Genomic DNA, 72,089 nt, shown 5'->3' with positions numbered 1-72,089 from the left:
TAGGGTTAGGGTTGGGGCTAGGGTTAAGGCTAGGGTTAGGGCTAGGGTTAGGGTTGGGGCTAGGGTTAGGGCTAGGGTTAGGGCTAGGGTTGGGGCTATGGTTAGGGCTAGGGTTAGGGTTGGGGCTAGGGTTGGAGCTAAAGTTAGGGTTAGGGTTTGGGGCTAAAGTTAGGGTTAGGGTTGGGGCTAAGGTTAGGGTTGGGGCTAAAGTTAGGGTTAGGGTTGGGGCTAAAGTTAGGGTTAGGGTTGGGGCTAAAAATAGGGTTAGGGTTTGGATTACATTTACGGTTGGGATTAGGGTTGGGATTAGAATTAGGGGTGTGTCAGGGTTAGGGGTGTGGTTAGGGTTACAGTTGGGATTAGGGTTAGGGGTGTTGTTGGATTAGGGTTTCAGGTAGAATTGGGGAGTTTCCACTGTTCAGGCACATCAGGGGTTCTCCAAACGTGACATGGCGTCCGATCTCAATTCCAGCCAATTCTGCGTTGAAAAAGTAAAACAGTGCTCCTTCCCTTCCGAGCTCTCCCGTGCGCGCAAATAGGGGTTTACCCCAACATATGGGGTATCAGCGTACTCGGGACAAATTGGACAACAACTTTTGGGGTCCAAGTTCTCTTTTTATCCTTGGGAAAATAAAAATTTGGGGGGCTAAAAATCATTTTTGTGGGAAAAGTAAGATTTTTTTTATTTTCACAGCTCTGCGTTGTAAACTGTAGTGAAATACTTGGGGGTTCAAAGTTCTCAAAACACATCTAGATAAGTTCCTTGGGAGGTCTAGTTTCCAATATGGGGTCACTTGTGGGGGTTTCTACTGTTTGGATACATCAGGGGCTCTGCAAATGCAATGTGACGCCTGCAGACCAATCCATCTAAGTCTGCTTTCCAAATGGCGCTCCTTCCCTTCCGAGCTCTGCCATGCGCCCAAACAGTGGTTCCCCCCCACATATGGGGCATCAGCGTACTCAGGACAAATTGGAAAACAACTTTTGGGGTCCAATTTATCCTGTTACCCTTGTGAAATTACAAAACTGGGGGCTAAAAAATCATTTTTGTGAAAAAAATAAAGAATTTTTATTTTCACGGTTCTGCGTTATAAACTGTAGTGAAACACTTGGGGGTTCAAAGCTCTCAAAACACATCTAGATAAGTTCCTTATGGGGTCTACTTTCCAAAATGGTGTCACTTGTGGGGGGTTTTAATGTTTAGGCACATCAGGGGCTCTCCAAACGCAACATGACGTCCCATCTTAATTCCAGTCAATTTTGCATTGAAAAGTAAAATGGCGCTCCTTTACTTCCGAGCTCTGCTATGCGCCCAAACAGTGGTTTACCCCCACATATGGGGTATCGTCGTACTCAGGACAAATTGCACAACAACTTTTGTGGTCTAATTTCTTCTCTTACCCCTGGGAAAATAAAAAATTGGGGGCGAAAAGATCATTTTTGTGAAAAAATATGATTTTTTATTTTTACGGCTCTGCATTATAAACTTCTGTGAAGCACTTGGTGGGTCAAAGTGCTCACCACACATCTAGATAAGTTCCTTAAGGGGTCTTCTTTCCAAAATGGTGTCAATTTTGGGGGGTTTCAATGTTTAGGCACATCAGGGGCTCTCCAAATGCAACATGGCGTCCCATCTTAATTCCAGCCAATTTTTCATTGAAAAGTCAAATGGCGCTCCTTTCCTTCCGAGCTCTGCCATGCGCCCAAACAGTGGTTTACCCCCACATATGGGGTATCAGCGTACTCAGGACAAATTGTGCAACAACTTTGGAGGTCCATTTTCTCCTGTTACCCTTGGTAAAATAAAACAAATTGGAGCTGAAATAAATTTTGTGTGAAAAAAAGTTAAATGTTTATTTTTATTTAAACATTCCAAAAATTCCTGTGAAAAACCTGAAGGGTTAATAAACTTCTTGAATGTGGTTTTGAGCACCTTGAGGGGTGCAGTTTTTAGAATGGTGTCACACTTGGGTATTTTCTATCATATAGACCCCTCAAAATGACTTCAAATGAGATGTGGTCCCTAAAAAAAAATGGTGTTGTAAAAATGAGAAATTTCCGGTCAACTTTTAACCCTTATAACTCCCTAACAAAAAAAAATTTTGGTTCCAAAATTGTGCTGATGTAAAGTAGACATGTGGGAAATGTTACTTAATAAGTATTTTGCGTGACATATCTCTGTGATTTAAGGGCATAAAAATTCAAAGTTGGAAAATTGCGAAATTTTCTAAATTTTCGCCAAATTTCCGTTTTTTCACAAATAAACGCAAGTTATATCGAATAAATTTTACCACTATCATGAAGTACAATATGTCACGAGAAAACAATGTCAGAATCGCCAAGATCCGTTAAAGCGTTCCAGAGTTATAACCTCATAAAGGGACAGTGGTCAGAATTGTAAAAATTGGCCCGGTCATTAACGTGCAAACAACCCTCGGGGCTTAAGGGGTTAAAGGGAACCTGTCACCTGAATTTGGCGGGACCGGTTTGGGGTCATATGGGCGGGGTTTTCGGGTGTTTGATTCACCCTTTCCTTACCCCCTGGCTGCATGCTGGCCGCAATATTGGATTGAAGTTCATTCTCTGTCCTCTGGAATACCCAAAACCGGTCCCGCCAAATTCAGGTGACAGGTTCCCTTTAAGGTGAATCTGTCAGCAAATGATGGTGTGGTTCATAACTTTGCATAAAAGCTACAATATTTATTTTTTATTTTTGTCCTTAAGCTTTATTCACTGTATATTATCAGAGTAAAATGTTGGCAAATTTGCTAAATGTGACAAAATTTGCACAAAAATTTCAGGCGTAAAAAAAAAAATCACTTAATGGGGGGATATTACAGAACATTTGAGCAAAATTTTGTGAGATTTTAAAAAGTCACAATGAATGAATCAGCCACAAAGAAGAATTTGGCGCAAATTATAAACAGGCTTTCAAAACTAAAACTAGATCAAAACAGGCATAAAGGTAATAATAAATCCGGGATAAAGTGTTCAATGTTTGTTTCTACTCTATAAACTTCTCCCTATTGAAAGGAAGGAGCCAGAGTGAATTATTTATGCAGAGTGCAACTTTTAGGAATAAAAAATAGGTGGAAATGATGTATAAAATCCCTGTGTAGGAATTAGCAGGGTTGTATCTAATGCACTATTTTCAATGGTCTGCCTGTCATCACAAAGATAAAAATATAAAGGATGTGGTCTAGAATGTCAAACTCTCTGTGGTAATGCTGATGGATAATGCCTGCTACAATGCAGGATTTATTTCCCTCCCAAGGACATACAATTCCCATAGAAGCGGACTAAATTCAGATCAATGATTAACCAATACAAACAATGGAAAAATAAGTGTTCTCTCCATTTTTTATACATGAATGGCTAAACATTGACTAAGCAGATGATCTTTTTTGGATAACGTTTCCGTGAACCTGGACTGTTGTCACATTTGTGGTCATTTCATGAAGGATTATTATTCATGACCAAAAGATGTGCCCATTTGTAAAGGAATAGTGTGTGTGGCTATGCCCATGGCTGCTCAGACATGGAGATTATTTACAGTGCACAGGGCAGAATTTCAGGAGACATAAAATGGCACTGAGCTTCATTTATATCAGAAACCATAGTATTCATATAACAAATGCCAACAGCATCAAATGGGTGCTACTGACTTACAATGGGGTCCAATGGGTCCAGTTGCCCAAAACTTTAGTAATCAACGACCAACTGTCACGGGGAGACTAGGTGGGCAAGAGCTAATAACCCTGGGCCCCTGCAATTTCCCTCAGACTAGGGAAATCCTGACTGACCCTCTACCTAGAGTTTACACTGATGGTGTGCATGTCTGGGCCTCGACCCTCGCCCTGTCTCCTGTTTTAACCCTAGGCTGAAACCACCGCCCACCACCCAGTGAAAAGATCATACACCAATACCCACAGTTAGAACAGACAAGGATAACGGAAAATATACACCACGCCGCAGTCACTCAGGAATACACTATAAATGTGCAGGGCAAAATAAATTCAAATATAGGAAGGAGTAAATAAGACAAAGGGAAATACACCACCAGCAACGATACTCCAACTACTTGCTCACCACTCCAGACCGAGATAACAACGCACAAGACAGAAGCTATAATCGGTGACGCCCAATATTCAGGAGAACTATTTAAAGGCAATGGGCATGACCCAGCTTCCAATCCGAGCATCAGGTAAATTAACCCCGGACCAGCTAAAATCTAGCCGACGCCAATGAGCACATAGTGGTCAAAAGCGGAATTACCACTGTCTGTCGAACGACCTGGTCTGAACAGCGTCCGACATGACACCAACGGGAAAATCTGCAGCTATTAAAGAAGTACTCCCATCAAAGCTTTCATCCACTTGATATATTGCACTCATATTATATATCTCTGCGTACTTACAATTGCTCTTGTTCTCTTCTACCCAATTAATTCTTCTGTTTTGTATTAGGTCTATGGCATCATGTGATTAAAAACCGAGTAGCTGAACCCCAAGCTCTATGTAGAAACAGGAGGTCAATTTTCCCTGTATGACTCATGAGTCACTGCAAATGTCCTTGGCAGGAGAGGAGGGAGCAGCTGGGTCAGAAGTTGAAGAGGGGAATGATTTCTGCAGAGACAAGAGACTTCTTGTTTCTACATATAGCAGAGAAAAATTACTGGGTAGAAAGGCAAAATGAGCAATTGTAAGTGCTCAGTGCCATTTAATATGATTATTGAAATATATTAAGAAGTTAAAAACTTTGATTGGAGTGCTTCTTTAATAGAATGGCTAAACATTTTATGCATGGTCACGTCCTTTGCATCGGGAACTTTAATGTTCTAGAATTTCTCTGTGTTAATATAATTTATATACAATAATTTACGGAACATTAATTTACAGTTGCGATCAAAATGATTCAACCTCCATTGTAAATGAGATTTATTAACAAAATTTACAAACTTTTTGTTGTTTGCAATAAAGTAATCAAAGGACAATTTAAATACCTCAAGACAACGACTAACAAGTGATTCCAACAAATATCCACACTAAAAGTCACATTTACTGACTAATGCAGTCTCAGAATTATTCATGCCCTTCATGATGACTTTCTTTGGTACTTAGCCAATTCCCAACAGAAATGGGCTAAGATTCCTCAGGTACTCTGCTAGAAGCTGATGTCTTGCTGTGCATCATATTGGCAGCAGGTCAAAATATCCTATGGGTGCTCTACTAAGTACTAAAGACACTTGTCATCAGGTAAGCACTGAAGATACATGGGGCTTTTACTATAGACTCAAGTAAGGGGGCTTACGGAGTGAGGGACAGTATGGTGGGGGGGGGGGGACAGGGCTCCTTCTTCAGTACTGAATGCTTCTAAGTGACTGAGGGAGAAAATCAGTACGGGGGAATGTTACTGTATACTTATAGAGGACTTGTCACCAGGTCAAAAGTGTCCAGTTTTTGCTCTTATTTTATTCCCACAACTCTCATGAGTATTCTGTTCTTTTTTTTTATCCTCTGTACGGTTCCAGAGATATGGGCCTTTTTACTTAGTGCTAGTTTCATTTTGTTTTTGGCTCAAAGTGCAATAATGCAGAGAAGCCTAAAGATGTGCCCCCAGAGCTTCCTATGAGCCACGCAACCATGGTAAAGACCATGAAAATTAGCACTAAATTAAATCACTTGTATCTATGAAACTATATGGAGAAATAATAAAAGAAAATTATGAGGTTGATCAGCAGGAATAAACTAAGAGGAAAAACTGTCTCCTTTTGACCTGGTGTTTGCTCCTCTTTAAGACACTGTCTTAGGCCGGTTTCACACTTCAGAGGCTCCGGTACGTGTGGTGACAGTTTCCTCACGTACCCGAGACACTGACTCACGTGACCTGACTCGAGCCTGGGAAAATATTCTGAAAAGTTCCCAGGCTCGAGTTCATATAAGTTCATCCAGCAGAGGGCGCATCACCGCAACTCGAGGTAACTACAGTACATTCCCCTGCATTCCATTCATTCACAAAGTTTTACAGACAGGAGAACAGCTGCCTTAGCAGAGCTCCTGGGTGTAAAGTGATTTAATCCCTTCAGATGGATTTACAGCGTGGGACAAGACTGAACGACGGAAGGTATGGAATATTGTTGTTTGTGTTGTTTAACTTTATTTCAGGTGACAAGGGTCTTCAGGTGGATTAAGAGTATAATAAAATATTAAAATGTGTCTTTATTTCATTAAAATACTTTTTAATAATATGTGTGTGTTTTATTAACCATTTCATTCTATTGGATTAATAATGGATAGGTGTCATAATTGATGCCTCTCCATTAACCTGGCTTAATGTCACCTTACAATAGCAAGGTGACATTAACCCTTCATTACCCCATATCCCACTGCTACACAGGAGTGGGAAGAGAGAGGCTAAGTGCCAGAATAGGCGCATCTTCCAGATGTGCCTTTTCTGGGGTGGCTGGGGGCAGATGTTTTTAGCCAGGGGGGGCCAATAACCATGGACCCTCTCTAGGCTATTAATATCTGCCCTCAGTCACTGGCTTTCCCACTCTGGCGGAGAAAATTGCGCGGGAGCCCACGCCAATTTTTTCCGGGATTTAACCCTTTAATTTAATAGCTAGAGACCCCAAATTTTACACAGAGACACTTGTTACATTAGTAAAGAGGAATATGTAATTAAAGAAGGGATATGAGATGGTTTACTGTATGTAAACCATGTCTGATATCCTGTCGGGTTTGTGAGGGAGATAGCAAAAGCCGGCAATTTAGCAATGCTATTTAGCGCTATATAAAATATAAATAAATATATATATATATGTCTCACTGATATATATATATATATATATATATATATATATATATATATATATATATATATATATATACCTATTCTATGTGTACACATTTATTCTACCTATTCTATTCTATTCTGTCAGTGTGATTTTACTGTACACCGCACTGAATTGCCGGCTTTTCTAGAGAACACCGCTGCGTATTTCTCGCAAGCCACATGCATGGTCCGTGTGTAATCCATAATTTTCTCGCCCCCATAGACTTTCATTGGCGGATTTTTTGCGCAATATGCTGACAGACGCAGCATGCTGCGATTTTCTACGGCCATACAAGACCGTATAATACGGATCCGTAAAATACAGCAGACAGGAGCTGGGCCATAGAGAATTATTGTACCGTATGCAATCCGTATGTTCTGCACCTCTCTTACGTCCGTAAAACACGCCAGTGTGACGCCGGCCTAATAGTGCTGGCTGAATGCTATTAAAGAGAAACTGCCCATTGAAAAAGAGTATATGTTAATTTACAGAGCTTGCGATTCGTTACAGTTCTGGGGCATATCAGACTCGTATGTGCGCCAAATTCATTCCTAACTTTTGGAGATGAGGACAGCAAGATTCTGCTTTTCTGTAACTTATATGTGAAAAGATGGGTACACTTTAAGGAGTTTTGTGTACAGTAATTCACTTGAAAGCTATTATCGGAATGGCTCCCTTTATGAGGGTGATTTGAGGACATGTACTTGTTTCAGTCTGGAGGATCTCGGAATACAAGTCACTTTCATTGTAAGGCCACGTTCACACGTTCAGCATACCTCCCAACCGTCCCGGATCCCGCGGGACTGTCCTGATTTTGACAGCCAGCCCCGGGATCCCGGGCGGGACACTAATGTCCCGTGCCTAGGGCAGGGACAATGCAGGGGGCGGCACCTGAGTAGCTTAGGTTTGTGGCTGTTTTTTTTTTCTTATACATGCTGGGTCTCCTCCCGACCGATCCCTCCCCCGCCCCCTGTGTGTGCGGCGCTGCCACGCTGAGGCAGAGAGCCAGCAGCGATCAAGATGAGAGGTCAGCGACTCACTTCCTCCTGTGTGTGCACGGAGCTCCGGCGTCTCCTGCTCTTAGCTGCTATCCCGGCAGAGAAGGAGAGACGGGGGAGGTGCCGGGACAGTGCAGAGCTGTGAGCAGCCGGAGAAACTGAAGAGCTGCACATGGACAGATCAGCCGCCCCTGCACCACAGAGGAGATTGTGTGTGTGTGATGTGTGTGTGATGTGTGTGTGTGAGATGTGTGATGCTGCATTTGTGTGTGTGTCATGTGTGTATGAGGTATCTGGTGTGTGTGATGGCTGGGTGTGTGTGTGATGGCTGGGTGTGTGTGTGTGATGGCTGGGTGTGTGTGTGTGATGGCTGGGTGTGTGTGTGTGATGGCTGGGTGTGTGTGTGTGATGGCTGTGTGTGTGTGTGTGATGGCTGGGTGTGTGTGTGTGTGATGGCTGGGTGTGTGTGATGGCTGGGTGTGTGTGTGTGATGGCTGGGTGTGTGTGTGTGATGGCTGGGTGTGTGTGTGTGATGGCTGGGTGTGTGTGATGGCTGGGTGTGTGTGATGGCTGGGTGTGTGTGTGTGATGGCTGAGTGTGTGTGTGTGATGGCTGGGTGTGTGTGTGTGTGTGATGGCTGGGTGTGTGATGGCTGGGTGTGTGTGATGGCTGGGTGTGTGTGTGTGTGATGGCTGGGTGTGTGTGATGGCTGCGTGTGTGTGTGTGTGATGGCTGCATGTGTGTGATGGCTGCGTGTGTGTGTGTGTGTGATGGCTGCGTGTGTGTGTGTGTGATGGCTGCGTGTGTGTGTGATGGCTGCATGTGTGTGATGGCTGCGTGTGTGTGTGTGATGGCTGCGTGTGTGTGTGTGATGGCTGCGTGTGTGTGTGTGATGGCTGCATGTGTGTGTGATGGCTGCATGTGTGTGTGTGATGGCTGCGTGTGTGTGTGTGATGGCTGCGTGTGTGTGATGGCTGCGTGTGTGTGATGACTGCGTGTGTGTGTGATGACTGCGTGTGTGTGTGATGACTGCGTGTGTGTGTGATGGCTGTGTGTGTGTGTGTGATGGCTGCGTGTGTGTGTGATGACTGCGTGTGTGTGTGATGGCTGTGTGTGTGTGATGGCTGCATGTGTGATGCATTTGTGTCAAAGCTGCATGTGTTTGTGAGCTGCGTTTGTGATGCTGCGTGTGTATGTGTGATACTGTGTGTGTGATGCTGCATGTGTGTGAGCTGCGTGCCTGTATGTCATTATACAGTATGGAGAACTGTGGCCATAATACAGTATGGAGCATCATGTGGGGTCATTATACAGTATGAAGCATCATGTGCAGCCAGTATACAGTATGGAGCATCATGTGCAGCCAGTATACAGTATGGAGCATCATGTGCGGTCATTATACAATATGGAGCATCATGTGCGGTCATTATACAGTATGGAGCATCATGTGCGGTCATTATACAGTATGGAGCATCATGTGCGGCCATTATACAGTATGGAGCATCATGTGCAGTCATTATACAGTATGGAGCATCATGTGCGGTCATTATACAGTATAGAGCATCATGTGCGGCCAGTATACAGTATGGAGCATCATGTGCGGTCATTATACAGTATGGAGCATCATGTGCGGTCATTATACAATATGGAGCATTATGTGTGGCCATTATACAGTATGGAGCATCATGTGTGTTCATTATACAGTATGGAGCATCATGTGCAGCCAGTATACAGTATGGAGCATCATGTGCGGTCATTATACAATATGGAGCATCATGTGCGGTCATTATACAGTATGGAGCATCATGTGCGTTCATTATACAGTATGGAGCATCATGTGCGGCCATTATACAGTATGCATGCGGTCATTATACAGTATGGAGCATCATGTGCGGTCATTATACAGTATGGAGCATCATGTGCGGCCATTATACAGTATGGAGCATCATGTGCGGTCATTATACAGTATGGAGCATCATGTGCGGTCATTATACAGTATGGAGCATCATGTGCGGCCATTATACAGTATGCATGCGGTCATTATACAGTATGGAGCGTCATGTGTGTTCATTATACAGTATGGAGCGTCATGTGTGGCCATTATACAGTATGGGGCATCATGTGTGGTCATTATACAGTATGGAGCACTGTGTGGCCATATTTTTTTGTTTATAACTATTGTATATGAAACAGTGTGATCAGCAGTGCTAAATGGGTGTGCTTGGGACGTGGATATGGGTGTGACTAATTATGAATGGGTGTGGTCAGAGGCGTGGCCTAAAATTTGCCGCGGCGCGCTTCGCGCACCGCAAACTTTGTCCCTCTTTCCCATCTTCAAAAGTTGGGAGGTATGCGTTCAGTATTTGGTCAGTATTTTTAATCTAAAACCAGGAGTGGGTGATACAGAAGTGGTGACGTGTTTCTATTACACTGTTCCTCTCTTGGTTTTGGCTTACAAATACTGAGGTAATATACTGACCAAATACTGATAGTGTGAACGTGGCCAAAGCCTGAGATCTGACTAGGGTGTGGCTTATGCAGAGCAAAACTGTCCATGATGGTTGCCTAAAGACTACAGAAAAAACATAGCCTATTTTAAAAGGATCTGACAACTCACTCGGTTGAAAGTGGCCACGTTCTGGTCTTATTTTATTTGCGCTGTTCTCTGGATTATTATTTCTTTTTTAATCTTCTGGTTCCAGAAATATGGACTTTTTAATATAATGCACCTATTATACTAATTCTTATGGTCGTTACCAAGGGGCGCTGCTGGTAGGATAATTATGGAGAGAAGACACGCCAGAAATGTCCACTTTTGCCCTGCTGACAGTCGTTTCACTTTCCTATAGCCAGATTCCTGTACTATTGATTGTGCCCGGTCATAAGAGACGTGCTACAATTGCGATTCCTTAATAGTCAGAGATTCAAATGTTACCAGAGCTGTGGACCTTGACTGTTTTCTGTGCAGAGGACTCCACAACCCTCCTGGCCTCAGTACTGTAAGGAATCTCTGAGGGACTTGTTTATTTAAGAAGGGGGTTTCCTCCAGTCCAGAACAGCTGTAACAACTTTGGTTTTATGTGTTCCCTTCAGCACATGGGAGGATAACACATAATATGTTTGGATCCTATCTTCAAGGTGATTCCTAATTAAAGGTTGTACTTTTGCCTGACTTGTAGGATCGCTACTTCCAACAGGTGGCGCTATAGAGTTCAAGTCCTCGCACGGTGAATAAGGCTACTGTAATAATTATAGGGGATAACTCAGGAGACTCTTTGCATGTAACAAGACAACTACAGGACACAGTTTTATAAGTGGTAAAGTCTATATTATCACACGGTGATTCAATCAGGTGCAGAGAGAAACTCAAGTCCACAGAACTTGGTGTAAATATTAAACCCAGCTTAGCAGTCTATAGGAAACTTCAGAGGAAAATGCAATCACGCAGAAAGTCTATGAAGCACAATTATTCTTGAGGATACTTGACACGAATAAGTCCTTGTTTTAGTCCAGACACAGATAGATATGCTTATAAGGCAGTTCAAATAATATCTTAGCTCAACCGGGGAGGCCTGGGTAAAAGTCTCATGTTTTTGCAGAGCAGCAACAGCTTACATGTCCAGCAAATGCAGATGGAAGTAAACACGAGCAGCAGATGAAGGAGGATTACTGGAAACTGGTGTATGCAGCAGGAACTCAGAGCAGAGTAGCAGGATCACCACACAGGTTCACAGGAGCAGGTAGATAGCCAGGGAGTCACCAGAGTCAGGAGCTGGATGCAAGGCAGAATACTCTAGCACAGACTGAAGGCTGGGGTGGAGTTTTATAGCAGGAAGACACAGTGCACATGAGACCAAAGACGCCATCTTGGAAAAGGGCAGTAATGCACAAAAGATAATAAAAAATGTTCAGAGTCCTGACAGCTACTTTCACACTAGTCCGTCGGTACGGGCCGTCGCAAACTGTCAGCCCGACGGACAGTGTTAAAGTAGCACAACGGGGGCAGCAGATGCAGTTTTACAATGCATTCACTGCTCCATTGTAATGTCCGGGGAGGAGGGGGCGGAGTTTCGGCCACGCATGCGCAGTCGAAAATGGCAGACTCGACACACAAAAAACCGTTACATGTGACTTTTTTTGTGCCAATGGTCCACCAAAACACGACGCATCCGTCGAACGACGGATGCAACGTGTGGCAATCCGTCGCAATGCGTCGCTAATGTAAGTCTATGGAGAAAAAACGCATCCTGCGGGCAACTTTGCAGGATGTGTTTTTTCTACATAACGACGCATTGCGACGTCCGTCACACAACGCAAGTGTGAAAGTAGCCTAAGCCTCCTTACCTTGAGAAGCCAGAGCTGGTATGTCACTCTCCACAAGGAGAAGCCTTACCCCTTAGACCCCAGTCCAGAGGAGCCTCTCACCTAGCCTAGTCCTTTCTGATGCTTCGCACTGACGAGGGCCAACAGCTCGAAACACCGTGTCTGCGAATTGAGATACTGATTTGGCTTTTATCCTAAGTCATATTGCAAGACTCGTTAAAGGGTTGATTGCGACTTGTAGGATCGCTACTTCCAACAGGTGGCGCTATAGAGTTCAAGTCCTCTTTTTCTCTGAAGAGGCAATTTGCATATTATGCTGCCTGATACAATAAGACAAACTCTAATCATACAAAACCATAAACCAGACACTTCTGTGACAGATAGATGAGCACACAATATTTCACACATTCAGGATAGTTAAGGGATGAGCACAGAGTTTTTTTGAGACAGACAAAATTGACAACTTTTTCTAGCAGAAACCGCTTCAGAAAATGCTCCATGTTGTGTTTTTTAGGCTTTTTTTTCTATTATTATATTGTGAACATTTCCTTAAATCTTTTGTTAAAGTATAACTAAACTCTCATATTTGTAATCATTTTGTCATGTATAGACAGTTATGGAACTTTGAAAATCACTTTATTAGACTTGTGTTCATTCTTGTAAAAAAAATGCATGTAAGTGGCTTCTAAGTGTATCTGACTGCCTTCAGCTACATTGATAACAGAACTAAGGGTGCTTTCACACAGCGTTTAGACACTCGTTCGGTGGCCCTGTTGGGGCTTATGTCTGAACCCCCCACAAAACAGGATATGGACATACTGTATGTGCCGATGGGGCCATAGAATATAATGGGGCCAACAGAGTGAACATGCCCTCTGAGGTGCACTATTTTCAGACATATACGTCTACTGGAGGCGGACAGCCAGACGTAGTAGACTGTATCTGGGTGTCTGCTTCCAGTAGGTCTGAAAATGATGCATCTCCGAGCGCACGTTCGTTCTGCTATCACTATTATACATCTAAATCCCATTTTCTGGGGGGTTTGAATGCAATCCCCAACGAGACTCACAAATGTGAAGATAAGCGCAATGTGAAAGCACCCCAACTCATTTGAAGTATTGAGATTGAAATAGTCAGCTCAACATCTGAGATGTTTTGAAGAATTTCTGACGCGTTTTTGAAGGAGTATTTTCTACCTACACGGTATATTTGCAGCCATTTGATTAGATAGTGTCTAGTCTGGAGTGGTTTTTCCAAGCATTTTTTGAACAATTTTTCACAGCCCATAGTATTCCATATAGTATAATGCACCCAATAGTCCTCCATATAATGCACTCTCCATATCGTATAATGCACTACATATTAATATAATGCACAGCCCATAGCCTTCATATAACAATGCACAGCCCATAGTCATCCATGTAGTACAATGCACAGCACAGTCATCCATATAGTGTAAGGCACAACCCACATGTAGTATCATTCACAGTCCATTTTAATCTATGCAGTAGTATGGCCACTGATTTAAAAAAATAAATAGCTCCCATCCGCTTCCATGTTGCACGGCGTCTTCTTCTGAAGCCAGCAGTTGTGTGACGTAGGAGTGCAAGTGAAGGGAACGCATGAAGTCGCTGCTTTACCATGTCACTGTCACATGGACGCCGACATGAGGTGCTGGCCTCTGATTGGCCAGCAGCATGTATTGCGGTGAAAGGACCCGATGGGTCTGTGCGCTGTCATACACTTCAGCTGAATGTGTGCCCTCGGAAACAGATTATGGACGGCCTTGTAGGTCATGTTAGTAGTTTGAACTGGATTTGTTAAGGAACTGGAACCAATGAAGGGATTTGTAGAGGAAAATAGTAGCAAGGAGAGAGGTGGACTAGTCAGGTAGAAGAGTTAAGGATAGACTGGAGAGGTTGCTAGAGTGTTAACTGGGAGGCCACTGAGGATCTTGAAGTAGTCGAGGTGATGAGGGTGTGCACTAACATTTTAGTAGATTCAGATTTGAGAAAAGGACAGATTCTGGAAATATTTTTGAGTTGAAGGCGGCAGGAGGTAGCAAGAGCTTGAATGTGTGGTTTGAAGGACAGGGCAAAGATTACTCCGAGGCAGTGGACATCCAGTACAGGGGAAACGTGGTGTAATTTTTTTGTAATAGATTGGGTAGGGGAGTTTAGTGGGATAAAGGAAAGATGATGAGTTTGGTTTTGTCCACATTGAGCTTTAGAATGTGTGAGATGAAGGAAGATATGGTTAATAGACACTCTGGAATTCTGGTCAGTACAGAAGTGATATATGAGTTACCCCCGCCCCTCTCTCTGCAGTCTCCTGTCTCGGTATTTGCAGTTACCCCTGCCCCTCTCTCGGCAGTCTCCTATGTCTCGGTGGTCTGCAGTCACCCCCTCTCGGCAGTCTCTAATGTCTCGATGGTTTGCAGTCACCCCTCTCGGCAGACTCCTATGCCTCGGTAGTCTGCAGTCACTCCCTCTCTCGGCAGCTTCCAATGCCTCGGTGATCTGCAGTCACCCAGTCCCACGTCCCTCTCTCGGCAGTCTCCCATGTCTCGGTGGTCTGCAGACACCCCCTATCGGCAGTCTCCTATGTCTCAGTGGTCTGCAGTCACCCCCTCTCGGCAGTCTCCTATGTCTCGGTAGTCTGCAGTCACCCCCTCTCAGCAGTCTCCTATGCCTTGGTGGTCTGCAGTCACCCCTTCTCGGCAGTCTCCAATGTCTCAGTGGTCTGCAGACATCCCCTCTTGGCATCCTCCTATGTCTTGGTGGTCTGCAGACACCCTCTGCTCCTCTCTCGGCAGTCTCCTATGTCTCGGTGGTCTGCAGTCACCCCTTCTTGGCAGTCTCCTATGCCTTGGTGGTCTGCAGTCACCCCCTCTCGGCAGTCTTCTATTCCTCGGTGGTCTGCAGTCACCTCCTCTCAGAAGTCTCCTATGTCTTGGTGGTCTGCAGACACCCCCTTTCGGCAGTCTCCTATGCTACGGTGGTCTGCAGTCACCCCCTTCTCGGCAGTCTCCTATGTCTCGGTGGTCTGCAGACATCCCCTCTCGGCAGTCTCTTATATCTCAGTGGTCTGCAGACACCCCCTCTCGGCAGTCTCCTATGTCTCGGTGGTCTGCAGTCACCCTCTCTCGGCAGTTTTCTGTGTCTCGTGGTCTGCAGTCACCCCCTCTCGGCAGTCTCCTATGTCTCGGTGGTATGCAGTCACCCCCTCTCGGCAGTCTCCTATGTCTCGGTGGTCTGCAGTCACCCTCTCTCGCCAGTCTCCTATGTCTCGGTGGTCTGCAGTTACCCTCTCTCAGCAGTCTCCTATGTCTCGGTGGTCTGCAGTCACCCTCTCTCGGCAGTCTCCTATGTCTTGGTGGTCTGCAGTCACCCCCTCTCGGCAGTCTCCTATGTCTCGGTGGTCTGCAGTTACCCTCTCTCGGCAGTCTCCTATGTCTCGGTGATCTGCAGTCACCCTCTCTCGGCAGTCTCCTATGTCTCGGTGGTCTGCAGTCACCCCCTCTCGGCAGTCTCCTATGTCTCGGTGGTCTGCAGTCACCGCCTTTCCCTCTCTCGGCAGTCTCCTGTGTCTCGGTGGTCTGCAGTCACCCCCTTTCCCTCTCTCGGCAGTCTCCTATGTCTCGGTGGTCTGCAGTCACCCCCTGTCCCGCTCTCGGCAGTCTCCTATGTCTCGGTGGTCTGCAGTCACCCCCTTTCCCTCTCTCGGCAGTCTCCTATGTCTCGGTGGTCTGCAGTCACCCCCTTTCCCTCTCTCGGCAGTCTCCTATTTCTCGGTGGTCTGCAGTCACCCTCTCTCGGCAGTCTCCTGTGTCTCGGTGGTCTGCAGTCACCCCGCCCCACGTCCCTCTCTCGGCAGTCTCCTGTGTCTCGGTGGTCTGCAGTCACCCCCTTTCCCTCTCTCGGCAGTCTCCTGTGTCTCGGTGGTCTGCAGTCACCCCCTGTCGGCAGTCTCCTGTGTCTCGGTGGTCTGCAGTCACCCCCTGTCGGCAGTCTCCTGTGTCTCGGTGGTCTGCAGTCACCCCCTGTCGGCAGTCTCTTATGTCTCGGTGATCTGCAGTCCCCCCCTTTCCCTCTCTCGGCAGTCTCTTATGTCTCGGTGGTGTGCAGTCACCCCCTGTCGGCAGTCTCCTGTGTCTCGGTGGTCTGCAGTCCCCCCCTTTCCCTCTCTCGGCAGTCTCTTATGTCTCGGTGGTCTGCAGTCCCCCCCTTTCCCTCTCTCGGCAGTCTCCTGTGTCTCGGTGGTCTGCAGTCCCCCCGCCCCGTGTCCCTCTCTCGGCAGTCTCCTGTGTCTCGGTGGTCTGCAGTCACCCCCTGTCGGCAGTCTCCTGTGTCTCGGTGGTCTGCAGTCACCCCGTCGGCAGTCTCCTGTGTCTCGGTGGTCTGCAGTCACCCCCTGTCGGCAGTCTCTTATGTCTCGGTGATCTGCAGTCCCCCCCTTTCCCTCTCTCGGCAGTCTCTTATGTCTCGGTGGTGTGCAGTCACCCCCTGTCGGCAGTCTCCTGTGTCTCGGTGGTCTGCAGTCCCCCCCTTTCCCTCTCTCGGCAGTCTCTTATGTCTCGGTGGTCTGCAGTCACCCCCTGTCGGCAGTCTCCTGTGTCTCGGTGGTCTGCAGTCACCCCCTGTCGGCAGTCTCCTGTGTCTCGGTGGTCTGCAGTCTCCTATGTCTCGGTGGTCTGCAGTCACCCCCTCTCGGCAGTCTCCTATGTCTCGGTGGTCTGCAGTCACCCCCTGTCGGCAGTCTCCTGTGTCTCGGTGGTCTGCAGTCCCCCCGCCCCGCGTCCCTCTCTCGGCAGTCTCTGTGCGGACCTCCTCTCAGCCCCTCCCATTGCTGTCTCTTTCCCTGGGAGTGTCTAGGAGCCTTTGTCTGGGTGTCTCTCAGATCCCGCAGACAGCTGCACAGAGCGGACCCCAGAGACAGCTGACAGAGAGGCCGGAGCCCCGACCACAGTGAGTGTCCCCGGCTGATGTGTGAGGTGACAGGCTGGCCTTCTCCTGCCTCCGTATGTTGTGTGTCGGAATGTGTGCAGACTGCGGTGCGGCCATAGGAGCGAGCACTCGTCACGGTGCTGATAGCGTGTGACAGATGGCCCAGTGTATTATCATGTGCACGTCCTGTGTCCTTGTGTTTCATGTCAGTAGCGCGCTGTGTCCGCACTGGGGGCTTAGCTCTGGATTCACAGCACATACAACATAGTGCATACATGTACACCAGCAGCTGTGGCACTACAATGCCCAGCATGCAAAAGACCCATCACTGAGACACTACACCGTGCCACAAAGTGACATAAACATCTCTCCTTTCTAGAAGCAAAAAGCCACGCCCACCCAGTTACTGTCTGTCCCCGGGTAACCACGCCCACATAACTGTAGTCACACCCATAAACAGCCTGACACTTCTCGTAGCCCCGCCCACCGTGCATTGTCCCCACGTGTAACAACAACACAGCGACCTCCGTGCTCTCACCTGGCAGGAGGGCTCTCTCGGGTGTGGTGGGGGGTAATGGGGACTTCCTTGGGTGTAGAAGGGTTAGGGAGGGCTCCCTTGTATGGTGGAGTAATGGGGGGCTCACTCGTGGTGTATGGTGGGGTGATGGGGGGCCCTCATGTGGTGTATGGTGGGGTAATTGGGGGGGGTCGCTCGTATGGTGGGGGGTAATGGGGGTGCTCGTGTGTATGGTGGGCTCACTTGTGTGGAGTAATAAGGGTTCCTGTGTATGGTGGGGTAATGGGGGGCTCACTCGTGTATGGTGGGGTAATGGGGGGCTCACTCGTGTATGGTGGGGTGATGGGGGGCGGGCCCTCGTGTATGGTGGGGTAATGGGGGCTCACGTGTATGGTGGGGTGATGAGGGGCGGGCCCTCACGTGGTGTATGGTGGGGTAATGGGGGGCTCACTCGTGTATGGTGGGCCCTCATGTGGTGTATGGTGGGGTAATTGGGGGGTCACTCATGGTGAGGGTGCGCTCACTCGTGTGTATGGTGGGCTCACTTGTGTGGTGTATGGTGGAGTAATAAGGGGTTCCTGTGTATGGTGGGCTAATGGGGGCTCACTCGTTTATGATGGGGGGCTCACTCGTGGTGTATGGTGGGGTGATGAGGGGTGGGCCCTCATGTGGTGTATGGTGGGGTAAGGGGGCTCACACGTGTATGGTGGGTGATGAGGGGCGGGGCCTCATGTGGTGTTTGGTGGGGTAATGGGGGGCTCACTCGTGTATGGTGGGGTGATGGGGGGGCCCTCATGTGTATGGTGGGGTGATGGGGGGGCCCACATGTGTATGGTGGCGTGATGGGGGGCCCTCATGTGGTGTATGGTGGGGTAATGGGGGCCCTCGTGTATGGTGGGGTGATGGGGGGCCCTCATGTGTATGGTGGGGTAATGGTGCTCTCTCGTGTGGTGTATGGTGGAGTGATGGGGTGCTCACTTGTGTGGTGTACGGTTGGATAATTAGGGGTTCCTGTGTATGGTGGAGTAATGGGGGGCTCCCAAGTGTAGTGTACGGTGGGGTTTTGGGGGTTCCTTGTACGGGGGCTCTGTTATGGTGAGGTATTGGTGGCTCCCTTGTGTGGTGCATAGTGGGGTAATGGGGGGCTCTCCTATGTGTACGTGGTGTGTGACTTTGGTAATGAGGGACCTTCTTCTATGTGAGAGGGGTAATGAGGGGCTGCACCTGTCCATGACACAGAATAGAACATGCTCACTCTTCCTAGTAATATAAATAATATCCGCTGTAGGGATGATTAGATCTCTCCTTATCTGAATAGCTATAGCGCTTCCCGAATAGCGGCATCAGGAACCCGGATACCTGGAGCGCTCCCGAATCAGACGATTGGCTCCGCAGCTGCATGTGGCACAACCCCATCACACGGGATCTCCATACATGTTGTGCCTGTCACACAGCAGTGACACATGCAGCTGCGGAGCCGGACAGCTGATTATCGGGAGCGCTCCAGGTCTCCGGGTTCCTGATGCCGCTAATCGGTAAGCACTATAGCTATTCACTTATCCCTACTCAGCTCCGGTGTGATGTGATGGGTTGTACATACATATAGTTGGAAAGTGTGAGCATTGGTACATTGCTGGAGATCACCCTTGGGTGCAGTTTCATATCCTATAAACAAAATTAACAGCTCTTTTTTTTTTCTTCTTCCTAAAACTGGTATAAGATACACCTAGGAAGACGTCTTCTTTGTTGGGTCAAATCTCAGTTAACACCCAAAAATACAATAACACGGGTAACAAACAAGCCCCACCGCAACCTCTGCTGCGTTACCACAGAGACAAAACCAGAGTGACCCAAGGAATGTAGGTCCTTCTCTACCCTCCTGTAATAAGGCGTCTATAGGATAATGGGCTCAGTTTAGAAGCCCCCCTTCTGCCATTGTGAGGAAAGCTGAACACAGGGGGGCTTGGTTCTGGAATGCAGTGTTAATCATTCTTTCTTCATTAGCTGGATGCTTAGTAGGAGCCAAGATAGACGTCCTCTGTAGCTATACATGCCCTATGTGCAGCCAGACTACAAAGATTTACTAACAATTAAAAAATATATTTTTATTAAAATCCGAACACACAGATAGGAATTATTATTATAGAGTTGTTTTACTGACTATGTAACAAATTGTGTATGTTATATAAATTACCAAGTTAAATAACTTATTACGTATGCTTCCAAATACAATAACATTTTCTCTACATATAATATATATGATCTGAACCTCTTAGGGGCCATGAAGCTATAATTGCATTTACGGCATATGCACGCTGGTCGCATGCTCTTGGCCATGCCTTATTGTTTATTCTGATTCATGTATAACTTTATTATATGACCTAGTGTATGTATGTATGTATGTGTATAATATATATATACCGTATATATATATATACAGAATATTAGTATTCTGATGTACTGAATGCACAAACAATGGAGGTGTGCCGGAAGAGTGTCTTGTGTTGCGGCGTTTGAGTGAAACATAGTTTAATCACCATTGGGGCGCCAGTCCCATCGGAGACTAGTCTTACAAGTGGGTCATCGGCAGCTTCTCCCCCGGTACCCTGCAGTGACAGGTTTCTCTATGTGCATGTGTATAGGGAAAGCCCTATCTGTCACTGGCAGCGGGTGGGGAGAGACTGCAAGGGACCCACCTGTTGGCCTCGTCTATCTGCGGCTTGTAACAGTGTAGTGTAATGCCGCAGCGGATCAGAGTTAAACATATATGGCTGAGATCATGCAGCCGGTGCGAAATGCTGGCTGCCCGTTGATCAGCAGCATGTATCAGCTGTCAGGTTCCCTTTAATTAATCGTAAACAGTTGACTGTATTATTGACGGGCGGTACTTATTTAATTTTAATGCAAAATATGTCCCAGTGGAGGACAAATGGTTTTAATATAAACCGCTGCACACGCTAGTAGGTGCTGTTACGTAATCTAAAAGGGGCTTCATACTTCACCTATGCAGTGATATGTCTGTAAAATAACGACGAAACTAACCTCTTAAAGGGAACCTGTCACCTGAATTTGGCAGGACCGGTTTTGGGTCATATGGGTGGGGTTTTCGGGTGTTTGATTTACCCTTTCCTTACCCGCTGGCTGCATGCTGGCCGCAATATTGCCTTGCGCAGGCGTGTATTCCGGAGGACAGAGAATGAACTTCAATCCAATATTGCGGCCAGCATGCAGCCAGCGGGTAAGGAAAGGGTGAATCAAACACCCGAAAACCCCGCCCATATGACCCAAAACCGGTCCCGCCGAATTCAGGTGACAGGTTCCCTTTAAGACTTTCTAATGAAGAATTAAAGGGAAGCTACAGGTCCCTTAGGCTTCCCAAGCTGCCCCCATAATTATTTAGTCTTAAATCGTGCTCTTGATGTCCCATTTTGTTATTCCTATCTCTGCAATAATCACTACTCTCCTATGCAAATTATCTTTGACCTCTGACCTATTGTCTCCTTGCCCAACATGTTGTGGATTGTAAGCCCTTGAGAACCGTGGAATTGATGACGCTTTAAAGTCAATAATGGCTAGTCCAATGAGACGTTGCTTTCCTAGAAGAGTCTTGCGTCATAGTCGCTAATCACGCCCCGCTGTTCGTTGCGCTGTATGCAACATCTTCCCTTCCTGAACTAGGCGCAGTGAAGCCAGGTGAACTCTTCCTGGCTTCATCTTCTTCACTGCTGGCCTATGGAGGAAATGCAATGCACAAGATGCGGTTGTTGAAGTGATGCCAAGGGGGTGATTAGCGAACATGAAGGAAGCCCTCAGGCTTAGGCTAGTTTCACACATCAGTTTTTTGTTTTCAGGCCAAATCCGGCCAATTTGTAAAAAAACGGATCTGGCGCAAATTGTGAAAAACTGATGTGCCGGATCCGTTATTTAGCTGGATCCGTCCTTCTTTAATGCGCATGAATTTTTGACTTCCTGTTGAGAGAGAGAGAAGAACGGAAAATCTGCATGATTTGTATGGAAAATTCTTTGAAAACCGGATTCATTGTTTCACACCTCCGTTTCATGTGTTTTTGGCTGATTCCGTCACTGTGCGTTTTTTTTCCGCCGGACACAAAAGCGTTGGAGTGGACGTTTTCTCCGTCCGCCGGAAACGACTATTTGGACAGATCTGGAAAAGGATGAAACGTCTGGCCATCAGGCACAATCTGGCGCTAATACAACTCTATGGGAAAAAAAACCGATCCAGCGTAAAAAAAAAAAGGATCCGTTTTTTCCCAAAATTGCCAGATTGTGCATGAAACAAAAAACCTGATGTGTGAAAGTAGCCTTACATTCCACAAGGTATTGGGGAAGGAAGCACTAGGTCAGGGGGTCAAAGATACTTCATATACAAGAGAGAAGGCAATACAAGTAATTTTTGTATTTTTTTCCGTATATAGGAATAACAAGATGTTACATCAAGGGCATGAGTGTATTGCTGAATTCTGGCTCTAAATCATAGGGAAGTGGAAAGCATGTGGGTCCTGACAGGTTCCCTTTAAACATATATGTTTTTGAAGAAATTTCAGCAGTCATGGCTAAAAATTCTGCAGACACTAGGAACCAGTTAAAACAAGGAATTATTTAGATTTTTTTTAATGCCCTAAGAAAACTGGTACTTTAATTAATGTCAAAATAGTCCAATGAGAAGGACTTTTATTCTACAACTTCCAAAAAAGTTGGGATGCTGTGTAAAATGTAAAGAAAACAAGAATGCAGTGATCTAGAATCCTCTCGTATCCATATTGCACGCACCATAGAACATAGATCAGAAGGTGAAAAACATTTTCCATTTCATCTGAAAAAATAAACTCATTTAGAAATTGATGGCTGTAACACATCTCAAAAAAGTTGGGACAAAGCCATGTCTACACGTTTCCAAAAGTCTGTGAAGTGAGGAGACCAATTACTGGAGTTCTGGGACAGGAGTGTAGTCCTATTCTTGTCTGATGAAGGATTCTAGCTGCTCAACAGTCCTGGGTCTTTGCTGGATTTTTCGTTTTATTATTCGCCAAATGTTTTCTATTAGTGTAAGGTCTCGACTGCGGCGGTCGGTTCATCCCAGAACTCTTCTCCTGTGAAGCCATGAGGTTGGGATGAATGCAGACATATGGAAGGCCTTCCCTATAAGCTGCTCATGCCATGGGCACTAACCCACCCCCGTACCATCACAGGCTTTTGAACTGTATGCTGGTAACAAGCTGGATGGTCCCTCTCCTCTTAAGTCTGCAGGACTCGTATCTATGGTTTCCATAAATAATTTGCAGTTTGAGTCATCTGACCACAGAACAGTTTTCCACTTTGCCTCAGTCCATTACAAATGAGCTTTAGTCCAGAGAAGACAGCAGCGATATTGGATTATGTTGATACATCGATTCTTCCTTGCATGATAGATCTTTGATGAATGAAGGAAGGAATGAAGGATCCAGCTCACAGGCAAACAGTGTTTCATTATTCATGTGAATATAGTACAGAGGATTAAGGATAAAACCTTCATGATAGCGATGGCATCTATGCGTTTCAGGTGTCGCTGCACCTTATGACTTCTTTGGAATTGAGGTTGTAGTAAAACATTCTTCTGCCCCTTGATGTCATTGTTAAATGACATCTCTGAAGAGATGTCATTGTTAAATGAAGAGATGTCATTGTTAAATGACATCTCTGAAGAGATGTCATTGTTAAATGACATCTCTGAAGAGAATTATTGTTGCCCTTTTTGAGATTTCTTAATGGCCTACTTGTACTTTTTCATCTTCACGGCACACCATAAATGCACATTTCTTGTCATTTCAGACTACGTGACTAAGTACACTAAGTTTAGGTTCACGTATATTCTGGCTTGGACTAGAACTGGTTGGAATAGGCAGGTACCACGATCAGACCTGTTAAACTTCATTCAGATAGCAAATTGTAACAATTGCAGCAAACTTTACCCCATCTGTATGTAGGTGTCAGATTTTTCTAGTTGTGTGAGAACTTTGCTTCTTAGTACATTCTTCAGACCACTGTATGTTCTCCCCTCCCAGTGCGTCAATTGGAAATGTACCCCACAATGTTGTATTATGGTTCCACATTATACAGTTCCAGACTTATGAGTTGGAAAAGTACACTAATAAAGTTGTACTATAGTCACACAGGACTGTCCATATCAGTGGCATGAGGTGATTGTCCACTTGGAAACAATTTCTGTAAGATTATAAAGAACTTGCTAGTATACTTTTATTTGAAAGGGCCCCCCTTCGATCTTCAGCTTTCAGCCTTAGGCTAGGTTCACATTGCGTTAGTGCAGTCCGTTCAGCGCATACGCTAACGGACTGCGCTAACGCAAGTGCCGACTTTGGCACAGCGCTAGCGCAGATGGAGCATCTGCTAGCTCCATCTGCATTAGCAGTGACGGACCCGGTAACGCTGCAGCCCGCGTCTTGGGTCCGTCACTCAATGACGGCACATCGCCTAGCGCACGCCCATTGTGGGTGTGCGCTAGCGATGCGTCCGACATTACTTTCAATGGCGGCGTTAACGGAGTACGTTACACCGCGTTATGCTGCTGTGTAACGTAGTCCGTTTAATGTACGCAATGTGAACACAGCCTTAGGGTATGTGCACACGGTGCGGAAATGGTGTGCGGATTTTTCTGCACTGATTTTGGTAAATCCGCACTGCGGATTTACTGTAGTTTTTGTGCGGATTCCACCTGCGGTTTTACACCTGCGCATTCCTATTGAGGAGCAGGTGTAAACCGCTGGGGAATCCGCACAAATAATTAACATGCTGCGGAATAAACAACGCAGCGTTTCTGTGCTGTTTTTTCCGCAGCATGTGCACTGCGGATTTTGTTTTCCATCGGTTTACATGGTACTGTAAATTCATGGAAAACTGCTGCGAATCCGCTGCGGATCCACAGCAAAATCCGCAGCGTGTGCACATAGCCTTTTGCTGGTTTACACCTGTAGATATTCGGTGAATTGGTGTTCATAGTGATGCTCTTTCTAAATCATACACCGGTGTAAACATGCCGACAAGTGCTCGATGAACAACCAAGACGCTTGACTTTGGCTGGTTAGATCATTTATGCTGGCCCAAAAAAATTATCGGCAGCACATCATGTAAATAGGTAATGTGTTGCCGATACCAAGTACTGTATGGGGACAGACTGTTGTATAAGGGCTCCTACTCACTTGCGAGCAACTCGGATGAGTCTCACATGTTTAAAACCCGGCACTCAGATCGGAGCGTGCGGCCTCAGGAATACATGCAGCCGCACGCTCCGCTCCTCTGTGCCAGGTGCAGTGCCAGGGTATTGCCGTGCGAGACTCATCTGAGTCTCGCGCAACTGAGTAGGAGCCCTTAGTGATCATTCTGTGCACATCATTATTCATTGGCCTCCGGTAAACAAACATCAAATGACTTGTCCATAGTTGATTAGCGCTCTCTAATGTCACATTGTCAAAATTGTCAAGTCTTAATGCACCATGACTCCTGGGTCCAGCAGCTTTACTTCTTGCCCCTTTCTTTAAAGGGAACCTGAAAGCTGAAACATTCTGCTCGATCCACGGGCAACTTGTAACAGATAGTGGCTTCATTATTTTAGCCATATATATTTGACTCTGAAATGTTTCGGCATCTACGAAGCTGATACGCTGGAGTGACAGGTCTGTCCCTGTGAATTTTGTAGGGAGAGACCCATCACTCCAGGGCAAGAAGCCATCAGGTCCCCGGTGACTTCACCCAGCCCGCTCCTCTGGATTGACAGGTCTGTCCTTGTGAGCTTGCGTAATGAAAGACCTACAGTATCACTCCAGGTGGTGGGCTGGGAGGACCTGCTGAGGAAGGACCCCCTTGTCCAACTAGTCTTGCATGAGGCTTGGTCCCCTGAAGCTTTTACATTGTTTTTCAGATTTAAACATATATGGCTGAAATCATGTAGTCAGTGTGTGATATATGCTGCTCGAGGATCAGCTGTTAGGTTCCGTTTAACACTTGAAAATGTTCTCTGGATCGACATTTCATCGGAGGTGTAGGTGTAGGGGGTTGTCCTGAGAAATAAACAGTGTCGAGCATCGGATCAGAAGTGGAGCTGCTGTACCTTGGACCAAGGCTGAATGATGAAGACCTTCTAGGATAGACATATACTAGCAAGTTCTGAACATATTTTGAGTTAAGGGTATCTTTTAGCTGATTCATGCTGCCCAAACCACAAGCGGCAGGAATCCGTCTGGCTGCGTGATTGAGCCAGGTATATTTTTCGCTGAAACACTCCAGTGTTTCAGAGAAAATATAGTTAGAAAATCTGGCAGGGGATCATAGATTGAGACAGATGAGACTCTCCTGGCACTGCACACCCAGCCAGCTTTTATCATTGTCACGAGAGATGATTGACAAGTCTCTCGTTATGGCTGAGACCTGTCAATCACCACCAGCAGCACTGTGAGCAGTGCCGACTAGTCCCATCTCTGCTTATGGTACCCGGTCAAATAATCTAACTATATTTTCTCTGAAACACTGTAGCTATCTCCCACCCATAGATCTTATCACGCTCATTTACATATTTTGGAAAACATGAATTTCTCTGGAATAAGTCATCTGATTACAGATATCAAGGCATCATTTTATTCAGCTTCCTATGACCGACATGCCCATATAGACGGCTTAGGAGGGTTGATCCTACTGACAATTTGCCTTTAAAGAAAGATTCACACGTGACAGATTTGTTGCAGATATTTGTATGATGGAAAATCAGTTCCCTCTCATCTGAGTAGGATTGGTTTGGCAGCAAAGACATGGGTTGCAGCAAATTCTGTTCAAATTTTAATTTTGCTTTGCCTAAAAAGTGGCACGGATAAATAGCTGGATTATTGAAGCGTAAAGTGTATCATGTTGATGGTGTGTTGAAATTCCTTGCATGATTTTCTGTGACTGTCGCCCATTTTCTACACGTATTCTACACCATGGCGTGAATTTGTGCAGACCAGAATCGGGTATATGAGAAAGACGCAAACAATTCAGCGGTGCCTGCCTATTCGCATATATTTGCATTGTGGCCATATCCTGGTTCTTATTTACACCATGTGTATCGGTCAGGTGATTCAATGCCGTTTTTTGCTACCAGAATGCGTGTCTTAGGCCACGTTCAGTATTTGGTGAGTATTTTACCTCAGTATGTGTAAGCCAAACCCAGCAGTGTTTGATAATTACAGAAGTGGTGACGTGTTTCTATTACACTTTTGCTCTGATTGTCTCACTCCGGACTTTGGCTTAGGCCAGGTTCACATTGTGTCCCCTCAGTCCGTTAGACGGACTGCGCTACACCGCGGCATAACGTGGTGTAACGCAGTCCGTTAACGCCGCCATTAAGCCCGCCATTAAGCCCTATAGAGGACACATCGCTGGCGCACGCCCATAGTGGCCGTGCGCTAGCGATGTGCCATCATTGAGTGACAGACCCTGGGACGCGGGCTGCAGCGTTTCCGGGTCCGTCACCGCTAGCGCAGATAGAGCATCTGCTGGCACGAACACATTTCGGCACTTGCGTTAACGCATGTGTTGAACGGGCTGCATTAACGCAATGTGAACCTAGCCTTACACATACTGAGGTAAAATACTCACCAAATGCTGACCATGTGAACGTGGCCTTACCCTAATATTCATTTATCTAATGTATGAAGAATTACATATAAATGACACTTCATGATTTCATATTTCAAACTATAGTGATAAGTCAGAGGACAGAAACCCATTGTTATAGGTAAAATCAGACAATTTTAATTGCCATTGTCAGGAGAACTGTCATGTGTACGTTCACCGTAACGGCTACCCCGGAGCTCCGATCGGTGGCATATATCAATAATTGGAATATTTTTCAGTGTAAATGCCTTTTCTCATAACTGTGCCCAGATGTGGATTTTTAGAAGCGTTAATTGTTTTGCATTGGTAATATAATTGGAGTTTCTGACCAGCTCCGTGAATCACGTCTTATGAAAAGAACAGATTGCCTTTAATTAACATTCAAGCTGCATAGTAAAAATGTAAGATGCAAGGAGAATCCTGGGCAATGGTGATATCGGGGCGTATCGTGCCTGTATCTTGGATGATATTGCCGCGTGTGCCGATAGGTGTGCACATACGCCTAGTGATATATACCAGTGTGTATACACTCTACCAGCCTGTGCTTGTCTGTCTGTCACGGGTTTGATCTTGTGACCTTCAAGATTTGAAGGGCAGAATCTGCGTAACTCCTGGGAGCTTTGCCATAACTCTGCTGCCTGGGACATACCATTATTTAAAGGGGAGCTCATATGATAGGCCATATGTGACTAGAGCAGAGCACGAAGAGAGAGAACGATATCATTGCCTGGTTGTTTATGGATTTCATTATGCCAGAAGCCGTGGGGAAGGGCTGTACAGAAGTGAGGAACGAAGGCTGCGCTTCACAGTCGCACATAGAGCAGGACTGATCGACAACTGGTTCTTCTTGAAGGTGTGTTACATCTACTGATCTAAAGATAAGGAGCTCATATCACCCAGTTTCCACTTGCTTGTTTTTTGTATTTTTTTTCACAGTGCTATAATTGTTTCCCTCTGAAAAATGTGTGTTGACAAAGGGAGTAGACGGTTCAGCACAATTTTCTATCTTTACACTTAGACTCTACGCAAGAATAATAGCGTTAAGGGGTAACGTTTCTCCTTGTGGAGAGTGACATGCCGAGCTTGGATATTCCAGACTTGACATGTCAGTCTCTGCAGTGAGAAACATTACGCCTTAGACCCCAGTCCAGAGCCTCTCACCTAGCCAAATCAAATCTCACACTTTGCACTGACGAGGGGCAATCACCGCGAAACACCGTATCTGCAAATTGAGATTCTGGTTTGTCTTTTTTCTAAAGGTACCGTCACACTCAGCAACTTTGCAAAGAGAACGACAACAATCCGTGACGTTGCAGCGTCCTGGATAGCGATCTCGTTGTGTTTGACATGCAGCAGCGATCTGGATCCCGCTGTGCCATCGCTGGTCGGAGCTAGAAGTCCAGAACTTTATTTCGTTGCCAGGTCGGCGTGTATCGTCATGTTTGACATCAAAAGCAACGACGCCAGCAACGAGCATAGGGGGCGTCGCAGCGTCTCCTTCTAGCCAGTCGGTACACTCCGGCTGTTTGACCTGGAGCTAACAACCAGCGAGAACGAGAAGTGAGTCGCCGTTATGTCACAGGATCGCTCCTGCATCGTTCTGGAGTTGCTGTGTTTGACGTCTCTACAGCGACCTAAACAGCGACGCTCCAGCGATCTAGTTTAGGTCGGCTCGTTGTCTATATCGCCGCAGCGTCGCTGAGTGTGACGGTACCTTTAGTCATTTTACAAGGTTTGTTGAAGGGTTTATACTGACTTTTAAGATTGCTGATTCCAATCAGTGGCACTAGAATTCAAGTCATCTTCCTCTCTAAAGAGACAATTTGCATATTCTTGCATAGAAAAACTGGTAAGGCAAAGTCACTCCCCCACCCCCACCTCTCCATCGCCCTCATTGCAACCATTCAGGTCACCAAACTGGAAATTGACTGGTTGCACTGGCTTTTTAGTGGCCACTTTTGTGTTGATAACATCATGAATCAGCATTGAAAACAAAAGTTTAACAAAAGTTGGTTGGTGCTCAATACACACCATTCAATGGTAGATAGTTCTGGTGTGTACTTCAATGTGTCCGCCCATGTGTCAATAGACATTTGACATATTTATGATCCGTTTACATTTGCAATCGGCAATCATTCCTGTATTGAAAAGCACAGTCAACTACTTTTCCCCATACAATTGTATACAACAGAAAGTCCAAACCTGTACTGTCAACATTGGGATTTTTACTTTTTTAAATAGGATTCAATGGCATAGTTGCATATTGTAAATGGTCCTATCTACTATATAATTGTCTAAGGGTCACTTCCGTCTGTCTGTCCTTCTGTCTTTCTTTCTGTCACGGATATTCATTGGTCGCGGCCTCTGTCTGTCATGGAATCCAAGTCGCTGATTGGTCGTGGCAAAACGCCCACGACCATTGCCACGAGAAATCAGCGACACGCACAGTCCGGAAGAAAATGGCCGCTCCTTACTCCCCGCACTCGGTGCCCGCATGCTTCCCTCCGGTCACCACTCACACAGGGTTAAAGCCGGCGGTAACGGACCTCGTTATGCCACGGGTAACGCACTCCGTAACCGCCGCTATTAACCCTGTGTGACCAAGTTTTTACTATTGATGCAGCCTATGCAGCGTCAATAGTAAAAAAAAAAATCTAATGTTAAAAATAATAAAAAAATAAAAAATCATTATATACTCACCTTCCGGTGGCAAGGATGGTATGCGCGAAGGACCTGCCATGACGTCGCGGTCATGTGACCGCGACGTCATCACAAGCCCTGCGCGAGAAGGACCTTCCATGACGTCACGGTCATGTGACCGTGACGTCATGGCAGGTCCTTCTCGCGCAGGGCCTGTGATGACGTCGCAGTCACATGACCGTGACGTCATGGAAGGTCCTTCTCGCGCAGGCGCGAAGAAGCTGCGGTACCATGGGACAGGCAGGGACAGCGCCAGGAGCAGGTGAGAATTTCATAGTCACCTGTCCGCGTTCCATCTGCCTAAACAGTCAGTGCGGAGAGACGGGACGCTGAGGAGCAGCGAAGAGAGGTGAGTATGTAATTTTTTTTTTTTTATTGCAGCAGCAGCATTACATGTGGCACAATGCTGTATGGAGCGTCTATGGGGCCATAAAGAACTGCATGGAGCATTATATGGGGCATCTATGGGGCCATAAAGAACTGCATGGAGCATTATATGGGGCATCTATGGGGCCATAAAGAACTGCATGGAGCATTATATGGGGGCATCTATAGGGCCATAACTGCATGGAGCATTATATGGGGCATCTATGGGGACATAACTGCATGGAGCATTATATGGGGCATCTATAGGGCCATAATGAACTGCATGGAGCATTATATGGGGCCATAACTGCATGGAGCATTATACTATGTGACTGGGCAAAATACTACGTGACTGGGCAATATACTACGTAGACAAGCAGATTCTAGAATACCCGATGCGTTAGAATCGGGCCACCATCTAGTCAAACATAATCGTCTCCGAGAGTGGGAAACATGGTGCAGACATGGGCTAGCCAATGTGGTCTCATGCATGAAGTCAGCTTACAGCCCATGGAAGCCGATAATGACGCATGAGGCCCTGTAGATTTTATAATATAGGAGCATGATTTTCTTCATAATGAAACTTTACTTTGCATGAAACATTTGGTTAATAAAAAAAAATATAATTGCATTGACCGGCAAATGTGACTATGAGATCATGTATTCGGCTGGGAAATATACATAATTGATGCCACAAAGATTTGATTAAAGGTCTTCCTGCAGCCAATGTGAAAAACAAGGAGGAGGGTTGTTTTTAAAGTGCAGCTCTAAAATTCTATCTGTTGTTTGTCTCTTGCTTTGCAGCAACAAATTGAAACATTTTTTAACGATTATTATGATCTGTTGTTAAGTAGGAACTGAGAAGCAAACTACAACATTTAAATGGCAGGCAGAAATCAGAAAAATTGAAAGCCATACATTAAATAAAGAGTACTGTCTGCTCTCCTCTCCTGTCTGCTCTCCTCTCCTCTCCTGTCTGCTTTAGTATTTGTATTCCTCATAATTAGTGATGAGCGAATATACTTGTTACTCGAGATTTCCCAAGCACGCTCGGGTGTCCTCCGAGTATTTTTTAGTGCTCGGAGATTTAGTTTTTCTTGCCGCAGCTGAATGATTTACATCTGTTAGCCAGCTTGATTACATGTGGGGATTCCCTAGCAACCAGGCAACCCCCACATGTACTTATGCTGGCTAACAGATGTAAATCATTCAGCTGCGGCAAGAAAAACTAAATCTCCGAGCACTAAAAAATACTCGGAGGATCCCCGAGCGTGCTCGAGAAATCTCGAGTAACGAGTACATTCGCTCATCACTACTCATAATCGAACAATCCTGTATCATCTAATAGCTCTGCATTGTGCAATTCCTCTGTTATTCCTTATAGAAATGCAGGGAGAAATTGACAGCTGGGTGTCACTAGTTGGAGATGACTGTGCACACTCTGACACTGTCCAATCAGTGGTCACAGTACCAGACTATTTATTTACATCCTTGGAAGTTTACAGTTTTGGTTGACTGGGGTGGAGCATAGTGGCCCTGGTGGGCAGAGATTAGCAGGGCTAGTGGGCAGATCTTGAGTTTTAGGCAAAGCATCTTCCCATCTTTGAAACTGAGCCAATTGAAGATCAGCCCTGGAAGTGGTAAGTGTTCCTAACGGTGCCTGACGTATTATAATGTGGTTTGTACGGTGATAGTTAAACTCGTGCTGTGTGTGTCTGTGTGTTTGTCCTTTTCTGGTGTATATGTTAAATGTGTGATGTGTGCACTGTGCTTGTTTTATTTGTACTTATGTAATGTGTGCTGCACTTGTGTGATGTGTGAGCGGTGTTATGTTTTATGTGTGCTTGTGTAATGAGCGTTATGTACTTGTGTGATGCAGGCACTATGGTTGTGTAATGTGTGTTATGTACTTGTGTGATGTAGGCACTATGGTTGTGTAATGTGTGTTATGTACTTGTGTGATGCGGGCACTATGCTTGTGTTATGTACTTGTGTGATGCGGGCACTATGGTTGTGTAATTGTTATGTACTTGTGTGATGTGGGCACTATGCTTGTGCAATGAGTGTTATGTACTTGTGTGATGTGGGCACTATGGTTGTATAATGTGTTATGTACGTGTGATGCGGGCACTATGCTTGTGTAATGAGTGTTATGTACTTGTGTGATGCGGGCACTATACTTGTGTGATGCGGGCACTATGCTTGTGTAATGAGTGTTATGTACTTGTGTGATGTGGGCACTATGGTTGTGTAATGAGTGTTATGTACTTGTGTGATGCGGGCACTATGCTTGTGTAATGAGCGTTATGTACTTGTGTGATGTGGGCACTATGGTTGTGTAATGTGTTATGTACTTGTGTGATGCGGGCACTATGCTTGTGTAATGAGCGTTATGTACTTGTGTGATGCGGGCACTATGGTTGTGTAATTGTTAAGTACTTGTGTGATGTGGGCACTATGCTCGTGTAATGAGTGTTATGTACTTGTGTGATGCGGGCACTATGCTTGTGTAATGAGTGTTATGTACTTGTGTGATGCGGGCACTATGGTTGTGTAATGTGTTATGTACTTGTGTGATGCGGGCACTATGGTTGTGTAATGTGTTATGTACTTGTGTGATGCGGGCACTATGCTTGTGTAATGAGTGTTATGTACTTGTGTGATGTGGGCACTATGCTTGTGTAATGTATATTGGAAGGAGAAAGACCGGAACACTGTATTTTTAAAAGAATTGTGTGCTCAAGGAAGTTATGTACTTGTGTGATGCGGGCACTATGCTGGTGTAATGTGTCTCACAGGTGCACTGTGCATCTAATATGTGCTCTTTGATTCTCTACTGTGTATTCAACATGTTTTTGTTGAATGACATGCTACTTAAAGGGGTTTTCCGTTTTTTATGCCCGTAGGTTTGCAATAAGGAAACGTAATATCAGGATTTTGCATCCTCCCCAGCTTCAGCTGCTGTAACGGCCATTATTTAGAGGCTGAAGAGGTGACGTCACAGTTAATCACTGAATTCAGCAGCTTGTGCCATGTATCATGGCATGACCACTGAGGCATTGATTGGCTGCAGCACGTAAGTTGCTCTGTAGTCATGACGTCACCACTGCAGTCTGTCAACAAAGACCAGAGCAGCAGAGAGAACCTGCTAGACCCAAGGAGAATGAGTAACTGTGGTTGTATCATTTTTCCCTAGCACAAGCCTATGGACATAATAATTAAAGTAAAAAGTCTCTTTTAAGAGAGAGGAGCCCATTCAAAATTCTTGCATAGGGGTCTCTTGTTTTCGTTGTTCAACCCTGCTTGTTACATATACTAGTCTTGTGTTTGAAATAATAATGTTCGTGTGGCTCCAAAGTGCTCTGATCTGGTGATCGGGGGGCTGTGTAACAGATCACAAATAATGTATCCTGTACCTTATGCTTTCTTTTTATTTTTTTCTATTTTCTTGTCCCTTTTCTTACCCATTTGTCCACCATGTCGATCTTGATGGGTTAGAGGATTTTTGGCTACAATTAATCTGGTAAATTCAGGCCAGTGATCCTCTTTAATATTCTGTGCCGCTTCTCCCACAGCTCTGTTTGTACACGGTGTTAAATGCCAGGCTGGCAGGAAGCAAGCAGTTGTCAGAAGCAGTGTTTTGTAGTCCTTGGTAGAACAGGTCTGTGGGTGGACAAAGAGAAAAGGGTGGTTGCTAGGGGAGCAAAAGCTGGGACTTGTCCCTTTTCAGTAGTACGATTGATACTTTTGCTTTCTTGAATTTAATTGATATTTTGAAAAGTATTTCAGCAGCTTGGTCATGTATTGGAACCAATCAACAAGGCGAAGGATCTGATTTTTATAGTATTTCTCCTTTACCTACAGGAAACCTTGTCCTTGTAGCTGCTTTATATTTGTGACTAGGCAGCATGCACGAGCTTCTTCCATAAATTGGATGAGGTTCACCCATTCAAGTCTATGGGTGCGTAAAAAAAAAATTCAAACAGAGCCACAGTATAGCATCCAATTTTTACAGATATTCTGTAACATAGGAAGCTGTAAATTATTGATGGCTGCTGAGTAAAAAAAAAAAAAAAGAAGGTATCATATATGGATGACAAGTGAGAATAAAATTGTCCCAGGTTTTCTGGATGAAACTCTGAACGATTTGTCATGTACTTGTGTTAACCTAGCCTTACTGGAAGAGCAGCTGCAAGGAGAAAATTGAGGTTTGTTCTCAGTGCAGCCATTACTTACCGCTTTTTGCCCGTCCATGATGACTAGAAGGTTGTGTTCACACGTAGTGTAAATGCTGCGTTTTGTTTTTACCACTGCGTTTTCTTCTTTTTTGTGATTTAGGGTCTATTGTATGTCAAAAAGCACTGCTGGGTTGTACTTTTTTTTTTTTTTTTATCTTCTGGCTTTTAAGGGGAGCCAGAAGAAAAATGCAGTTGCATTTTTAAGCGCAGGATCAAAAGTTTTTCTGTACTGTAAGGGTATGTGCACATGTTTCTGATTTGCCTGTGGAATTTTCTGCGCAGATTCTGCATCTCTTGGCAGAAAACGCAGATAAAAATCCACACGGATTTGATGCGTTTTTGTATGCTAAATAAAAATCTATTATTTAGCAAAAAAAAATTGTGATGTCATTTCTTGTCCAACCTCTTCATTTACATACTCCATTGAAGAATAATGTTTAAACACACAGAGAGAGAGATAGAAGATAGAGATGGATAGTGCAATTTGCTGAAAAAATGAGAATGGATCACACCTCCAAAAATCATACGTTGATCTAAAGCCGCTAGGTAAAAATATATAACTGAACATGTTCTTAATTTAACATTCTGATCAGAGTGTATGAAGCCCACTGCCACGTCACAGCAAATGTCGTAGTAGGTCCTACCTCCCTAACGGAGCGGAGCCTTGCGGCGACCACCGCGGCCACATGACTCCAGACCGCGCCGCCCCACCAGCACAAAACCACAGCAATAATGGCCACCACACACAGCACCCACACCAAATGAAAGGAGCACTGAAACTCACCTTCCTCCAGCTCTTCCGTGAGAGCCAAAAGGCTAGACCCCTTACTTTGCAGTCTCCTGCTAATTAAAATCACATGTGCCAAATGGGAGGAGTGCACAGCCAAAGAAAAATAAGACAGATCATGCAATTTGCTGAAAAAAAAAAAAAAAAAAAAAAGAATGGACAGCACATCCAAAAATCATACGTTGATCTAAAGCCGCTAGTGGTGCTTGTGGGGTGGCACGGTCTGGAGTCATGGGGACTCAGTCTTGCAGCATGGGGGGCTGTGGGGCACCAGGCCGTCTGCCCTGCTGGGGAATTGCCGTTGTGGCGGTGGTCGGTGGCAGTGGGCTTCATACACTCTGATCAGAATGTTAAACTAAGAACCTCATGTTCAGTTACATACATTGATCTAAAGCCGTTGGGCAAAAATGTATGATTTTTGGAGGGGCTGCTCATGCTCTTTTTTTTCTTTGTGCAGAGAGATGGATAGATAGATGATAATATCAAGCCCGATGTTTAGCAATAAACATAATAAAATGGTACATAAAGAGTTAAATTAAGACACACACACACACACACACACACACACACACACACAAAATCTGCGTTAGGCCGGGGTCACACTTGCGAGAAACTCGCATGAGTCTCGCACCTCAATGCCCGGCACTGCCGCCGGCACTCGGACTGAAGCGTTCAGATGCATAGAAATACATGCAGCCGTACACTCCATGGTTCTTCCCAGGCTATGAGTATCAGCCCGCAGCTGTATAATTAGCCTTTACTGGCGATTAAAATAGGGGGACCCCCCAAAGAAAACCATGTGGGGTACCCCTATAATTAATAGCCAGAAAAGGCTATGCAGACAGCTGCGGGCTGATATTCATAGCCTAGGAAGGGGCCATGGATATTGCCCCCCCGGCTACAAACGTCAGCTCCCAGCAGCCCCAGAAATGGCGCATCTGGAAGATGCGCCAATTCTGGCACTTAGCCTCTTTATTCCCACTGCCCTGTAGCGGTGGCATATGGGGTAATAGGGGGTTAATGTCACCTTGTATAGTAAAGTGACCTCAAGCCCGCTTAGTAATGGAGAGGTGTCAATAACACACCTATCCATAACTAATCCTATATATGTTAAAGTGTTAAATAAACACACAGCCAGAATAAAGTATTTAAATAAAACACTACACATTTTTCCCATCTTTATTGTTCTGCCAATCCATGCAACACCCTAAACCAAATAAATAAAATAAATAAACCAACACAAATACTCCCTGGTCCGACCCAGTCCATTACATAATGACTGTCCCAAAACGATTTTCCCCCATCAGGAGATGTGACTGCTCTATAGGCCTCCAGTGACAGACGGACAGGAGACAATGGCTCAAGCAGTGATATCACTGAGGTTTCAATGAGTTCATTGCTCTCACTTTACGGCGCTGCTGTGTGAGAATTTTCCCCAGCACTGCCGCAAGTGACAGTATGAACTTTGCTGAACTCACGGCGGCAGAAGGATACAGTACAGAGGATTATCTCCTGTCATTGTATCACTGGAGCCCCTGGAGAGCGGTCACATCTGCCGATGTGACAGCTCTCCATGGGAGATCATCGTGGGACACTCGTTATTAAATCGATTAGTGCGGAACAGGGAGTATACTGTTGGTTTATTTACTTATTTTTTTTACAGGTGATCGAGGGAGTTTGGGATTAGTTGTATCAGTATAGAATGTTCTGTATGTGTATATATGTTTCTTTTTTTTTACACAGTAGACGGATAATGGGACTACTGCTGTCCCATCATTGGCTAGCTGTCGCTGTAGCAGGCATAGCCATACACACAAACACCCGCACACACAGTCTCCGCCCACACACAATCTCCACCCACACTCCGCCCACACACTCTTCCTTCTCCCGATCTGCAGCGTTTTTCACACCCAACTTCACAGCAAAACCGCAGATCTTTTTAAACCTGCTTTTTTGCTGCAGATTTGACTGAATGAAGTCAATGGGTGCAGAAACGCAGTATTGACATGCTGCAGAAAATAAAACGCTGCAAGTGTGACCCCAGCCTATCTGTCAATTACTGCACAGTGACTAACCACTCCCTGCATCGCCCAGATGACTGGAAGCAAGCGGCTGCAGGGAGAATTGACGTTAATTTTCTCACTGTAGCCGTTCCCCCAGTATGGCAGCCATACATGATATCAAAACTATTTGCATGCAGAATAGCACTATATCTGCAGATTAATAGTGTTTCTGGGGGTGACATGTTCCCTTTAACTTCTACCTCAGGATTCATAAACTACATTTTATTGCTCTAAAATGCGTTTTTTACACTAGAGAGCCTTGTCGCCAACATTTACCCTCCTAAGCCTTTCTCGCCATGCATTTTGGTTTGATATACTCTTCCAAGCATATATGTAGATCTTTACCTAAAACTTTAGAAAAAGTAGTTGACAAAACTTCTGCACCGTATGGCATGTCCATATTGTCCAATGACCGCAGCTTCTTGATATACAGGTGCTTCCCGAAAAATTAGAATATCATCAAAAAGTTCATTTATTTCAGTTCTTCAATACAAAAAGTGAAACTCATATATTATATAGAGTCATTACAAACAGTGATATATTTCAAGTGTTTATTTCTGTTAATGTTGATGATTATGGCTTACAGCCAATGAAAACCCATAAATCATTTTCTCAGTAAGTTAGAATAATTAACAAAAATCACCTGCAAAGGCTTCCTAAGCATTTAAAAAGGTCCCTTAGTTTGTTTCAGTAGGCTCCACAATCATGGTGAAGACTGCTGACTTGACAGATGTCCAGAAGGCAATCATTGACGCACTCCACAAGAAAAGTATATTTTGCATTTCATTTGGAAATCAAGGTCCCAGAGTCTAGAGGAAGAGTGGAGAGGTACACAATCCAAGCTGCTGGAGGTCTAGAGTGAAGTTTCCACAATCAGTGATGGTTTGGGGAGCCATGTCATCTGCTGGTGTAGGTCCACTGTGTTTTATCAAAATCAAAGTCAGCGCAACCATCTACCAGGAAATTTTAGAGCACTTCATGCTTCCCTCTGCCGACAAGCTTTTTGGAGATGGAAATTTCATTCTCCAGCAGGACTTGGCACGTGTCCACACTGCCAAAAGTACCAATACCTGGTTTAAAAACAACAGAATCACTGTGCTTGATTGGCCAGCAAACTCATCTGACCTTAACCCCATAAAGAATCTATGGTGTATTGTCAAGAGGAAGATGAGACCCCAGACCCAACAATGCAGACGAGCTGAATGCTGCTATCAAAGCAACCTGGGCTTCCATAACACCTCAGCAGTTCTACAGGCTGATTGCATCCATGCCATGCCGTATTGATGCAGTAATTGATGCAAAAGGAGCCCCGACCAAGTATTCAGTGCATTTACTGAACATGCATTTCAGTAGGCCAACATTCCAGATTTTAACATCATTTTTCAAGCTGGTGTTATAAAGTATTCTAATTTACTGAGATAATTACTTTTGGGTTTTCATTGTCTGTAAGCCATAATCATCAACATTAACAGAAATGAACACTTGAAATAGATCACTCTGATTGTAATGACTCTATATAATATATGAGTTTCACTTTTTGTATTAAAGAACTGAAATAAATTAACTTTTTGATGATATTCTAATTTTGTGACACACACCTGTAGATCTAGTCCTTCCTATCCTCCTTTGATTGATGTTACATCTTCCACGCACCACTCTGGCTCTATACTGCACAGCCAAGGAGCGATGCATGTGCAGCTGTTTTGCCTGTGTATAGCAGAGGATTTAAAGTGGTTATTCAGGAATGTAATTTTGACCATCACCAATATCAGATCGGTTGGGGTGAAGTGTCGGACTTCCACCAATGAGCTGTTATTAGACAGACAGCCGCCGGATGTAAATAAAACTTTGCTGATCATTATAGGCAGCATGTCCTCCACATCAAAGGCATGAAGAGACAGAAGATTAAAAAATATATTTTCAAGCCAGAAAGTGTGATGGGAAAGGGTGAAATCTGTTGTTAGGTTTTCTTGTAAGTGTAAAAACAATAACCTGCAGCAAAAGAGAAAGTAATGGAGGTCCACAAGTAAGCACAATGCCACCGGGGGATAAACACCGCAACCGTTCTGAAGATTCTCTGCTTGAAGCATATTTTCAATTAGTTTTATAGATCATCATGCAGTGATTTTTCTCACAAGACTGTATGAAAACGCTATGAATTTGCTAGAAACACCAATGTCTTCTTTCCACTCCTAGGCCGCCATGGGGTCACACTCATTAGATGAAGCTCCTTGGTGAGTTAGGATGGAGGCCTGCTGACTCTTACCAGATAGCCTTATAATTGTTCCTAAGGGAGATAAGCCATTGCCAAAGTTCTCTGGCCCTCACTACTGAAATAAGCATGTATGTATGTGGGGGAATTGGAAGCTATCCTCCAAACCAAACATTTGGTTGACTATGATTTAAAGGGCCTCTGTCAACACAGAATGACTGTTCCATTCAAGTACAGGCGCTCGTGCACCATTGGGTTGGCCAAACGTTTATATATACCTTCCCACCTGCTTGGTTTCCTTCTCTGACTCTGATGCCAAAGCTGTCAATCAAAGAAGGAGGGGTAAGATTAGAGGGAAAGCATATAGGTGGCAAAGGGCACTGAACCCCTTCACCACCGTGGGCTTTTCCGTTTTTGCGTTTTCGCTTTTTGCTACCCTTCTTCCCAGAGCCATAACTTTTTTTTTTTTTTTTTCCCTTCAATATGGCCATGCTTGTTTTTTGTGCGGGGAGAGTTGTGCTTTTGAACGACACCATTGTTTTTACCATAAAGTGTATTGGAAAATAGGAAAAATTCCAAGTTTGGTGAAATTGCAAAAAAAAGTGCAATTCTTTTTTATTTAAGGGGTGAAAAAAAATTAAAAGTTTGTATACAAAAAACAAAATGTCGTTTTCCGAGACCCGTAGCGTCTCCATTTTTCTGGGGCTGGGTGAGGGCTGATCTTTTTGTGCGCATACTTACATTTTTATTAATACCATTTTGGGGTAGATGCGATCTTTTATTGCAGTGTTTGCGGCGACCAAATAAAGGTAATCCTGGCTTTTTCTTTTTTTTTTTCTTGTTACACTGTTTACTCATCAGATTCATTCATTTTATATTTTGATAGATCGGGCGTTTCTGAACACAGCGATACCAAATGTGTATTTTTTATTTTTTTTTAATGGTGCAATAGGCGGGTGATTTTAACTATTTTTAAATTTGCTTAATATTTTCAAAAGCATTTTTTTTTTTTTTTTTTTTTTTTTTTACTTTCTTTAGTAGCTTCTTTCGGAGACTTGAAGCTGTGATCATCCGATCGCCTGTGTTACACATAGCAGGGCTCCAGCCCTTCTATATGTAGCAGAAATGATCATCTGTTATGAATGCCGGCCACGGGGCGGCTCTCATAGCTGATCTGCATGGGGGGGTCTCCTGTAAACGCCCCATTGTCATGTCAACCCATCTGCGTCCCATGATCATGTAATGGGGGCGCTGATGGGTGGGGTTTTTGACGTGCTTCCGGCACACTCATGTTAAATGCCAATGTCTGAGACTGACAGCGGCATTTAACATGTTAACAGCTGCGGGCGGATTACGATTCCACTCTTGGCTGTTGGGGGCACATGACAACTGAGATCAGTTCATGTGCCTGAAAAGACATGGGCTCAGCACATCCAAGAGGGGGTGGAGACTAATAACTTACCTATACGTCAAAGGTCCAAAGGTCATAAAGAGGTTAAATGATTGGCCACACCAATGGTGCACAGAACTTGGTTTGAACAGTCATTCTGTGCTGACAGTTTCCTTTTAATGACTGTTCAAACCACGTACAGGCATCTGATGCCTCATGGCGCAGCCAATCATTTAAGTAAGCCTTTTTACTTGCACCCTTATCAGTCTCTAAGAAGCTAGAGCTGTCAATCAAAAAAGAGGGATTGGAGACTGAGGGAAAACAAGCAGGTTATAAAGTGCATTTAGATGATTGGCTCCGCTGTGAAATGCTGCGCGCCTGGACTTAGTTTGAACAGTCATTCTGTGCTGACAGAGGGGTAATCCAGCTCTTCCTTCTTCTTAGCAAGCACCTAAGTATTGTGCACGCATATTATAAAAGGACAGGGCCTCAGACCTCCTAATTTGGAAATAAGAGGTGCTGGATACTCCCTTTTAAAGGGGTTGACCAAATTATGGTAAGTAAAAACAAGCAGCAATACTGCCAAAATATACACACGCTCTGTTCTATCGATGCATTCTCAGTGCGGTTTGCATTTGCGGTCACAGCCAGTATACCATACACAGCCACTGCGATCAATCACTGGCCTCGTCATGCATCGGCTGCAGATGTCATAACCTGTAACGCCTCATTACGGGTGGTGACTGCACCCGCTTCGGCTCCTCCCCTGTGACAGAAACCCTGAACGCTAGGCTGGTTTCACACTTGCGTTTTGATCTGCAGCATTTGTACAGAAAAAAACGCATGCGTTTTTTTCCCTATGTTTAACATTAAAACAAACAACGCATGAGTCGTTAAACGCGGCCAAACGCGTACAAAAAACGCATGCGTTTTTTTGCTGCATGCGTTCTGTCGCAGAAATGCAACATTTGTAGTAATTTCTAGAGGTGTTTTTTTGCCGCAAAAAAAGTATTGTTGTCTATGTAAACGCATGCGTTTTTATAGAAAAAAACAAGAATACACCCTGATAAGCCACCCCCCACCATCAAGGTGATAAAGGGATCCTAACCCTAACAATATGACAGTGAATACTCTACGAGTTAATATTTTTAGTACTCTATAGCAATACCGTATATCTTGGGGTGTCCACATTGAACAAAGCTTTTTATTAGAAGAATGTGGTCACCAGGTCAACATCCCTATGGATCCCTAGGATCCCTAGGGTTAGGGGTAGGGTTAGGGGTAGGGTTAGGGTTTGGATCCCTTTATCACCTTGATGGTGGGGGGTGGCTTATCAGTGACCTGGTGACCAGGACATTCTTCTAATAAAAAGCTACCCTTAACCCAAACCCTAGGGATCCAAACCCTAACCCTACCCCTAACCCTAACCCTAGGGATCCTAACCCTATCCCTAACCCTAACCCTAGCTATTTCTATTTATAGTGGGTTTTCTAGTTGATTTTGATGATTGGCAGCTGTCACACACTTCTCAGCATGCGTTTCAAAAACGCAAACGCATGAAAAAACGCATGTAAATGAGTCAAAACGCCGCGGTTTTTTTACGGCATGCAAAAACGCATGCGTCTAAAAACCGCAGCGTTTGCATGCGTTTTTTCACCACCTGCGTTTTTTTTTTAAATGCTGCGTTTTTAAACGCAAATGTGAAACCAGCCTAACAGGAGGAATAAAGTGAATTTCCTCCCGGCAGTGGGGCTCTCAGTGCGGACACCAGGCAAGTTCAGAACGCTATTAACCTGTAGATTAACCCCATATATGCAGGTTTAGTGTTTTTTCACTTGACAGGTTCCCTTTAAACTCGGTCTTGGAGTCTTTTTCACATAATCTAATATTTTGTATGTATATATATATATATATATATATATATATATATATATATATATATATATATATATATATATATATATATATATATATATATTATATATATATTTCAAGTTTTTTCCCCATATACAGTAAATTATTTTTGTATGTTTTTAGATCTGGAGATGTCGGAGCTACAAGAAGTTCAGATTACGGAGGACAATAATGCTCTTCTGCAGGACCCCTTAAAGGTGAGATTATGGCTATTAACGTTTGCTTGTCTATTGAGACCACCTCCTAAATTCTACTTAGACACGTCTTTCTTCTCCCTTCAGGCAGCTGAGCTAGCAGCCAAGCTTCTCCAAGTGCAAGAGCAGGTATGCCGGTGTCCTTATTAGTGATTATAAAGCCACCATATCTTATTTGGAAGGTCATGTTTGTATGTCCAGCACATAACACTTTTGTGTGTTATCAATATGTCCTATTGTTATTTTTTATCAGCATAGTCATTTTTACATATCTTTTATGTAGGTGGTATTTTGTACTGTGTATGGAGTGTTTTTTATATTTAATGGTTAATATGGCTCTTCTTCCAGGTTTTTGCCACCTAATCTGACAGCAGCATGATGTAGGGATTTCAGTGATGTGTCACTTACTAGGCTGCTTGTTGTAGTTTCAATAAAACCACTGTTTTATCAGCAGGAGATTATCACTAGAGGACTAGTAAACCTGCTGCCATTTAATCCTCCATATTCATGAGTTCTGTATAACCCCGTGCCCACCACTGATTGGCTGCTTTCTGCCTATGCGCAGTGTACACAGAAAGCTGCCAATCAGTGGTGTGGGCGGGGTTATACAGAGCTCAGCATTCAGAGAACGGATAGATCTGCATCAGGTAAATTGGTGGTTTTGTCAAAATTGCAGCAAGCAGCCCTATAAGTTGCTTATCGCTGGAATCGGGGTGTGATGCTACATTCAGATGGGAAATAAAAACCTGGTGACAAATCCCTTTTACTCTTACTATATAAATCTCGCATGTTATGCATGTATTAGGTATCCTAATACCAGGCTTTGGATGTTTGTAGGTTATACTGTTCCCAAAAAGCCATATTAATAAATATAATGAAATTCTATGTTTCATATATAAATATAGAATTTATTTTATATTACAAACCAAAAAATCAGGGAAAATAGAATAAAATAGTAATGATAAACTATTCAGATTTTACATTTTTTTATGCAGCATAGAGTATATCAGATGAGTTTGCGTATTTTGGATGGTGCAGCCACTCCTTTTCTTTAGTGTTGTATAGCGGCGTCCATGTATGTTGAGTTGTGCAGCATTGTGTCTTGGGTGCCTTTTATCACTAATCTGCTTAATGTACTGTTAATGGTATCGTACATGAAAGTGAGATCTTGTCAGACGATTTTCCAAGGTTTCCCTGCTTCTCGAGCTGTGCTCATGTGGCATCGGAGTTGACGTGTTTGGGAGGCATCATCCGTATTAATACTCATTGGATTACCTCTATTACATGCAGTGTATCAGCAGTTGAATTGCTTTAAAGCAGGGGTGCGCAACCTTGTTTTCGATCCATTGGCCACATTGTCCTACTGAACTAATCCAGGGGTCGCACTAAAAATTAAAGGGGTATTACCTTCTGTGACAATTTATGGTATATCATAAATATATGTAATAAACGTCTGATGGGTGCAAATTCTACTTACAGAATTCGTTCTGACAAAATACTGTTTGAATACGTTTCCGACTGCTTTTAATGGGAAAGGCTCCTATAGTGAGCACAGTATGTTATTTTGTACATTTTACAGTAAGAAAAGCCAGCAGGAAGCTAAATCAAAGAGTATTTTAAGCATTTTTTTCAGTGTGGATTTACAGTAAAATCCACTTCTAAATCCTCTTAACAACACTGTGTGAATAAACCCGAAAGAGGACGAGGTCATGCATGCACATGGCTCTCTCCATTGGATCACGTTACTGTCTAATAATCATAAACTAGACTGGAGTGATGCACCAACACAGAAGGCCTCCTGTCGAATTCACATGCTCCTCTCTGGGTGACGAGACCCCATTGTCCTGTATGAGGCATCCGGAGATGTCCACACCGTGCACCATTAGTACTTCCAGTCCTGCTGCCACTACTCTTCTGTGTGTGGCTGACCACATAGGTAACCTGTCGAGCATTTTTCGATCCATATGGTTGAGTGCGGCACAGGATGGCATCGCGGGCCGCAGGTTGTGCTCTCCTGGTTTAAAGAGACTGTTCCTTCTCTACAACATACATAGAATATAAGAACCCTGTAAGATCTTATTCTCGCATTAGATACATACGCCGCATTAGTGTTGTCAACTCCTGTCTGGAACAAAATCGAAATCTTCTGCAGAAACCACAGTTTTCTCATGTTCAAGCTACTGTATATACTTAACCCACATTTGTATTTGTGCAGGAGCAATCAGTACATTGAGCGTGCGTTTTACTGGTCTTGTATTGATGTCTTCCCGCATTCTGGTAGACCTCAGTCTCACTATTTGTGTATCTCATGGTATAGAAACATTCAATCGAAACTCCCTATGGGATGGTGACAGTCACAATTCAGGGCTCCCCCAAACCCAAGAGGCCAGCGATTGTAACATTCCATGATGTGGGGATGGACCGTGAGTATGAGGGCTGGCTGTTTTCAGCCATACATTGAGTGTTGTGTACGTCTGTCTTTGCTGTTTTTCTCGTGGTTCTTCTCCTTTTGTCCGTCCTGTGCTTGTGGGGGCTTTTCTTTCTTTGTGTAGTGATATTTGTGTATTTTAAGGGCAAAAGATCTTTGTCACGTATGACCCTCTAGAGCTCTTAGTCTCTTGCAGTTTAATTGCTGCCCTGTCTAAATTGCTCTTCTTAGTTCTTTTTGCCATTTTTGTGTGACTTGCCGCAGTAGTATCATGAGCAGTAGTAGGGTCACACGACGAGGATTGCTAGGCTCCAGCTAGTTGCTGCCATCACATTTGTAGGCTAGATGGAAAGCTCTAAAGCATCCCTCAGACATGCCTCAGAAGAAGACATAGTGGTTGACTGCCCATACATCCTCACTGAAACCTAGCTGCTGCCAGATCCTACATCTGATGAAAGTTTCCTTTCCTTTCTAATTGCATGCCTCTTGTCCTTGCGTCATGTTTTTTTTTTTTTTTTTTGTGTCACCCTTTGACATTTTTTTTCTTTTTCCTATCTTAATTTTTTCCCTTTTCAGATAAATTGTGCTTTAAAATGCTCTTTGAAAACGAGGACATGTATGAGATTGTGAAGAATTTTGTTGTTTGCCACATTGATGCCCCAGGACAAGAGGAGGGGGCAGCTGTCTATCCTGCTGGGTGAGGTTTCTGTATTATGTGGGTAGCTGTAGGTCACACTGTCATTTGGTCGACATCTGTCCTTCTTGACTTGTGCACTTTTCACTGGCGTTGTGCTATTGTAAAAGTGCTGTGGGAGATGAAGGATTGCCTGACATTTCTGGCATCGGTTCCAGATTTGGTGTTGTCATTCTAAATATGGAACATGACAAAAGGAAATCTAGAAATAAGTGCAGAAGACCGCCAGGGAATCTCATGGGTACTGGGTTTTTGGTGGGTGCCCCAAAGATTGGCCGAATTTGGTTACAATGATGTGATGCCTATATGCTTCTTCATCTATGACCTGTTATGTACAGATTATATAGCCCAGTATTGAGCGGCCTTTTTAGTCTCTCATTCTGCATTCTCTAGGTACCAATACCCATCCCTTGATCAACTGGCTGAAACCATCCCATGTGTGCTGCAATACCTGAAGTGAGTAGTGGAATGGTCCTTGAAGTAATGGACGCCTCTGTGGCCTGTATGTCACGTGTTGTCTTCTTTTCACTACAGTTTCCCCAGTATTATTGGGATTGGTGTTGGCGCTGGTGCGTACGTCTTGGCCAGATACACGGTAAATAACAATGATTGGGTCTTATAGTTGGAAACCAAACTTCATGGATGTGGATATCCAAAAAATCTAATTTGTTCTTTCAGTTTTCTTCCCTCCACTTATTAAATTACTATATAAAAAAAATAATCTAGGAAATAGAAGCTAAATGGTTGTGATAGAAGTGTCACATTAGAATACAGTTGGCCAAACACGCCGATAATGCTGAGATCAGGTGGCAGTCCATTGTGTATGGGGACATCCCGAAACTCCACCAACAGATGATGGCAGGCAAGAGGATCCAGACTGATGAATTAAGTTGCCAGATCCTTTTATTCGGCGCTAACCCTTCGCCACAGGAGTCCTACAGTAGCTCTCTCGTAGAGAACACAGGAGCCCTCGGCCAAGCCGAGTGTCTGTATATGGGGTCTCCAAGAGAAATAGTTGTAGGGTAGACCGGACGATCTTTCAGTTGATGGCTATATAATATGTAGAGGGGCCTTCAGTTTTAATAAACATGATTCAATGTTGTTTTCAACGGCTTTTGCCCATATCATGGTTTTATTCTGTATTCACCCTAACCGTAACTACAATGTCATATCTGGCCTGTATAGGCTGGGCTCACACATTGTATATTTAGTGCGGATTTTAAGAACACAAAATCCACAACATTTTACAGTATCAGCAAAGTGGATGAGTGTTATCTTAATTTCATCCACATGCTGCTTTTTTTTGGTGTGAAATTTGCCAAGAAATTTGCTTTTATTGTGGTTGTTATATCTGTAGCTTTTCTGTACCTGTTATGGATAAGCACTTTCTTGGTTTGACTTTTACCCGTTCATTTCTATTTGGATCTTAAATCTCCAAGTTACCACTAAAAACAGATGAATTAGTGTAGAAAATATTCATTCTGTATTTTATTGGTGCCCTAAAATTGGTTAGTACCATTTACCAACCTCTAAAATGGGATCTTCTAAAGACGCCTGTCTGACAGTGACTAAAAATGCCATTTTTTTAAGGCAAAAAATGCCATTAAATTCACACATTTTGTTAAGTGTATAAGTGAAATCTAAATTTCCGACATTTCTCCATCTTCTCACAGCTTTCCCATCCTAACACTGTGGAAGGTTTAGTTCTCGTTAACATTGATCCAAATGCCAAAGGCTGGATGGACTGGGCAGCACATAAGGTAAAGCAAGACTCGAGATTTTCACAACCTACTGGGAGGATTTACCATTTCTGGCCTTTTTATATGCCAGCTTTAAAGGGGATATTCTCAACTTTGGGAGTTAACCCCTGTCCACTGGATAGGGATAACTTATCGATCTCTGGGGATCTAACTTCTGGGACCCTCACCAATCCCAAGAACTGGTATGAATGGAGAAGCAGTTGATCATGTACACTGCTGTGCTATTCTTTCTAAATGGGTGTGCCGACAACCAGCCAAGCGCGGTGCTCAGGTGTCTATGGTGGTCTCTTTAAGAATGACTGTGATCAACGACCGCTCCATTCACACGGAGCTCCTTGGGGACTCAGGTTGTCTCATCGGTCAGAAAATTATCCTCCCTCTATGTGATAGGGTATGACTTCCAAATTTGAGAATTCCCCTTTTAAACAGAAATCCTCTGTAGCATCAGCACGATTCTAGGGGTGTGCACCAAATTTTGCTAATTTTTCTTCGAGAACAATGCCGCAAATAGATTAATAAAACTCGCCCAATGTCTGTTGTAGCGCTGCATTGCTCATGTTGTTTTTTTGAGGAAGGTTGTGTATATCTTTAAGCATAGTACTTTGCACTTTGGGTACGTTCCCTGCCTCTGCCAAGTCAGACGGTCACGGGTTTTATTTAGATATAGATGAAACTGATCACACCGTGATGTGGCTTTCTCCTCTCCAGCTTACAGGCCTCACTTCATCCATCCCGGAAATGATTTTGTCACATCTCTTCAGCCCAGTAAGTGAACCCACAGAAATTGAAGTAAGATAAATAGCGACCTGGATACAGTTCTTACTTTTCTTGGATATGTTTGTGTAGGAGGACATTTCTGGAAACTCCGATATTGTGCGTCAGTACAAAACCGCCATTTTAAACTCTCCTATCGTTGGCAACAACCACCTGTACTGGAACAGCTACAACAGGTAAGCCTATTGGTGCCATGGTGGGTTTCATCGTGGTACTGCTAGATTTTAAGGTTCCGATTACTTTTGCATCCCACTATTTGACCAACAAGGTTGTTCTAGTTTGTTACCATCTGTTCTTTTGCCTGTCCAAAACACAATGTGTCCCCCATCGGCAAATATGTCCTAAACTCTAGCTGACAGTTTCTAAGTTACATGGGAATTTTTGCATGGGAAATATGGAAAAGTTATTTCCAGCAATCGATGACTAATAGAAGAGTAACTCTGGGTTATGTAAATGTTCTATTGTAGGAAAAGATCTTTGTGACGTGGACAATACAGACAAACAGCCCCCGATATCTTCTATATGCAGTATATATATTGTAAAAATACTCTTCACTGTATATGCATTATTTTTTTTTACATTAATAAAACTTTAAAACTCAATGTTATTGTTTATTTTCCTGCAGTCGCCGAGATTTGAACCTGGAACGTGGAGGCGATGTCACTTTGAAGTAAGAAGTCAGAGATTATTATCTTATACCCCACTATAGGCCCATTTATCTGGTGGGGGAGGGGAATGAACATCTGAATGCCAATTTGTGTAAATGTTCGTTCCCAATCATTACCTGGTGTAAACTTGTCTGGCAATGAAACCACAAATGAGAAAACTCTCTCTTTGGTCAATGATCGTATCTCCTATGTGGACGTCGTGTAAACATGAATGTGCTGCCAATTATAACGTGACGTGTTCTTTATTAATTATTGTGTGAACGATCGTTTGTATAAAAATCCTAAAATAATTGTAGCATGTTAACAGAACTAAACGAGCTCAAATCAGTTTTCGATGAGCCGGTAGATATCTGCTCAAATAAATAAGCTTTTAGCTAAAAGTATTCTTCTTTTACCTGGTGGTAACAAGTAGAGTCAACAAGGTTTCGATCCAGCGATCCCGTAGATGAAAAAATTATATCTTATTAAAAAAATAATAATAAAAAAAATCATCTGAAAAGGTGACGCGTTTCAAGTCACATGGTTTCTGGCTATGATTAAGCACTCGTGGTTTGAAACGTGTCACCTTTTAATGTAATTCTATTATCGTCTCTCCTTTCCCATTTTTCCCTCTTTTTTTTGCTTTTTTTTTTTTGTTGTTGTTGTCAATATGGTTTTTAATTATTTTTAAAATGAAGATGCAACAGGATTACTGGATGGAAACCTTATCAACTATACTCTGTTCCTACATGGAATCCAGCTGGGATTCCTCATGCATTCATCCCTTTAAAATGAATAATGGGATCTGAACCCTTGGTGAACTGATAAGTTCTTTCTTGCTTTTTCGATGTCCTAACTTTCTTACCACTTTTCATTTGTAGGTGCCCTGTAATGTTGGTAGTTGGTGACCAAGCTCCTCATGAGGATGCAGTGGTAAGGATGAATGCATTTATGCTACTGGATGGATATCTTTTGGGGGCTGAATCTTCTATTCTGACCCCTGTTGTGCCCCTATAGGTGGAATGCAACTCAAAACTGGACCCAACTCAGACTTCATTCTTGAAGGTAAGTTAGAAAAGAAGTTGGATAGCCCAGCACTGGTGATATCACAGAGGTAGCAATGTAGACAGGTCAGTTATATGGCTGAGAGCTACTGAGCGCGGCATGGACCCGTCCTACTGTACACACAGGCTGGCATTCCGTGCCGATCGACCCTGTAAAAACCCACAAGGTTAAAGCGTTGGAATATGATCTGTCAATTCACCGACTGAATAAATAAGCACACTGCAACATCACACGAAGAGACTTGTTTATTGAGAACAATTGGTGAACGTTTTACATATGGCTGAAAAGTGAGTATTTAGCTTGGATGTTTAAAGGGAATTTGTCGCCAGGTATTTGCTACCTAATCCGAGAGCAGCCTAATGTACAGAGACGAGACGTTGATTCCTGCGACTGGGCTGAGAATAGTAGTTTCGATAAAATCTTTGTTTCATCAATAATAGATTATCACTAGTAAACCTGCTGCCTTGTAGGCCTCCATATACAAGAGCTCTGTATAACCCCACCCCCTCCACTGATTGGCAGCTCTCTGCCTACGCACAGTGAACACAGAAAGCTGCCAATCAGTGGTGTGGGCGGGGTTCTACAGAGCTCAGCATTCAGAGAAGTGCTAGCTCTCCAGCAAATAAAACTGCGATTTTTATCAAAACTGCAGCAAGCAGCTCAGTAAGTGACACATTGCTGAAATCAGAATCTGTGCTCCTACATCATGGTGCTATCAGATGGGCAAGCTTAAACCTGGTGACAGATTTCTTTTAAACCCTGAGAGGACAGGATATAATATCCTGTCAATAATGCTTGAGTGCATACTTTTATATTTATGGTGTAAGGTACTGGGCCCTTTAATGCGCCTCCAAATGACACAACTCTTCCAGCTTTTCTACATGGTCAGCTTTCACATGAGGTTATATTTAGTTCCTGTCGGACTGGGTAGGCCCGCTTGGCAGGTAGGAATACTCATGCTGCCAACAGTAAGCACAGAAGTACAGTTTTGGGATAGTTGATGGTTTGGGAGACCATGAAACTAAACTTGAGACTGAAACACATTTAACTTTATTTTTTTCTCAGATGGCAGACTCTGGCGGACAGCCACAGATAACACAGGTAAAACACCTCAATGTTACCAAAGAACAAACTAACCAAAAAACAATGATTTAATATAGAAGCACTTGGAATTTGCCAAGCAAGTTAGGGCATGATGTGTCCCCAGCCTGAGACATGCCTATATGAGCAAGTATTACCATTTTTTCTAAATGGACACTTGGCAATATTTGGGTACAGTTAGCCCCACAGCTAGTCCACAATATGGTACATGTTGATATATTGTAATAAAATATATATATATATGTGTGTGTATATATATATATATATATATATATATATATATACACTCACTGGCCACTTTATTAGGTACACCTGTCCAACTTCTTGTTAACACTTAATTTCTAATCAGCCAATCACATGGCGGCAACTCAGTGCATTTAGGCATGTAGACATGGTCAAGACAATCTCCTGCAGTTCAAACCGAGCATCAGTATGGGGAAGAAAGGTGATTTGAGTGCCTTTGAACGTGGCATGGTTGTTGGTGCCAGAAGGGCTGGTCTGAGTATTTCAGAAACTGCTGATCTACTGGGATTTTCACGCACAACCATCTCTAGGGTTTACAGAGAATGGTCCGAAAAAGAAAAAAAATCCAGTGAGCGGCAGTTCTGTGGGCGGAAATGCCTTGTTGATGCCAGAGGTCAGAGGAGAATGGGCAGACTGGTTCGAATAGCTGATAGAAAGGCAACAGTGACTCAAATCGCCACCCGTTACAACCAAGGTAGGCCTAAGAGCATCTCTGAACGCACAGTGCGTCCAACTTTGAGGCAGATGGGCTACAGCAGCAGAAGACCACACCGGGTACCACTCCTTTCAGCTAAGAACAGGAAACTGAGGCTACAATTTGTACAAGCTCATCGAAATTGGACAGTAGAAGATTGGAAAAACGTTGCTTGGTCTGATGAGTCTCGATTTCTGCTGCGACATTCAGATGGTAGGGTCAGAATTTGGCGTAAACAACATGAAAGCATGGATCCATCCTGCCTTGTATGGAGCATCTTTGGGATGTGCAGCCGACAAATCTGCGGCAACTGTGTGATGCCATCATGTCAATATGGACCAAAATCTCTGAGGAATGCTTCCAGCACCTTGTTGAATCTATGCCACGAAGAATTGAGGCAGTTCTGAAGGCAAAAGGGGGTCCAACCCGTTACTAGCATGGTGTACCTAATAAAGTGGCCGGTGAGTGTGTATATATATATATATATATATATATATATATATATATATTACAATTTATTTTCTGCACGTGAGTTTCTGTTAACATGATCCAGAGAGACGCTATATAGCAGCCACATGCATCATAGGCAGCAATAGGCATGTTCTGATTTAAAGAATTCTACAGCAGCGTTTTCTAGGCATGCTCTGTCACTTGTGTAGGGTTCATTGCACTAGCGTTTATATGGTGTTATCTACTGTATATAGAGGTGTTATCTGTCATTAAACCCGCTGTGATGATAATCTGATGACTACTAATCTCTCTGGATTAGAAACTATAACACTAATATAAAGCCAGAATAGTTGTCTGTTTGTTTTTTTAATATAAATATTGATATGGTAAATTAAAAAAAAATACGTAAATTAAAAAACAACAATTTAACCTAAAAGTGCCATTTTCTGCTGCTTTCTCCTTATTGTACATACTTGTATATTCCATGTATTTGTCACTCATTCAGCTTCACTATTCTTTTCAATAAAGCCATCACAAGGGTAATACAAATTCGTACGAAAGACGATTCTTTTCTCATTGGCTAATACTTCCTAATGACGCTCTGACTTTTCATTATTCTTTCCTGTTGTAGCCTGGAAAACTGGCTGAGGCTTTCAAGTACTTTGTCCAGGGAATGGGCTACAGTAAGTACTGACCTTTCTATTCTCCACACCGTCCACATTGGTTTTATCATCTAACGTCGGAGCTTACAGCTGTCCTCTTATAATGGCGGCTTTAGAAGCAATTGTATGTTCTGCAGACTTAGCAGCTAAGCCGCGTTGCAGGACAGATGTTGGGCTATTCCGGCTTCAGGCGAGGTTTAATTACTCATACATATAAATGGCTCGCTCAAATACAACATAATGCTTGGCTGCAGTCCTCCAGATGAAATATAAGGGTTTAGATCTTGAAGCAGTGCATAACCTAGAATGCTGAGATGAAAGCTTCTTCTCCACCTACATGAATTCTGCACCTACATAACGGGGGCATGACCACATTGGCTAATCCCCGTAGTATGTAGCCACACAGATACCTACAAATACAGCATAAGAGAATACCAAAAATAATGAATCTTTATTTTTTATTACATAGTAAAAAAAAAAATATGTTCGAGTCCCCGTAGCTGCATGTCTCGCCGATGTTCGACAGCCACAACACATGCCGGGATTACCTAACAAAGAAGGCAATCCATGGAAGTGTTACGGTTGTGTAACATCCACGAGACATTCAGCCGCAGGGACTCGGACATATTTTTCAAGCACGCTGAAGACAATCTGTTCGCACCCGAGCATGCTCAGATAACACCTCATCTGAGCACGTTCGCCAAACACTAATAGTAATACTACTAAACACAGTTAACCCCATTCACGACCAGAGGTATTTACATTTTTCGCGTTTTCGTTTTTTGCTCCCCTTCTTCCCAGAGCCATAACTTTCTTATTTTTTGGTCAATGTGGCCATGTGAGGGCTTGTTTTTTTGCGGGATGAGTTGTACTTTTGAACAACACAATTGGTTTTAATGTATCGTGTACTGGAAAACAGGAAACAAATTCCAAATGCGGTGAAATTGCAAAAAAAGTGCTATTCCACAGTTGGTGGTTTTTTTTTTGTTTTGTTTTTTTTTACTATGTTGACTAAGCACTAAAACTGACGTGCCTTCAGGATTCTCCAGGTCATTACGAGTTCATGGACCTAAAACATGTCTAGGTTCTTTTTTATTTAAGTGGTAAAAAAAAAAAGGTGCCATTTTCCAAGACCTGTAGCGTCTCCATTTTTTGTGATCTCGGGTTGGGTGACATCTTAATTTTTGCGCGTCGAGCTGCCATTTTATAGATACCATTTTGGTTTAGATACAATCTTTTGATCGCCTGTTATTGCTTTTTATTACAATGTAGAGGCGACAAAAAAAAACGTAATTCTGACGTTTTAAATTTTATTCTCGTTACGCTGTTTAGCGATTGGGTTAATTCTTTTTTTTTAGATTGATGGATCAGGTGATTCTGAGCACAGCAATACCAAATATGTGTTTTTTTTATTATTATTGTTTTATTTTGAATGGGGGGGTCATTTAAACTTTTTAGATTTTTTTTTTATTTTTTTAATATTTTTAAAAACTTTTTTTTTTTTTTTTTTTTTTTACTCTTTGCATGATTCAATAGTCTCCATGGGAGGCTAGAAGCTGCAGTTGTCTGCTCGCCTCTGCTACACACAGGTGATGATCAGATCGCTTGCTATGACAACCATAGAGGCCTGCTGGAGACCTCTGGTTGTCATGCCAGCCCATCGGTGACCCGCAATCATGTGACCGGATCACTGATGGGCGTGATTAGTGATGCGCTTCCGGTAAGCACAAGTTAAATGCTGCTGTTAGAAATTGGCAGCGGCATTTAACTAGTTAACAGCAGCGGGTGGATCACGATTCCACCCATGGCTGTTGTGGGCACCTGTCAGCTGTATATATCAGCTGTCATGTGTCCAGAAAAGATGCGGGCTCAGTTCCGGAGCCCACACCAAACAGGAAGAGTCTGACATCGGCGTACTATTACGCCCGATGTCGAAAAGGGGTTAAAAGATAGATGTGGTAGGATCAGTAATTCTTTAAACACAACATATTATATTCTAAGAGCACATAGCACCAGAAACACGATACTTGGCATAAATTGCCAGCAAATGGTAAAAGCTGTGGATCATAAGTAAATAATCAAAAGCAGCTCAGAATAAATCAATATAAATACATAAACTAGTAAGATAAAACCTACGTAGTTACCGACAAACACGGCAGCCGTAGCCCCGATTGTTTGCGTTGGTCGGTATTTACATTACTATTACTTATGAGTCACAGCTTTTAGCATTTGTTTAGTATGGTGTTTCTGGGGCTATGAACACTTAGAATATAGTATGCAATGTTTGACTACTAATCATATCATATCCGCTTTCTTGTAAGCAGTCTTCCTTTTAATCCCTTCACGACCTTGGCATTTTCCGTTTTTGCGTTTTTGTTCTTTGCTCCCCTTCTTCCCAGAGCCATAACTTTTTTTTTTTATTTTTCCTTCAATATGGCCATGTGAGGGCTTGTTTGTGTAATGAGTCGTACTGTTGAAGACCCCATTGATTTTACCATATCGTCTACTGGAAAATGGGGGAAAAAAAATCTAAGTGCGGTGAAATTGCAAAAAAAGTTCAATTCCACAATTTTTTTTTTTTTTTTGCCATGTTCATTAAATGCTAAAATTGACCTGCTATTATGATTCTCCAGGCAATTACGAGATCACAGATACCAAACATGTCTAAGTTCCTTTTTTTAAAATTTTAAGTGGTAAAAAAAGAATAAGGTTAGGTGTGAGGGCTTATTTTTTAGCGTGTCAAGCCAACATCTTTATAGATACCATTTTGAGGTAGCTACAATCAATGTTTTGATTGCCTGTTAATGCAATGTTGTGGCGACCAAAAAAGCGTAATTCTAGCGGTTTGATTTTTTTTCGTTACGCCTTTTAACGATCGGATTAATTATTTTTATATTTTGATATATTGGGTGATTCTGAACACGGCAATTCCAAATATGTGTATTTTTTTATATTTTTTTGTTGTTGTTTTATTTTGGGACAAAAGAGGTGATTTGAATTTTATATATATATATTTTTTTAATATTTTTTAAAACTTTTTTTACGCTTTTTACTTGCTTCAATAGTCCCCTTAGGAGACTTGAAGCTGCAAAATTATGATCAATTGTGTTACACATAGCAGGGCACCAGACCTGCTCTCTGTAGCATAATTGATCATCTGCTATGGGGCGGCGCCCACAGCAGATCAGCACTGACAATCACAGGGGTCTCCTGCAGTCATAGCAACCCATCAGCCCCCCCACGATCATGTGACAGGAACGCCGATTGGCGGGATTAGTGACGTTCTTCCGTCTAGAGAGGCTCATGTAGGTCATGGTACCACGTTTAAGCTACGCAGACTGCTCACAGTTGGATGAACAAGATGTGGCCTGGCATTGGTGTATCCTAAAACAAAATTACTGTAATGCCATGCTGTTAGTGTACCTGGACAAGGACATGGGGGAGTCCAGCTACCATGCATTATGCCACCCTCACCGTAATCCCGGGAGTGGCCCAGTGTGACGGTCTCCTGTGAAGGCTATAATTATGCAGAGCAAGACTGCAATGGAGGCTGGAAAGGATGTCTATCCTCTTCATTGATGGCTCCCACTTTTGTTTTTGGACACGATGACCGCCAGAGATTGGTTTGGATATCATGTTTGCAATGCTATGTAAATGTCTTCACGAGGGAAACCACAAGGCCTACTCTCGGGATAATGTTGTTGTTGTTGTTGTGTGGCATAATGTACAGTAGCCGGACTCCTCTAGCCTTCCTTCCAGATACACTAAAAGCTTGCTTGGGTTATGGAACCAGTATTCAGCCATTACTGCGATGTGTTTCATGGCTGGTATTTCAACATGACAGCACCATGACTGGTATTTCAACATGACAGCACCATGACATATTGCTCCTGCAACTTTGAGCAGCCTGCATGGCCTAAACGTTCACCATGGCCTGCAATGTCTTCAGTCTTGAGTCCTATCAAGCACATCTAGGGCGTCATTGGTCTGCAATTGCAAAGCAAGCTGCCAGCATTGAATCTTGATGATTTACGTGGCCAAGTGCATTCAACGTGGCAGAACATGCCTCAGAGAACCATTAATAACCTCATTCATGACATGACAAGGCATGTGAGTGCTTGTGCTTGTATTTCTGCGCTTGGCGTTCATACTCATTAGTAAATAAATCAAGATGTTTTGAAATTTGTTTTCATTTTTTTTTCTTCCTATATGGATCACTAACATGTCTATCCATTCTGTGATTTCCATAATTCCATGACTTTTCCTTCTTGGTGTTGTAGTTGGTGGACTGTAATATCAATAAGGATGTAGTATTTTTGGTATTCAGCTCTGCTGTGCATATTTGTCGGTGTTACTTTTAGGCTGTGTGCACACGTAGCAGATTTTTTACGTTTTTTTTCGCGGTTTTTCACTATAAAAACGCTATAAAACCGCGAAAAAAACGCTAACATTAAGCATCCTATGTAACAGATTGCAATCCGCATTTTTTGTGCACATGCTGCATCTTTTTCCTGAGCGGAATCGCAATCCAGAAAAAAACGCAGCATGTTCATTAAAATTGCGGAATCGCGGCAATTCTGCACACATAGGAGTGCATTGATCTACTTACTTCCCGCACGGGGCTGTGCACACCATGCGGGAAGTAAGCAGATCAACTGCGGTTGGTACCCAGGGTGGAGGAGAGGAGACTCTCCTCCACGGACTGGGCACCATATAAGTGGTAAAAAAAAAAAGAATTAAAATAAAAAATAGCGATATACTCACCTTCTGGCGGCCCGACCTTCTCAGAGGCTTCCAAGGTGTGTGTGAAGGACCTGCGATGACGTTGCGGTCACATGACCATCGCGGTCACGTGACCGCTACGTCAATGGAAGGTCCTGAACTCACAGCATTAGGAACGGATGCCTGCAGGTGAGTATAACCTTTTTTTTTTATTATTATTATTATTTTTAACATTCTATCTTTTACTATAGATGCTGCATAAGCAGCATCTATAGTAAAAAGTTGGTCACACTTGTCAAACACTATGTTTGACAAGTGTGACCAACCTGTCAAACAGTTTGCCAAGCGATGCTACAGATCGCTTGGAAAACGCTAGCACTCTGCAGGCTAATTATGCTTGCAAAACGCTAGTTTTCTGCGGGTATATGCATGCAAATTCTGCATGCGATATACCCGCGGCAGGAGGCGCAGAATTGCCGCGGAAATTTCCGCTGCAATTCTGCTACGTGTGAACTCAGCCTTACGCTTCTTTTTGAGGACCTCTCAGGGAAACCTTTTTGCCAATCTTGTATTGTCTTAACAGATGAATGTGCATTGTTTTCTTCTTTGCTAAATTTTCTCTTGTGGCTAATCCTGCTTTGGTTTAATGGAGGACAAAAATCCTATTGATTTTCCTTTCTGACTTTTAATAAAGCACGACTACCTGCTGTAGTGTTTATAGTTCTGCCTAGCTTACAAGGTATGGGCAGGTATTTTGGCTGAGCTGCTATTTTTCAGTTCCCAAAACTATAAGCTCAGGGTCCCTTTATGTAGACAGTGCTCTAATCTGTTCATGAGACCTCATCTAAAAAAAAGTTTGAGTCTTCTATACTCTAGTCTAGAAAAAAAAAAGCTGGGGGGGACTCACCAGTTTTTAGTCAGTTATCTTCAGACGAATAGTCATTGATTAGAGCAGCAGGGAGCATATGTGGGTTGTAAATATCATTTGTGGGAAAACCTTGAGGGTATGTGCACACGTCAGGATTTCTTGCAGAAATTTTCCTGACAAAAAAACGGAAATTTCTGCCAGAAATCCGCATGCGTTTTTTTCGTGTTTTTTGACGCGTTTTTTGTGCGTTTTTCCCAGATGCATAGAAATGCGGGAAAAACGCAGAAAAAACGCAAAATTAATGAACATGCTCAGTTTTTTACCGCGATGCGTTTTTTTCGCGGAAAAAAACGCATCCATGTGCACAAAACATGCAGAATGCATTCTAAATGATAGGATGCATAATGTATGCGGTTTTAATGAGTTTTTATAGCGTTTTTATCACGAAAAAACGCGAAAAAACCTGAACGTGTGCACATGGCCTTAGGATTTGCTACTAAAATAACAAAGCCATAGACATGTTAGATATCTTCTATACAAAAGATATTGATCTTTTTTCAGAAGTGCGGATGTTTTATCCCAAGTCTGACGACAACTGAGACTAAGGTCACTATTGGTCTTTCTCCATGAAGTCACATTTCAGGCCCATTCCTTACTGGTGTTCTCCATAGTTCCTGTAGTTTTCATTTGTCTTGCTATTTCTTCTCCTCAGTCCCCCACATTCTGGATAAGAGGCGCAGTATGGGGTGAAGTATCTTTTGAAGAACTTATCAATCCCCCATCCTCCTTCACTGCTCTTGGTCCTTGCACCCTTTCTGCCTCTTCTCACCCAGCTTTTGTCCAGGTGCTTAGGCATGAGACACTCACCTCACCTTTTGTGTGCTTACTATGTTCTTTTTCTATCTTGTGTGATCTTACACCTATACCTAGCTATAATGCCTTTTGGGTCAGACGAGCTGACCTCATTGCAGCTTGTTTAGACAACGGAGGAGTTCTTATGATCCTGTGACCTTTCACCTGTTACCTATAAGCATGGCTAGCCTACAGCTGACCTGTAGTTTTCAAGATCCCACAGCTACACCACATGTCATGTTAGTTTTGTCACTGTGATGTCACCTATTTCTGGAAATGCTTAATCTGTTTTATTAGTTAAGTTGAGGGACTCACAAAGACCACGGTATCACAGACCTTATTCCTTCACATTTAGCAGAATTGTGTCCACAATTTAGATACATGAAGTGGTGGTGGTCAAGTTTTCAGGAGGAACCTCAAGCGAAGATCCCAGGCTGCTCATCAGTCCATTCTTTCTCTCATAATCTTTTTTTGTTGTTTTTCTTTCTTTTTTTCTTTCATTGCAGTGGCATCTTCTTGCATGACTCGTCTGTCTCGCTCGCGCACCGCCTCTCTATCCAGCGAGGGGAATCGGTCACGCTCTCGTACCCTGTCGCAGAGCAGCGAGTCGGGGGGAGGACCACCAGGAACATTCACGGAGGTGACCTGCTGAGAAGCCGTGATGCTGGGGACATGTGATCACCACTCTGTTTAAGGGGAAGGCATTTTAGCAGAGCTAATTATGCTAATTAGAAAACTAAAAAACAAACCCAGACTTCACATGAGAGATAACAAGATGTCTGTACCTGTCTTTCCTTCTCTCCTATCTCCAGATTTTTATGACCCTTTTTTTCTGATCACTTTGCCTTTCTTGTTTTATACTGTACTTACGGTTCCTATACTCGTGTAAGAGATTTGCAGGGTTTGCTTAACTCGGAGTAGCATACAGCAGAATAGATTAACCTGAGATCACAAACGATATGTAGTTATCTAATATTTCTCTTTCTTCAGTGTCTTCTGTAATTTAGTTTTTTTTTTCTTTTTCCCTTGACCTTTCATTATTTTGATCTTCTCCAAAGCCAGGCAGACACAGTTCTTTACAGCTCCACCTCCATGTATCTCTAACTCATTGTATTACCCTAACAAGCCCTCCCTGGCACATAATAAGTTATAATGTGGGGTAACGTCCTCTCCTAGCATTATGCCCAAAAGAAATTGAAGGGGGGGGGGAACTTGCGGGGAAAGTTCTCAAAGGTCCAACCACTGGAATACTTATCATTTTTGAGGTCACTGTAAAGAATGCAGCACAATGGAGAATAGCGCAAAAGTATAAGATTGCTACTAAGAAGCTCATAGCTGCTGTCTTTAAGTAAACTCTGCTTCCTTTTAAATGCTTTACCTTGCAGTAGTAGTGTTTGATGCCTTTTTATACTTTGCCATAACTCTTCCCCGCTGCCACTTGCTCAGGGTTGCTTCCGTGAGTCTTAGGGGGAGATATTACTATACTAGTATTTTGCTTTTTAAGTTGTAAAAACATGTAGATACAGCACAGGGTAGATGCATTTTTTTTTTCTTTTTTAAATTTGTAGATTGGTTGGGGGACATGTATAGTTAGAAAATTACGTGTCACGTACTTTCATCCTAGTTCAAAATGGCATCCAACCAGTAATGGCCCCATTGTAGATACAAGCTGGTGGTGTCACATTTCTTTTAACGCTTAGATGTACGAGCAATGAAACTTAATTGTCAGTGTAGAATTGGATCCGGGATAATACTTGGGGCATTTATAATATATCCACTTATCAGCTACTCTCCCCTGATACATACCTGTTCAATACATTAATTCCTTTAAAGGGTACAGTTGATTTTTACATATTAATTTCCATCGCGTTTCTTAAATGATGCCTTCGTCAAGACCATGGACAGCTCGGAAGGACTAGTGCCAATTTCAGAACATGACTTCAAGAAAACAATCAGTGTTGTACCATGATCATCGTGCCAACCGCACACTAGCTCTCACTAATTTCTCAGAAAACATAAAAGTATAATATATACACTGATTTTAAGACTTTTGCCATAAACGTTATCTATATGCTTCATTGAAAGGCAGAAGCTACATTATCAGCTATTACTAAACTAAAACCCAATTGCTTATCGATGACGCTTGACTATGAATTTGTGGAGCAAAGAGTGGGAACTGAAAATCTTTGCTTCTGTTACTAAATGAGATGCTGAATTTTAACCGTACCGAGTGCTGAATGCCAGCCGGGTTGTGGTTTTCTTGCACCCAATGTTGTTCTCTACTCATTATAGTGAGTTCTGAACTCTATACATTGTAGTGTTAAAGGGATCTGGTGGTAACAATGTCTGCAAAGAGTAAGGTTAGCCATCATTTTAAGCACTAAACCCAGCCAGTATGCCAGGTCTTAAAATGTCTGTCCTAAGCTGGTCATACAAAGTAGATAGCTGTCAGTGGATCACCAGACAATCTGTCCTCCAACCTCCAACACTTGCATTTGTGGAAACACGGATCAGGCGTGTTGGATGTCAACATGCACAATCTTTTTTTATCCTGGGATGTAAATGGCATTAGATGTATTCAGCCATCTATTATTCCCTCTTGCATTGGTAATAAACTTGAACACCAACACAAGCATGTATGTTGGAGGTAGCCGACAGCTATCTGAAGTGGATGGCTGGCTTAACCCCTTTTTCTTTAAGGAAATATCACACTAGACAAACGGCAAATCTGAATAAATGCGTGGATCGACCTAGACTTTAGTAGTTTTGAGATTTTGCTTAATGATGTAGTAGTCATCCACCATAAAGGCATACCCCTGTTTGCTATGTGGAGGGAAAAACCCGGATTGATTTGCTGCCCCCATGCAAATATATACGGTATATGTGTATATATATATATATATATATATATATATATATATATATATATATATATATATATATATATATATATATATATATATATATATATATATATATATATATATATATATACATATATATATATATATATATATATATATATATATATATATATATATATATACACATATAAATATAGGGTTGACATTTTGTGACTCTGACCCTACTAAAAGTCGACTTTTTCAAGTTTGTATAGAGAAAGGCGCTACATCAGTTTCAGTCTCTATGTTTTGAAGGGTTGCTGTATAGAAGGGGGCATTCTGTATAGGATTCATTTTGTTGTATTCTTATATTTTTCTGTTTTTAGTTTTTTTCCTCACACTGTAAAATAAAATATTAATGAAACGTCTTGTACCATCATTTATAATGTTTTATTGAAGCAATTATGAATAGGTGCGGCAGGGATTGGACACTTTTGGCCTTTCCTTTTTACATTCTGATTTGAGTCATTTGAGTGATGTCTTTTTGGATCTTAAACTCTCTTGAACCATATAAATTACAGACATTGTTCTTCTAGAAATGATCTCTTATAGTAGCCATACACTTTCAATGGTTGTCCCATCTAATCATACAATACCCCCCATATACGTTGTGAGGCAGTGAGGGGGATCTATGCGAGGATCGATGTGTATCCCACAGGATGCTCATAGAAGCGTGTTAAACCCGCTGGAGTGCATTGCAGTCACAGATATAGCTGTGGCTGCAGTGGACAATAAAAGTAAGTGTGGACCTGGTCAAGTTATTTGACAAAGGCAATATCAAAGGGAACCTGTCACCCCCAAAATCGAAAATGAGCTAAACTCACCGGCATCAGGGGCTTAGCTACAGCATTCTGTAATGCTGTAGATAAGCCCCTGATGTATCCTGAAAGATGAGGAAAAGAGGTTAGATTATACTCACCCAGGGGCGGTCCTGCTGGGGTCTGGGTCCGATGGGCATCGCGGTCCAGTCCAGAGCCTCCTATTTTCATAGAATGACGTCCTCTTCTTGTCTTCACACTGCGGCTCCGGCGTAGGCGCACTTTGTCTGACCTGTTGAGGGCAGAGCAAAGTACTGCAGTGCGCAGGTGCCGGGCCTCTCTGACCTTTCCCGGCACCTGCGCACTGCAGTACTTTGCTCTGCCCTCAACAGGGCAGACAAAGTACGCCTGCGCCGGAGCTGCAGCGTGAATAAGAGAAGAGGACGACATTGTAAGAAGATGGGAGGTCCCGGACCAGACCCCATCGAACCCGGACCGCCCCTGGGTGAGTATAATCTAACCTCTTTTTCTCATCTTTCAGGATACATCGGGGGCTTATCTACAGCATTACAGAATGCTGTAGATAAGCCCCTGATGCTGGTGGGCTTAGCTCACCTTTGATTTTGGGGGTGACAGGTTCCCTTTAAGGAAAACCCATTAAGGGCTTTTATTTTTGGAGTTGACTACAGGATGGTAGTGGGTCGGTCCGCTCCCTCCAGACCGGGTTTTACAAGTGGCCCATGGCCACAGATTCCAGTTAAAAACCCTGCAGCAAAGGGTTGGGTGTGTCAGAGTTTTGTTTGCAAATTGCAGAGCAGGTGGCTCTGCAACATGCAGCTTACATGTGCAGTAACACAGAGCCAAGAGCAGCGAAAAGCCTGCCACCCCTCAGCGTGACATGGTGTTGCAGTCACCCTCGGCAACCTGTCTCGGATACGGACTGTGAGACGTCCAGCTGCGATCCAGAGGATACCGTGTGCTGTTCAGTTTGTCAGTTTCTTTGAACATTAAAAGACATTTGCTTTGAACTTTCCTGTCTGTCACACTGCATCGACCCCGCTGCACTACAACGTGTATTGTCAGCTCGTGTATCTGTTTTTTAAGAGGAACAAAGGGGGAGGTAAGTCTTTATCGTAAATTTGCACATGGGCCACAGTAAGCTATGACAATCAGGCAGGTAAAATCTATGCTGCCACAGTAAGCTACGACAGGCAGTAAAATCTCTGTTGCCACAGTAAACCAAGACAGGCAGTAAAATCTGTCGCCACAGTAAACCAAGACAGGCAAGTAAAATCTCTGTTGCCACAGTAAACCAAGACAGGCAAGTAAAATCCAGTCATCACAGTAAGCTACGACAATCAGTCAGTTAAAATCTGTCGATGTGCAGTTTTATCACAAACTGTACCCCTCATTACTGTCTGCAGGGAGTGACAAGGTGGCCACTAAATGAGACTTTGTTGACAAAGTGTTTCAGTGTCACGATACAAAAAAAAATGCAATTTTGCCTTCTATCTGAGTGACCAGGTAAATTATTACTAAACTCAAAATTTAAGGCAAGTGGGCCTATGGAAAAAAAAACATGTTGATATATGGTGGACTAAGTTTCCAATTAGCTTTTTTTCTTGGGGGGGGGGGGGGGTCAAATAAGTTTGTCAATGATATTTTACTCTTACCAACATTATTGCACACTCATTAGCAGTTATGTTAAAAAATGGGTATTATCGAAAAATCATTCATGCAATCTTCAAAACATTTTAACACAGTCCTATGTTAGGGTCCCGTGCCCAAACCCCACCACGGTTGCTATAACAGAAAAAAACAACTACAGAAACATAATGATTAAATACCATGCAGTAAATAAATAGATAGCATAGTGCATGAAAATAATATAGGGTACTTGGTTAACATTTTTGATTTAAAAAAAAAAATGCAAAAGCCATCCCACCACTTCATGGTGACCGTAATTGGGACAGTCCTAACTCTAAGGCCAGGGTCACACTTGCGAGAAACTCGCACGAGTCTCGCATCTCAATACTCGGGACTGGAGTGTGCCGCTGCATGTATTTCTATGCAGCTGAGCGCTCCGGTCCGAGTGCCTACGACAGTGCCGGGTATTGAGATGCGAGACTCATTCGAGTTTCTCGCGAGTGTGACCCCGGCCTAATAAAAATCTTTGGGTGCATGTCCACGGTCCGGAAACCCGCTCCGACCAAAGCGCCACCCCCTTCTGTACGCGCGGATGTGTTCATTGTTCTTCCGGAATCGCCGCACCCTATACATAGGACTGTGTTAAGGTGTCAAGGTAAACAGACATGCTGCATTCTAAAAAGACTCGCCGCATGTCTGGAAACTCAGGGCCGCCGGATGCGTGTTCGCACACATAGTGGAGATGGGATTTCAAAAAAATCCCCTCCACTATGCGGTAACATCTGGATGCTGCCGGTTGAATGCTGTGGCTGTACGCAGCGTTCAATCTGCAGCTAATCTGGATGTAATCCGGCCCGTGGATACATACCCTTTTTCAAATGACACACACGTAGATAAGGGCTGAGAGGGACACACAGCCAATGGAGACCACATCAATAATGACTAGGTCAAAAGAAAGGCAGGTCACACCTTTATATGCACACGATGCAAACAGACAGAAAAAAAACCCAAAGGTATGAACTGGGATATAAACTGGTGTGCATGCAGGCTCACGTTCCCACTAGCCATACCAGTTTATATCCCAGTTCATACCTTTTTTTTTTTTTTTTCACAGTTGCTAAAACTCCAAAAGATAGAAGATTGATCTTCCTTTGGTTAGCTGGCCATAGACCTTTAATTCCTGTTCACACATTGCATTTTTGCCACTTTTTTTGAGGGTAAAAAACCCCGCAGTACCAGCAAAGTGAATGGGATTCCTGAAATCTACCTGTGGCGCCCCTAGGGGTATTTCCCACAAAAATAGTTATTGACACCAAATACAAATACTAAAATAGCAAGACTGCACTACCATCTCCGGCCAGAAGGGGGAGCTCCAGAGACTCCCCTTGATCTATTCTGGTCTGAGAAAAGGACTGGCAGTTGGATTGAGGAGCTGAAAGTGAGAGGTCGTATAACTGAACTCCTAACAGCCCTATAACGGATTATAGGCCCGTAATACCCATAGTAGCAAAAGAGGAATAGAGAAAAAGGACATTGTGAGAACCGGGTAGCAATAACCTCTACCCAGAATAGGCGCAGAGACGGATACCGGATCCGTGGCTATGTTCATTATATATAATACAGCAACCGGAAGGACGTGAGGTGATATCAGCTTCACTAGGGTAAGACGCAGCAACAGACACAGAGTTCAGCGGTACTCCCAGAGGGGGTAAGCCAACAAAAAAGGACTCGGGTCGTCCGTCGAACCAGAGCACAGAAGAGACAGATTGGGTCGGCAGCCAGTTCACATACAGCAGCAGGGCCATACAGAAACTGCGCATAATAAGAGGTGGAAATCCTGACAGGGTCAAAGTAATTCAGAGTTCTTATACAGACTCCGGTGACAGTATTGGTTGCAAATCCCTCTTTGTTGAAGTAAACTGGTTAAACGTTTCAGTGTCTCAGTCTTTCATTTGGACAATAGCCATCGATCCAGGATCGGGGTCATCACAGCTGAGAGGACCTGCTGCTGATCAAGTAAGTGTCTGTTCCTTCATGATACCCCTTATACTGTGCATCGCCTGAGGCCACAGCACCGGGTCAAGCCACTAGTGACATCCCCCTCAAGAGACGGACCTCATTGATCTGGTGCTGGGTACCTCGGTCTCCCGGGCGTCACAACTGGCGTCACGAACAGGATTGGGCCAGCCCGTACACCGGGTATTGTGTGCCGTAATTGGAGTCTGAAACTGAAAATTTGGATGAAAAATCTTGGAAATTGACTTTATTAAAGAAAATCCCGTTCCCCATTGAAAACTATTGAAAGTGACTTTTCTCCATTGGTTATAATGGGGTACAAATGGCCGCCATCCCCTGATGTAATCATCTCATAACCGTTAGGCACAAAACTGTTAATCGAGCTACGTCATTACCCAAGCCCCAGTCTAACTGAAAAACTTCAAAATCCACCATCACAGAGCGTGCGGCAGTTAGAGGCAGCAGGGGGCGTGTCATTGTCATCCTGCTGCACAGAGGAACGAATCTACATTATCTAGATGGAACCCCCGAGGAAGCCTAACGCGAAACGCGCGTCGGGGCCGCCGGACAACCACTGGCACTGACTTTATTGGGTAAGACAGATTCAGTCCTTTGTGTTACTTTTAAAGTGATCATACTTTTCGGCCTGATGTATCAAGTATAGGTGGCACCCATCTGCACTATATATTATATGGGAAAACTTTACTTGTCACCTCTAACTGACCTTTGTGTCTGTTATACAGATAGGTATGGTGATTTACCAGGCTTAAGTGGCACTTATCAGCACTATGCACTTTAAGGACATATTATTAATTTATGATACTTACCTGTCCTGGTTATTTATTGGCTGTTCTCTGTCCCCCTGGTGCTATTCACAGTGGCTTTTGTCCGCCATACATGAACTATTTGTGTACCCTGTATGTCTAGTTTTGTATATATTTGTTTAATAATATTTCTAATAAAGAGTTGTCACTATTTTTACCTAGTAGTTTTTGGCGTATCCTTACTCCGTGGTTTGTTGTAGGAGGTAATTAGTAGTGGAGTTCACGCCTCGTCATTTGTTTGACGTCCATGATAGGGTGCATCCCTATGATAGGTCTGCATTGATATGTATCAGTGTTATTTGTATTATCTAGATGGAAGCTGGGACCGGAGGGGTCTGGATTAACTAAGGAGGTACAGTATGTCGCAGCACGGAGACGCCGCAGCACCCGGCGACGCTAATGCAGCTGAAAGACAGAGTGTCGATAGAGAGCCTGGCAGTGCAAGGAGTGGCGCCCATCATGCCGGTGTTGATGCCATATACCCCGGGTGGCCCGTGGCTTCCAATGTATGAAGGTGAACCTAATACCCTTAACGGTTTCAGGGAAAAGATGCTGGCTCATTTTGATATGTTCCCCGTGGGTGAAGCTCAGCGTGTTAGTCTCCTGATGATGCAGTTAAGTGGCCATGCTAAGCGAGAAGTCACGGCATGGGCAACTGATCTAAAAGGTACTGTTGAACGCATATTTGCTGGATTAAAAGCTACATTTGAAACCACTACCAGCAGCAAAGCTAAAGTACGATTCTTTAATTGCAAACAAAAAGCTAATGAGGGCGTGAGAGATTTTGCCTTAAACTTGCAGGAAGCCCTTAAATCACTTACACTGGCTGAACCCATTTTTAACACAGGAGCCGATAAACTGCTAAGAGACCAATTTATTGAGGGACTCTACACCCCTTCTCACCGGGGGCATGTGAGCATGCTTGTTTTTAAGAACCCTGAATTGACATTTGCCCAATTAAAGGAGAGCGCTATACGTCTCCAGCTGGCAGAGGCACCTCGGGATCAGGATCTCACACAACCCATGGCAGATGTACTTCAGCAACATGCCAGTGACATCAGCTACGTCCGGTGCCAGTGCTAAGTCCCTGGGGCCCATTACTAATGAGGCTCTTCAGCAAAAGCTTGACTCTTTAACTGATGTTGTTGCTTCAATGGCTAAAACCATGCAGGAGATGAGAGAACCCAAGATGGAGTTGGCAAACCGTAGAGAGGATGTTCCATGGATGAGGTCCCGGAGATACCCGACATGGAGAGGACGACCCCGTGACCGCTACCAACCGGATGGACAGCCCATTTGCCGCCGTTGTCAGCAGCCAGGCCACTTTGCACGAAATTGTGATTTAAACGGGAATCCCCTGGGAATGCGGGCCGCTTCGCAGGAATGAATTTTCAAGGCCCAACACCCTGGCACGACAGGTACATCGGAGGACGACCCATCATCCCTATCGTGCTGGACGGAATTCCCCTCAACGCTTTGCTGGATACAGGTTCCCAGATTTCATCCATACCATATATCCTTTATAAGAGGTACTGGGCTGAGGTAGATATTGATAAAGGACCCTCTGATGTTGAACTAGATATATGGGCCAGTAATGGTAAGTTGGTACCGAAACTAGGATTCAGGGAGATGACCATAAAGATTGGTAAAGCAGAATTGAAGAAACAGGGTATAATTGTCGTTGATGTTGACCGACAGAACTGTGAACCAACTGTATTGATAGGAATGAATGTGTTAGAGAACTGCTTTTCCGAAGTTATCTCTGTCTTACAACAAATTGCTGAAACTGCCCGATCCTGCCAGCAGAGAGTTCTCTGGAGGAAAGTAAAAGTATTAATGTTAAGGCAACAGATAGAAGTTGCAGGTGGAGAAATCAGCAGTGTGAGGGTGAGTGATCCAACGTCTATTGTAATCCCACCAAAAACAGAAATGCTGGTATGGTGTAGAGCGGCCATTGGTACTAAAGGACGAGACTATCAAGCCTTAATAGAACCAGCGTACACCGACAGCAGGCCCACTATACTCACGGCACGAGGGGTGGTCGAGGTACACCGGGGACGGGTGCCGGTACGACTTTTGAACTGTGGAGAGGAAGAGGTCACTTTGCCAAGGTACGCTACAGTGGCAAAGTTATATACTGTTGACAACAATGCCATCACAACTGTTGAGCCCTTAGAATCGACCTGTCAGGTGGAAAATAATGGCTCAGATGGAGAATCGGAGGATTGGTGTCAACAGCTAGACGTGGGTGTAGATTCAACACCTACCCATCAAAGACAAGGGGTGTATAGATTAGTGACGGAATATGAACAGGTCTTCAGTAAACACCCATTGGACTTCGGACGGATAGAAGGGGTGGAACATACAATCCCCACCGGTGACCATCCCCCGATAAAAGAAAGATATAGACCCATACTGCCCGCTCACTATCAATGATCGAAGGACATGCTGAGAGAGATGAAACAGGCCGGGGTAATAAGAGATAGTTGTAGCCCTTGGGCGGCCCCTCTGGTGATTGTCAAAAAAAATGACGGAACCATGAGAATGTGCGTAGACTACCGGCGGATTAATAACATCACCCACAAAGACGCCTATCCCTTGCCTAGGATAGAAGAGTCCTTGACTGCTTTGAAATCTGCTAATTATTTTTCCACCTTAGACTTAACAAGCGGGTATTGGCAAGTCCCTGTGGCTGAGAGAGATAAAGAAAAAACGGCATTCACCACACCAATGGGTCTAAGCGAATTTAATCGCATGCCGTTCGGACTCTGCAACGCATCCGGTACTTTCCAGCGACTGATGGAATGTTGCCTTGGACACAAGAACTTCGAGACCGTCCTCCTGTACCTAGATGATGTGATCGTCTACTCAAAGACTTACGAACAGCACTTAACAGACCTGGCAGAGGTGTTCGAAGCCTTATCCAAGTACGGTATGAAAATCAAACCATCCAAATGTCACCTTCTCAAGCCAAAGGTACAATACTTAGGGCACTTCGTGAGTTCGGAGGGAGTAGCACCGGATCCCGAGAAAATAACTGCCATAAGGGATTGGCCAAGACCTACCAACGCAAAAGAAGTGAGGCAATTCTTGGGATTCGTGGGTTACTATCATAGATTTATGAAAGGATTTACCAAATTGGTAGCACCCTTGCAAGATGCTTTGATAGGGCAGACGAAGAAACCTTCAAACCGAAACCCTCCTTTTCAGTGGAACGACGAAAGAGAAGACTCCTTTGAACAACTAAAGAAGGCACTAACCGGAGAAGAAGTTCTGGCGTATCCAGATTACCATCAACCTTTCATCCTCTACACCGATGCCAGTAATGTGGGATTGGGAGCGGTGCTGTCACAAAAGCAAGAAGGTCGGGAGAAAGTCATCGCCTTTGCAAGTAGAAAACTCCGGCCTACTGAAAGAAATTCTGAAAATTATAGCTCCTTCAAATTGGAGCTACTGGCAGTAGTTTGGGCTGTGACTGAACGTTTCAAACATTATTTGACCGGTGCAGAATTTATTGTCTATACTGACAACAATCCATTGACCCACCTAGACACGGCTAAATTAGGTGCGTTAGAACAGCGATGGATAGCCCGGTTATCTAATTACAACTTCGTGATCAAGTATCGAGCAGGTCGCAAGAATGGAAATGCTGATGCCCTATCCCGGATGCCACACTTGAGAGATGTAGAAGAAGAAACGGGGGAGCTTGAAGAAATTGAACTACCAGCCTTTCATCAGCCCAAGGTAAAACATCATTAGTCAAATACCTATCAGAAACAACAAGAAGTGAATTTTAATCCGTTAGCACACCATAGATGGGCTGACACCCAAGATAGCAATCCGGCTGTGAAGCTAGTGAAGGAACTATTGACTGAGCAAAGTGCATATCCCGATGAGGATGCCCCAGAAGAGACACATCAACTCTGGAAAGAGAGAGGCAAAATGTTCCTGTATCAAGGGAAACTCTGTAGAAGATACACCAATCCGAAAACGCATGAATTGGTTTGGCAGAACAAACTAAACAAGATGTGAGGATGGTCCTCAAGGCTTACCACAA

At 43.7% G+C, this 72,089-nt stretch overlaps 1 protein-coding gene across 3 annotated transcripts; it reads left to right on the top strand.

Annotated features, from left to right (window-relative positions):
* Window positions 1-16,989: 16,989 nt before the first annotated feature.
* Window positions 16,990-63,151, top strand: NDRG2 (NDRG family member 2). Of its 3 annotated transcripts, XM_077297701.1 has the most exons (17): window positions 19,127-19,154; window positions 43,073-43,146; window positions 43,231-43,272; window positions 45,461-45,566; window positions 46,148-46,268; window positions 46,659-46,721; window positions 46,800-46,860; window positions 47,939-48,025; window positions 48,734-48,790; window positions 48,872-48,975; window positions 49,425-49,469; window positions 50,328-50,379; window positions 50,464-50,511; window positions 51,577-51,612; window positions 53,412-53,463; window positions 59,745-59,778; window positions 60,391-60,702. In XM_077297701.1, exons 1-17 carry the CDS (start codon window positions 19,142-19,144, stop codon window positions 60,560-60,562), a joined length of 1,167 nt encoding a protein of 388 aa, XP_077153816.1. In that variant the 5' UTR covers window positions 19,127-19,141; the 3' UTR covers window positions 60,563-60,702. The 3 variants fall into 3 exon arrangements, with proteins under 3 accessions (XP_077153806.1, XP_077153816.1, XP_077153797.1); XM_077297691.1 differs by lacking the exons at window positions 19,127-19,154; window positions 59,745-59,778 and adding an exon at window positions 16,990-17,123 and having other exon boundaries at window positions 60,391-63,151; XM_077297682.1 differs by lacking the exon at window positions 59,745-59,778 and having other exon boundaries at window positions 60,391-63,151.
* The last annotated feature ends 8,938 nt before the right edge of the window (window positions 63,152-72,089 follow it).

The sequence above is a fragment of the Ranitomeya variabilis genome, chromosome 1 (genome assembly GCF_051348905.1).
Source record: "Ranitomeya variabilis isolate aRanVar5 chromosome 1, aRanVar5.hap1, whole genome shotgun sequence".
NCBI lineage: Eukaryota > Metazoa > Chordata > Amphibia > Anura > Dendrobatidae > Ranitomeya > Ranitomeya variabilis.
This window is presented reverse-complemented; position numbering and strand designations above follow the sequence as displayed.

What these genes read in the sequence shown, in the direction of transcription:
- NDRG2 (XM_077297701.1), top strand. An exon ending in CCATGATGTGGGGATGGACC is followed by an intron (nt 45,567 to 46,147) that starts GTGAGTATGAGG and finishes TTCCCTTTTCAG; the next exon opens with ATAAATTGTGCTTTAAAATG. An exon ending in TGGACTGGGCAGCACATAAG is followed by an intron (nt 48,026 to 48,733) that starts GTAAAGCAAGAC and finishes TCTCCTCTCCAG; the next exon opens with CTTACAGGCCTCACTTCATC.